This window comes from Rhinatrema bivittatum, chromosome 8 (assembly GCF_901001135.1).
Source record: "Rhinatrema bivittatum chromosome 8, aRhiBiv1.1, whole genome shotgun sequence".
NCBI lineage: Eukaryota > Metazoa > Chordata > Amphibia > Gymnophiona > Rhinatrematidae > Rhinatrema > Rhinatrema bivittatum.
In genome coordinates this window covers 187,171,804-187,243,124 of record NC_042622.1, presented here as the reverse complement: position 1 = coordinate 187,243,124, position 71,321 = coordinate 187,171,804, and the positions used below count along the sequence as shown (strand labels likewise).

At 44.6% G+C, this 71,321-nt stretch overlaps 2 protein-coding genes across 10 annotated transcripts in view; one reads left to right on the top strand and one right to left on the bottom strand.

Moving 5' to 3' along the window:
* RFC2 (replication factor C subunit 2) overlaps positions 1 to 8,135 on the top strand; it is an 11,080-nt gene extending 2,945 nt beyond the window's left edge. For 6 of the 7 annotated variants that reach the window (XM_029613352.1, XM_029613350.1, XM_029613345.1 and 3 more), the window contains 8 exons: positions 553 to 659; positions 1,459 to 1,560; positions 2,537 to 2,637; positions 3,056 to 3,213; positions 5,821 to 5,886; positions 6,360 to 6,440; positions 7,242 to 7,355; positions 7,842 to 8,135. In XM_029613352.1, the coding sequence (XP_029469212.1) occupies positions 553 to 659; positions 1,459 to 1,560; positions 2,537 to 2,637; positions 3,056 to 3,213; positions 5,821 to 5,886; positions 6,360 to 6,440; positions 7,242 to 7,355; positions 7,842 to 7,952 (840 nt within the window). In that variant the 3' untranslated portion in view covers positions 7,953 to 8,135. The remainder of the gene's footprint in view (positions 1 to 552; positions 660 to 1,458; positions 1,561 to 2,536; positions 2,638 to 3,055; positions 3,214 to 5,820; positions 5,887 to 6,359; positions 6,441 to 7,241; positions 7,356 to 7,841) is intronic. The other variant, XM_029613349.1, reaches the window with a different exon arrangement.
* A 6,676-nt stretch (positions 8,136 to 14,811) lies between these two features.
* Positions 14,812 to 66,255, bottom strand: LAT2 (linker for activation of T cells family member 2). Of its 3 annotated transcripts, none has more exons than XM_029613371.1 (13): positions 66,005 to 66,252; positions 54,160 to 54,262; positions 51,670 to 51,709; positions 50,061 to 50,104; positions 37,119 to 37,161; positions 36,045 to 36,073; positions 35,346 to 35,384; positions 34,740 to 34,770; positions 29,040 to 29,095; positions 22,707 to 22,769; positions 21,331 to 21,402; positions 20,036 to 20,111; positions 14,812 to 16,288 (listed from the first exon to the last, which is right to left on the bottom strand). In XM_029613371.1, exons 2-12 carry the CDS (start codon positions 54,245 to 54,247, stop codon positions 20,062 to 20,064), a joined length of 555 nt encoding a protein of 184 aa, XP_029469231.1. In that variant the 5' UTR covers positions 54,248 to 54,262; positions 66,005 to 66,252; the 3' UTR covers positions 14,812 to 16,288; positions 20,036 to 20,061. The 3 variants fall into 3 exon arrangements, with proteins under 3 accessions (XP_029469231.1, XP_029469232.1, XP_029469233.1); XM_029613372.1 differs by lacking the exon at positions 66,005 to 66,252 and adding an exon at positions 61,901 to 61,985; XM_029613373.1 differs by lacking the exon at positions 22,707 to 22,769 and having other exon boundaries at positions 66,005 to 66,255.
* Between the last annotated feature and the right edge of the window lie 5,066 nt (positions 66,256 to 71,321).

The following is a 71,321-nucleotide window of genomic DNA, read 5'->3' as shown; positions in this document are numbered from 1 at the left end:
GAGCTGAGGCAAAGCCCATGCAGCAGCCAAGGCGCATAAAAAATGTGCATATAGTCATGGTGAGGGCTCTTAATACCTGTGCTGCGCAATCGGAGAGATTTCTTTGCATTTCAGGCTTTTGTTTTGTTTGTTTGTTTTTTTTTTTCACCCGCTCCTTTTTGGGGGCTTCTAGCTCAGTTGGAAGCAGGGCTAGGATCCAGTGTGTCCTGAGCCTTTGTTTCCCCCTGCTTTACCTCCCTTTCCCACTCTGTCCTCAGCCGCAGGTCAGACACCAGGGCGCCTTCTGGAACTCTGCGTTCAGAGCCCTTACTCAAGCCACTAGGTGTCAGCATTGCGCAATGGCTGACTGACCCCCTCCTATCCACGGGGCTGAGAGTGCATTTGTTGCTTTTTTTTTTTTTTTATTGGCTGCTGCTGATCATTCTTTTTGCTGGAGTTGGTGCTGTTATTTCCTCAAGAAATCCGTAAGGCAAGAACCAGACCCTTTCTCCCTCTTGGTTTGGCAAAGCCAGCCAGTATTTGACTGAATGGTGTGATACCCTTTATTTTCAGGGTCCTCCGGGAACTGGAAAAACCACCAGCATTCTGTGCTTGGCCCGTGCCCTGCTGGGTCCGGCGCTGAAAGACGCCGTCCTAGAGCTCAACGCTTCGAACGACAGGTACGCACCAACGAGCCTTCCAAAGGAAGGCCGTCCGCAGATTCTGGGAAGCGGAATGGCTGCTAGCGAGCAGAGCAAAAGAAACGGAGAAAATGATGGCAGATACGGGCCCATCGCTAGTCTGCCCAGTTTCATTCTTGGTGCAGGGTCACAGACTCCCCCCTTTACTGTGATTTTGGCAAAGGCGTGCTTTAAAAAAACAATAAGATTGGGCTGCTTTTCTTGGATTGTTTGTTTGTTTTTTTTTAACATGATACTGCCAAAGTGGGTTCTTTGCTCATGGTGTTAGCTGCACTACCAGTACAGTGTGTCATTCCCGCAGCAGCGTCACGCGCTACTACCGCTGGAGGTATGCAGCGCCATACGGTGCTGATGGCTCACGTACGATGTTCCTGCCCAAGAGAGCTTACAGTCTGAGCAGGTATCGGAAGGCAATGGGAGGTAAAGTGTCTTGCCCAAGGAGTGAGGAGGAATTTGATCCCTGGCTTCCCCCCTGGTTCTCAGGCCATTGCTCTGACCAGTAGACTTCCTGTTTTCACGCTAATGGGGCCTCCTTTTCCCTCTCTGTTCCCTGGGCCATTCTGTGAAAATCTGTATCTTGTTTTCACTTTTTGGCATTTCCCCGCTTAGAGGTTTGGGTAGCCTACCGTTGTCTGTGGAAACCAGAAGATACGTTAAACGCTAGGCTTTGATATTCACTAGCACCTGACGCTCTTGTGATGGATCTCGGAGCTTCACTTTTCCTTCCGAGCACCGTACCCATGCCCACTGACTGTGCCTCGTTTCTTCTTTCCTTTAGAGGCATAGACGTCGTGAGGAACAAAATTAAAATGTTCGCTCAGCAGAAAGTGACGCTTCCAAAAGGGCGGCACAAGATAATTATCCTGGATGAAGCGGACAGGTACGGTGTGGATGTTTTTTTTGGTTTTCTTTCTTTTTTCTTTTAAATTATTAAGAAGATACCATCGTGCTAGCCCTTGTCAGTGCCATGTCTCCTTGCAAGCCGGTGAGTTGTGGGGGTGGGGGGAGACCTCTGAAGGAATTTCCAAGCTAATAACCCGAAAGGAACATTTTAAATGATGCGTGCATATGTACGATGCCTGCAAATTTGTAACATGGCCGGTGACGCAGCAGCAGTGCTCTGCAGAGGCACCTGGGTTTGATTACCTAGGTCAGTGATGGTGAACTCCAGTCCTCGAGTGCCCCAAACGGGCCAGGTTTTCAGGATATCCACAACGAATATGCATGAGAGAGAGAGGCAGTGCATGCAAATCTTTCTCATGCATATTCGTTGTGGATATCCTGAAAACCTGGCCTGTTTGTGGCACTCGAGGACTGGAGTTCGCCATCGCTGACCTAGGCTGTATCTTCATCTGGAGCTGGGGGTGCTGCGGAGGCGACGTTCACAGCCCGGAGGGGAGAGGGGAGGAAAACCAGTTCTCGCTCAATGGGGACATCTAGTGGCTGATGTTAGAGCCCCCAACTGCAGGGTTCCCAAAGGTTCTTGGTCCCCCTGGCTGACAACTCAAGTGACTGCACCAAAGTGAATCGGGACATGAAATAGGGAAAAATCCCTGGCGAGGCTGCAAATGAAGGCACCGGAAACGCAGCCCTGGTTCAGACTGAACTGCAAGCCTAAAAGAGCAGGAAGAAACTGCCGTCCGTATCCTGTGAGCGGAGTTTGCTCTTCAATCTGGTTTTTGTGCTGTCTCTGCCACTGGCCTGCTGTTGCTGTTTGGTTAACGCTGATTGCAGTGATTGAGGATGTTTATGGAGTGTCAGCTTGATATGCAACCTTAAAGAGATTTATTAAAAAAAACAAAAAAAAAAAACAAACAAACCCCAACAAACTTTAATTGTCCTTATTTCTATTGCAGCATGACAGATGGCGCTCAGCAGGCCCTGAGGAGAACAATGGAGATTTATTCCAAAACAACCCGCTTTGCCCTTGCTTGCAATGCCTCTGATAAAATTATAGGTAAGAGACGAGTGGCTCTTATCCCTGATCTCTTACACATTGTTAAACCATTTCACCCGGTCCAAAGCTCCCCTGACAGAAGGGGTATATTTTAGGCTCTGAACTGCAGCTTTAGCTAGCAGATTCATAAGAGGAATTTTATAGCGGCCGAATCGCGTATGTCTTCCCCCCCCCCCATTCAATTTAGTGCTTACAAAAGATGCTACCAAGGAAGCTACGGAGCAGGGTGCAGCGAAGGCAGCAGTACAAGCTAAGCCTTGCAAGAAGGGTATGGAGCAGGCAGTGGCAGGGCTGTGGCTCCCCCCCCCTGCATGCCCTTGATCCTTGGCGGAGGGGCAGGGGAATGGCCCTTTTTAGCCCCTGAGCGGCGCTGCTGTGATTTGCAGACCGATGTCGTCTCTGTTTATTTGCTCTGCAGAGCCGATCCAGTCTCGCTGTGCCGTGCTGCGCTACACAAAGCTGACAGATGCACAGGTCCTGGCCAGGTTAATGAAGGTGGTCGCCAAGGAGAATGTGCAGTACACCGATGATGGGTTGGAGGCCATAATTTTCACTGCACAAGGAGACATGAGACAGGTCAGGGCTAGTTTATTTTTTTGTTCCAAGCCAATACCTCCAGTGCTTTACTATAAAGTTCCTGTAAGCTTAGGGGTTTTTCCCCTGGTGAGGAAGGGGAGGGGGGGGGGGTGGAATAGCTGGGATTGCCAACTATCCGGTTTTTGGACTGGACAGCCAAGTTTTCAGATGTGTTGAACAATGTCCAGGCAGAAATACTTGACTGGACTTTGAAAATCTGGTTTTCACAAGAGTTGTCTCCTCTTCCCCGCAGCTTCCTGGTTATAGGGAAAGGCAGAGCCGAGAGCTGAGCTGTGCCTCCTTGCTGTATTGTGATTGGATGGGATGGAGAGAGGAGGCGGGACGCAGCACAGCCCTCAGTTCCCAGTGGCTCCACAGATCTCTGCAGCAATGCTGTCTGGGTCCCTCCCCCTCCCTCACTCAGTGCTGGGCCAAGACCCGAGAGAGCCAGCCAAGGGATACAGGAACAGAGGAGGGAGGAAGAGACAGTCATAGGGTGAAAAAAGGGGAGAAACATAGGGGGACACAGAAAAGGGGAGGGAAAGGTAAGAGAGACACTCGGGGATCAAGGGAGGAAAGACAGGGGTTATGGAAGGGCGGTCACAGGGAAGGGGGGAGGTACAACGGGAGCATGAGGGAAGGACGGGAACAGGGAAAAGGAAGAGACGAAGCACAAATGAGACGGGAACACAGGAGGAAAGGAAATGGAGAAAGAGGAAGGCACTGGGGAGGAGAGGGAGAGAAAGAAGAGCACGGGGAGGGAGGGGACAAGAGACAGGAGGGCAGCACAAAAGAGGAGTCTACAGAGGAGGGGCAGGGCATATTGAGAGAAAGGTGGCACAAGGGAGACAGATGAAAGGCTGGGAAGTTTTTAAGGAAAGGGAGAGTCAACCACAGGCCGTGTGTTTGGGAGTGTGCGCGGGTGGATGAGCGGGGAGGCCGCGTGTTTGGGAGTGTGCGCAGGTGGGTGAGAGAGGAGGCCGTGTGTTTGGGAGTGTGCGCGAGTGGGTGAGAGAGGAGGCCGCGTGTTTGGGAGTGTGCGCGGGTGGGTGAGAGAGGAGGCCGCGTGTTTGGGAGTGTGCGCGGGTGGGTGAGAGGGGAGGCCGTGTGTTTGGGAGTGTGCGCGGGTGGATGAGCGGGGAGGCCGCGTGTTTGGGAGTGTGCGCGGGTGGATGAGCGGGGAGGCCGCGTGTTTGGGAGTGTGCGCGGGTGGATGAGCGGGGAGGCCGCGTGTTTGGGAGTGTGCGCGGGTGGATGAGCGGGGAGGCCGCGTGTTTGGGAGTGTGCGAGTGTGGATGAGAGGGGAGGCCGCGTGTTTGGGAGTGTGCGCGGGTGGATGAGCGGGGAGGCCGCGTGTTTGGGAGTGTGCGCGGGTGGATGAGCGGGGAGGCCGCGTGTTTGGGAGTGTGCGCGGGTGGATGAGCGGGGAGGCCGCGTGTTTGGGAGTGTGCGCGTGTGGATGAGCGGGGAGGCCGCGTGTTTGGGAGTGTGCGCGTGTGGATGAGCGGGGAGGCCGCGTGTTTGGGAGTGTGCGCGGGTGGATGAGAGGGGAGGCCGCGTGTTTGGGAGTGTGCGAGTGTGGATGAGAGGGGAGGCCGCGTGTTTGGGAGTGTGCGCGGGTGGATGAGAGGGGAGGCCGCGTGTTTGGGAGTGTGCACGGGTGGATGAGAGGGGAGGCCGCGTGTTTGGGAGTGTGCGCGGGTGGATATGAGGGGAGGCTGTGTGTTTATGGGGAAATGTGGAGGTGGGTGTGTTTTAGAAAGGCTTTAGTTGTGATAGAGATCAAAATTGCATGAGAGAGGCTACTGATGATATCTCTATGAGGATAGTTGAAATAACATTTTATAAAATAAAGTATATTGAGGAGAGTGCTTGAAAGCCAAGTAATGAGTGGATCGACGGCTGACAGTAGTCTGCAACCTCCTCTCTCCTCCCCAAAGCTTGAAGTTTAGTGGGGTGTCCAGTTATGGTCCATGGAAAAGGGAAGACTTGGTACTAAATGGAATTTACTGTTAAGTCAGAATTTGTGAATTCAGGCTCTAGGTTATAGTTTCCAGAGATTTGGGTCCTCATGCAGAAGCAAAGTTTGTTTGCTGTTTAATAGTAGGCTGGATTAAATGTGCTGGAACAGAGTTTTTCCAACTCTGTCCTCGACCTACCCCTAGCCAGTTTTGCTTTCAGGATATCCACCATGAATATGCATGAGATGGATTTGCATGCACTGCTTCCCTTGTATGAAAATCTCATGCATATTCATGGTAGATATCCTTAAAATCCAGACTGGCTAGGGGCTGCCAAAGGATCTGGTTGATTCCGCCCACCATGTTAGCTGTCCGCTGCCTGACACCGATGACCCAAGAACTGTTTTTGTGTGCAAACAGTAGAACAAGGCCTGGTTCTATGAGAAGTAATGACTTTGAGTCGCATCCCTTCACGTGCTAACCCCTGCCAGCAATTTTCATGGGAGGAGAGCCCGCAGATGCTTTATCACAGCAAACCGAAAATCTGGCTTTGGCTTGGAGAAAAATGCTTAGCAAGGGGGAAGGAACTGGGAATAGAAAAATCAGAACATGCGATGTGAAATTCAGCTTTTTCTTCCCTTCACAGGCACTAAACAACTTGCAGTCCACTCATTCAGGGTTTGGTTTTATCAACAGCACAAACGTATTTAAGGTGGGTGATCCTTGACCATTTAATTTTCATATGTTGTGCACTTGTGCTCTCTTTAACAGGAGGGGTTTTTTCCTTGAACCTGTGTCTGGCTTATAAAACAGCTTTTTTTTTTTTTTGTGCAATGCCCCGAGCTTTTGTGAGGCAGCATGGGGCTGGGAGTACGTAAGGGTTAGACAGGAGATGACTGGTGTGAGGTTTGTGACAGTTGTAAAAATCTCTTTGAAAATTAGAACCCGTCCAGTTGTGTTTCAGCAGTGAGCACTTTACAGCTGCATGGAGCTTTTCCAGGTTGGATGCCAGCAAGGGGGAACCATGGTTTTTTAATTAGGCAGTTAAGTTCAATGTTCTGTGAAAAGCTGATTTGCATCTAATTAAGGAAGAGAGGGAGGGGCGGCTCTCCTGAGGGATCACTTGAAGGTGTGGGCACGCCCTCGGTCTGATGTCCATTTTTTTTTTTTACCTGTTTGTTTCAGGTGTGTGACGAACCTCACCCGCTGCTAGTGAAGGAGATGCTACAGCACTGTGTTAATGCAGATATTGATGAAGCGTATAAGGTTTGGCGTTTTTTTTTTCCCCCCTCAGCCCTAACCTGCTCCTCCAATTCCCCCGTCTCCCAAATCTCATCAAGCGCCTGAGACTCCCGGCTAGAAACATTGCTGCTTTAGAGTCCTATTAATCCTAACAAATGTAACTTCAGATTAAGGGTTGCATAGTACAGTGGATCTCGAACCAGTCTGGGGGGCACCCATCCAACGCCATCCCCTAGCCAGTCTTTCAGGATCCCTCTGTTGAATATGCATATGAGAGATTTGCATGTGCTGCTTCCATTGTATGCAAATCTCTCTCATGCATATTCATTGTGGATATCCTGAAAACCGGCCTTTGTGTGATGCAGGGAAGGTGGGAGGTCCACGCTACCTCTAGTGCATTCCACCTTCCTTCTGACCCCTAAATGCAATGATGTTGCCAAAGACCCTGGCTCCCTTCCAAATTCTTTTGTTTCCGTGATAAAAAACCCCCCAAAAAAACAAAAAAAACCCCTAAATGTTCTTCTGTTGCACAGGTGGCAAACCCTTTTGTGGCCCTCGAGGACCGAAGTTCGCCATCCCTGTTCTGTTGTCTTTTGAATTTAATCAAAATGTTTATGCTTGGCCTAACTTTCTTGTAAGATCTCTTCACCTCCCTTCCCCTTCATTGTATTTAATCCATGAAATAATTATTTTCTCGTGTGTATATATATATATAACAATTATTTTTCCTGTATATAAGATTTATAATAAGGAAAAATTAATTGTTAGTTTTGGAATGATTAAATAATTAAAAAAAAAAAGTTCAAGGCAGACCCCTTCCCTCAGATTGTCTCCCACCTTTGGAGACTGGGTTACTCGCCTGAAGATATAATTGGCAACATTTTCCGGGTGTGCAAGACCTTTCAGATGCCGGAGTACCTCAAGCTGGAGTTCATCAAGGTAAGTGGCCCTGCAGCGGCTCCCTCCGGCAAATTCACTGGGTGATGGTGCGTAGGCTGTGGGTTTGTTTGTTTTTTTTGAAGGGGGGGAGGTTTAATTGCTTTTTCCTTTTTTTGTGTGTGTGTTCTTTGCCTGGCACAGATTTTGTACAAACCTTTTCAAACTGAAAGTCCCTATCTACGTTCCCTAAAAAATAAATAAAAAGTTGCCATGGGAAAAGGAGTACCTGTGGACATTTGTGCCAGCTTTTCTGTGGGTACTTAAGCCATAGAAGGCGCGAGACAGAGGTTTGAAAATGTAATCTTGTGTTTTTGACTCTTTCCTGCCCCCTATCTAACCATGACCCCAAGAACTCTGCCTCCTAATGCAGCAGCCGTGTTTGAGTGGGTCATTTTCAGATGGTCTCCTTTTTTTTGAAAATTCCTCCCTACAGCAGACTTTCACAAGTTGACTTTTTTTCTTTTGTGTAATTTCTTCCCCCCTCAGGAAATCGGGTACACACACATGAAAATAGCAGAAGGGGTGAACTCGCTCTTGCAAATGGCTGGATTGCTGGCCAGGCTCTGCCAGAAGACTGCCGTTCCTTCTGCCAGCTGAGAAGGAGAATTGGTTTTCTGCTGTGCTGGAGCTTGGAAGGCTGGGAGAGTGGATGTGGAAGTTTTCGGATTTGTCTGTGCAAAAAAAAAAAAATCTGACTTTTTTTTTTTTAGTCAGCAATTGATGTTCCTTGTTCCTTAACCTTGATTTGGAATATTAAAGCCAGACTTTTTTTATGCTGTGTTTGATTTGCTCTTGGGGTAGCTGATTCTTGAAATACAAGCCATAACTCTTCCATTTCATGGAATAGATAGGTGTATGTGTATCTATCTCTCTATATATTCACTGTACAAATAGCACATCAGTGCTTTTATGTTTCATTAGTCATAGATATATAATCCCTGCCAGCAGATGGAGACAGAGAAAGTAAAACTGACACTGCTTCATATACCCTGGTGCCACCTGCAGTTCCTTGGTGTTCTCTGTCTCCAGCCCTCTGATCTCTCGCTACCCGTAAAACAGAGGAAAGCAGGTGCTAATGTGGCTGCTCCGACTTCAGAGCAATTGAGCACCTTGAGCCACATGCAGCCGTCCCTTCCCTTAACTGCAGGAACGGCAGCCATTTTGGGATCCCATGCTTTCATGTCTGCGCTGTTGGGGCCCGAGGGGGCTTTCCCTCGTACACTTTCCTCAGTCCACCCGGGTCCTGTTGGGGAACAGGGGGACTCAGAGGGCACCCTGGGTCAGGGTCCCCCACTGGAGGGGGTGGGAGGGAATTATCGCGGCCGCAGGTTTGTCCCGCAGCCTCTCAGCTCTTCTCTCCTGAATTTATCCTGCTGCTGCTCAAGGCCTTTTTGGCACAGCAGGAAGGGCTTGGTTGTCAGGTGGGTAAGAATACACCCCCCCCCCCCCCCAATTTGTCTCCAGAGCCAGCCACAGGGCTGGTCGCATCCGGGCCGTCATGGAACGCTTCAGGCACCAGAGTTTCATGTTCGGCCTGTCCAACTCCTCTGGATGAGGCCTCGGGCCTGGGGTCGGCGTTATCAGGAGATTTGGTGACTGACCCAGTGGCTATGGATGCCATCCAAGCGGATGATTCGGATCTGGTCCCGGTTGCAGACTGGGGATGACCCCAAAATCTTCCCTTTGTTTTGCAAAGAGGAACTTGCCCCCCTCATCATAAGAACATAAGAAATTGCCATGCTGGGTCAGACCAAGGGTCCATCAAGCCCAGCATCCTGTTTCCAACAGAGGCTAAACCAGGCCACAAGAACCTGGTAATTACCCAAACACTAAGAAGATCCCTTGCTACTGATGCAATTAATAGCAGTGGCTATTCCCTAAGTAAACTTGATTTATAGCTGTTAATGGACTTCTCCTCCAAGAACTTATCCAAACCTTTTTTGAACGCAGCTACACTAACTGCATTAACCACATCCTCTGGCAACAAATTCCAGATCTTTATTGTGCATTGAGTGAAAAAGAATTTTCTCCGAGGTACTGGAGGAGCTGGGTCTCCAGCACCCACAGGATGAATCTCGCAAGGATGGGTCGGATCCGGTACCGGAGGCATGCAGAACCCCCCCTGCCGGGTTTCCATACCATGCATCTATTAAGAAGATGGTGGATCAGGAATGGGCCGTTCCGGATGCCGGTTTGCGCATAGGTAGGACGATGGCAAAGCTTTATACCTTGCTGGAGCAGACCTTGGAGCTTTTTGCGCTCCCCGAGGTGGACGCTGCAGTCATGAAAAGACTACGATTCCAGTTGCGGGAGCAGTGGCACTGAAGGATGTTCAGGACCGCAAGCTGGAGGTCCATCAAGTGGATTTTTGAGGTTTTGGCTTTGAATCTTTGGATGGCCATTTGTTCCAGCTTCATGCAGAGAGTTTGCTTGTGCAGGGTGCAGCGTCTCCAGAATGGACAGGCGGCCATTGATTCCCAGGGCAGTCAGGCGGAACATTTGGAAGCTTCGATAGCGTATGTGGCGGATGCTTTGCATGATTTGGTGCGAACTTCTTCCCGTGTTATGGGGGCTGCAGTTTCTGCTCTATCTCTCTTGTGGCTCCGTAACTGGTCCACGGATGTTTCTTCTAAGGCCCAGCTGGCATTTTTGCCTTTTAAAGGACAGCTGTTATTTGGGGAGGACCTGGAACAGTTATTAAAGCAGTTAGGTGACTCTAAGATGCATAAGTTGCCTGAGGACAGGCTTAAGGGAAAACTCACTTTTCCTTCACATCAGTGTTTTCGGGACAATCGGCGAGCTCGCCAGGTGAGGAGGGCTTATACGGTGCAGAGACCTTTTTCTTCTTGGGGTCAGGCCTGGGGGCACTCCTTTCGTGGAGGTGGTCGGCCCCTCAGATCCCCCATCGGTGGTGCATCCTCGGGATCTAAATCTGCACAATGAGACAAGGCCGATTCACTCCGTCGTTGCTTTTATAGGGGGTCATCTGACTCGCTTTTATGAGGAGTGGGCCAAGATTAGCCAGGATCAGTGGGTTCTCAGTGTAATAAGAGACTGATACACATTAGATTTTGCGCGACCTGTTTCTTGTCTTCCCCTGTGGCTCGTTATAAAAGCGCCTGGCGGTGCGAGACTCTGGACCGGTTGTAGCGCTTGGGGGCCATGGTCCCAGTGCCTCAGGATGAGATCCATATGGGCTGGTATTCCATTTACTTCATCGTACTGAAGAAGGAAATGACCTTTCGCCCCATTCTGGTCTTGAAGCGAGTGAATGCGGCATTGAAGATTCCCCGTTTTCACATGGAAACTTTGCAGTTGGTGATTGCGGCCGTCTGTGCTCAGGAGTTCCTGGCATCTCTCGATTTGATGGCAGTGTACCTTCACATTCCGATTCGGCAGGATCATCAACGCTACCTGAGGTTTATGGTCTTGGGGCAGCATTTCCAGTTCCAGGCTCTTCCGTTTGGGCTGGCCAAGGTCTTGGTCTTCACCAAGGTCTTGGTGGTTGTGGCGGTGACCTTATCTCAAAAATGGGCTCATATGGGCGAAGTCGGAAGACAGTTGTCTCTCTGCCATTCAGACAGTGCTTTGGACTCTACAGTCCCTAGGCTGGGTGGTGAATCTAGCAAAAAGTCACTTAGTCCTGTCTCAAACTCTGGAGTATTTGGGGGCTCGTTTTGACATGAGTCAGGGCAGGGTGTTCCTGACAGAGGAGAGAGTGAACAAGTTGCAAACACAGATGTGACGCTTATCCAAGTTGCGCATCCCCAGAGCCTTACAGGTCGTCGGTTCGATGACTTCAACGTCGGAGCTCATAGCGTGGGCATTTGCTCATATGATACCACTTCAGAGAGCTCTCTTGGCATAGTGGAGTCCATTATCAGAGGCCTTTCATTAACCTGTGTTTCTCCCGCCTCCTGCCAGGGATAGTCTTGCTTGGTGGCCTAAAACTCCAAACCTGGTGTGGGAGGAGGGGGGGGGGGTTGCGTTGGAGGTTCCAGATTGGGTCATACTTACTACCAATGCCAGTCTTTCTGGTTGGGGAGCTGTATGCCAGAGACAAGCAGCCCAGGGCACCTGGTCAGCAGAGGAGGCATCTTGGTCCATCAATCGATTGAAGACCAGAGCAGTTCGGTTCACTTTACTTGCTTTTTTGCCCTTGGTTCGGGGTTGTTACATCAGGGTTCTTTTGGACAATGTGACGACCTTAGCTTACATCAATTGTCAGGGTGGCACCAAGAGTTAGGCAGTAGCATAGGAGACTCAGGAGTTGATTCTTTGGGCAGAGCAGCATTTGGTTCAGATAGCAGCATCGTATATCGCAGGGGACAAAAATGTGCAGGCAGATTTTCTCAGTCGCAGTCTTCTCGATCCAGGAGAATGGGAATTGTTGGATTTAGCAATGCGGCTCATTCGATAAATGGGGACATCCACAAGTCGATCTGATGGCGATGCGGCACAATGCAAAGGCTCCCCACTTCTTCAGCAGATGGAGGGAGCACAGGGCCAAGGCCTTAGATGCTTTGGTGTTGCCTTGGCCTCGGGGAGTTTTGCTGTATGTTTTCCCTCCATGGCCTCTGGTAGGCAAGGTTTTTGAGGTGCATAGAGAGGCCCCGGAGTGGCCTCACCGACTATGGTTCGTGGATCTGGTCAACCTAGCAATCGAGGGACCATTGCAGTTCAGTCATCTCCCTCATCTTCTGCAGCAGGACCCCATATTTTCCGACCAGGCAGATCCCTTTTGTCTAGTGGCTTGGCTTTTGAGAGGAAGTATTTGAGGAGCTGGGGGTAGCCAGAGATGGTGATTACAACTCTCCTCCAAGCGAGATGGAAGTCCACCTCCTTGTCATATGTGTGAGTCTGGAAAATGCCTGAACTCCCTGGTGTCAAAGGGAGTTCAGGCATTGCAGTTTTTGCTGTCTCACATCATGTCATTCCTACAGGACAGGTTAGTCAAGGGCCTTGCTTTCAACTCTCTGAGTTCAGGTGGCGGCCTTGGCTTCCTTAAGAGGGGAAGGTAGATGGATACCGGCTGTCCTCTCACCCTGATGTGGTCAGATTTATTTGAGGGGTCAAGAATTTGCGTCTGCCCGTGAGACGAGTTTGCCCTCCTTGGAGTCTTAATCTCGTTCTTTGGGGTTTGTGTGAAGCCCCTTTCGAACCTATTCGCAGAGCGACCCTTAAGGATTTGACTTTGTAGTAGTGTTTTTGGTAGCCATCTGCTCTGTGAGGAGGATTTCGGAGTTACAAGCTTTGTCGTGTTGTAATCTGTTCCTTAAGATCTTGGAAGCAGGAGTGTCTTTGCGGACGGTGCTGTCTTTTCTTCCAAAAATGGTATCTGCTTTTCATGTCAATCAGATGGTGGAGTTGCTGGCCTTTCTGGATTTAGTTGTTTCTGAGACTAATGCGCACGGGAGCTTCGGATGTTGGATGTCCGTAGAGCTTTGCTGCGATATCTCAAGGTCATAAATGATTTTAGGAGGTCTGATCATTTTTTCATTTTGTGAAGTGGTCCGAAGAAGGGTACCCAGGCTTCCAAGACTACCATTGCTAGGTGGCTTAAGGAACCATTAAGGGTCGGCAAGTGCCAGAAGTTTTGAGAGCCCACTCTGCTCGATCTCAGGCGACCTCTTGGGCGGAAGCTCAGTAGGTTTCTCCACAGGAAATTTGCAAGGCGGCGATTTGGAAGTCACTGCATACCCTTGCTTGGCATTATCGGTTGAATGTGGGGGATCCAGGGTCTTTTGGCGAGAAGGTCTTGTGAGTGGGACTCTCCAGATCCCACCCTGATTAGGGGGCTTTGGTACATCTCAGGAATCTGGACTGATCCGGGTACATACAAGGAAAGGAAAATTGGTTCTTACCTGCTAGTTTCTGTAGTACCACAGATCAGGCCAGAGCCCGCCTGACGTATGGAGGTGGAGAGTCATCCGTTCAGCCGTTGTATTTTTGAAATAGCAGAGGATTTTTCTAACAAGTCTTTATTTGAGTTTTTTGTACAAGTTGTTATACAAATTTTGATACAAGTTTTTATACATGGTTTTTATGCAAGTTTTGTTATTGACTTCAGCTTGGGTACAGGTAAATACTGAGGGAACTGCAGGTGCCACCAGGGTATATGAAGCAGTGTCCATTTTACTTTCTCTGTCTCCATCTGCTGCCACTGATGAATAAACTGAGGAGTCTGGACTGATCCGTGGTACTACAGGAACAGAAACTAGCAGGTTAAGAACCAATTTTCCTTTTTGCCAATTGAAAAAAATAGTCTGGCTGACTTTTTAAAATTGTTTTTTAGACTGTGCATTATAGTGAAAGGTAAAGAACAACAACAGAGGATCAAAGCAGCATGTTTGGCAAATGCCTGCCCCAGTTAGATAGAGAGCTAGCACATGTCTATACCTTACATGCACACAAAGACACAGACATGCAACATACCTATCTGTGCTTTAAGATGAGATGTTCAGTGTGGCCATTCCTGATGTAAGAAACCTTTTTTTTTTTAATTATAACTTTGTTGTTCAAAACATGGGTAGCTGTCCCTGAGTTCTCTGGTTTTCAGTTAGCACAAGTCTGTGTTCTCCTCCATCTTATTTTACTTCCATTAAGTCTTTAAGAAGCTTAAATCTTCCCCTAAGAAAATGTTTCTTAAAAAGTAATCACAGTTTACTCTTCTGCAGTGTGTGGATCTATATGCTTGTGTATTGTAACTAAAAATGCATGGCTGCACTTTTTTTTAAAGATCAAAAATATTTCTTTAAAAATAGCATCTAATTTGGTTATAAAATTATGATCTTGGCAATATTATTTTTCAAGTATTTAATGGCATACTATGGTTTTGCCCCAAGTTTCCTTTGTAAAAGTGCTTTTACAAAACTTGAAGTTGTCTCCTCACATACTTTAAATGTTTTCTGCCTCCCTTCCTTACTCAGAGGCACAGCAGTGTCTAATTAGCAGTTAATTAGCCATAGCAGGAAAGAGCAGCTGCCACCCCTGTCAGGAGGGTGGAAGATAAAGGGCAGGGGAAGATGATCGCAGGAGCGGAGCATAAAATTGAAGTGCCAAAAACAATACACAATTTTTTATTAATTTTTCAGTTACTGCTTTGGTATTATCATAGCATATAGATATATAGATAGAGAGAGAGAGAGATCGACTTTCTACAAGGCCCTCATCGTAGTTAAGTATTTATATCTCTACAGGAGGGCCATCTAATAGGTTGAGATGAGGTTTTGGTGGTGGTTTAGGGTCCATTTCTACTATGTTCTCTCACCCTAGCTTGATGGACTCTATAACAGGGTACTATCAAGCTAGGGTGAGATAACATAATGCAGGGTTTCATCTTTTTGAGACTTTCTTCACTTCAAATGATGTCAAATCTTCACCAAGGTGTACGGTGCTGTTCGTACTTCTCACTCTACATGTGAAACTGGCCCCTAAACCATCACTAACTCCTCACTTTGACCTAGTAGATGGCCCTCCTATAGAGATTTAAATAGGTGCACACAGTGAGGCCCTCCCCAGAGGCGCTCTCTCCCTACTCCTTTCTCCCTCCCCAAGCCCAGAAATGGCCAAAATGCAATGCCAAAAATTTATTGTGAATTGCAGTATGGCCATGTAAGGCATATTGCACAGCCTAACACCAGGGGAAAAAGTGTAGTTATTTCCGGTGTTAAAACACATGCTATTGCACGGTGCGATATTGTCCCTAATTTAACTAAATCCTGCCCCCTCAAAAATTTGCATGTGTACCATGCGTTACCATACTTTTTGCATGCGTTATGGGGTTAGTGAGTGAGTAAATAAATAAAGAGAAATTTGTATTTTCCTCTGCTCCGAAAACTTGGTTCATTGCTAAATAAATCTTTTTTCACTCCTGGTTTAAGGTAACAGGCTCAATCCCTGAGGGTGGTACTGTACTACAGCCATTACATAGAAATGTATCACAAATTAAATCCAGTTCTAGTAAAAAAAAAATATGATTTATAAAGTAATTTGTCTTGAGAGGCGAGCTTCTCTATACCTGACTCATAATCGGGTCAGGTGCCTAGAGAAAGTACATTGTGGTCTTTGGCGCTGTCTGTTTCCTGTTCGGTGCGGCGGGGGGGGGGGAAATAGGTAAAGCAGTGGTGGCGAGTTTTACTGATGGCAGTGTTGAAAGGCTCATGATTCTTGTCAGTAAATTTTATTGGTGAATTAATTTTATTTTTTTTAATCTGTTTTGCCTTCAAGCAAGGGGGAGGGAGAGAGAGAACAGAGCATGTTCTGTTTGCCACCAACTGTTAATAAATCTTAAGAAAATTACTATTTACCAGTCCTCCCCTTTTTATATGATTGTTAAAAGGATGGCTTCAGTTGGAGTGAGAGGCTGCACCAATGTGGGGAGAGCTTTACTTTGCCCCAGCGTTGATAGAAAATGCAGAGGAGGTAACCCCATGCTTCTGTGGCACAAGGCTGCCATTTTTGGATGCTGCAGGCCAGGCCAGGCAGCCCTGATTTCAGAGGTTCCCTTTCTTGTTGGGTAGGAGAAAGGGACTGCAACACATCAAGATGAAGGAAAGTCCCACCCATGCCTTTGAGATGGGACCGCAGTGGGCAGGGCAGAACCTTCACCTACCTCGGGCCAGACTTCACTGCTTATATTAAATTACTTTTGTGTCATTTTTCTTCTCCCATGTGTAAACCATTTCATTCCAGGTCAGGTCTCCTTCCCCTTTTTTATTTGTCTGTATCCTTGATTTCAGCTTTTGTTTTGTCAACGACAAGATCCTTAGCTGCTCCTGATTTTGTGTTTGCTGCAGTGGTTCCTAAGATCCTTTTTTTTTTTCCTTTTTCCATTGAAGAAATATAATAGTTTAGTATGAGTTTTCCAGTCTTCAGCGGGGAATAGTATGGCTTGTAATAGTATCTTCTCAAGGAGGCTTACTTTGGAATTCCTAAAATGAAAAGTAAATGGTCAGCAGTTTTGCTCATTTTTCTAGTCTCTGATTTGTTCTTTAATACACCTGCTTTTTCACCCAGCATCCTTCAACCCCACCGCTTCTGGGGCGCCTTCTCGTCACCTCCTTGAACGTGTCCTCCTCCCCCACCTTTTCTCAATAGATGTGTAACTGAGTTTAGGGCATGTGTGTTGAATGCGCAGGAAGGTCCAGAATTTCTGGTCAGCCGTCCATAAATGACGTTCTGGCAGAGGCTGCCATTCTCTTACTGAACACTGTCACATGACTGGGGCAGGTCATGTGATTTGTGTTCCATACTCTATGGCCGAAGGGCGAGGGTTTAAAATTGATGTTCAAGTATTGTGCTGTTTTTGTATGCGTCACAAGAGGCCTCTAACAACCTCATGAAATGTGTAAGCCCTTAAGCAGTGTTTAAAAAAGCACAGAAAAATAAATAGAACCTACAGATATGTAAAATAAAGAACTGGGTATGTAGCAACACCCAGAAAGAAGGTCAAGTTATACAGTTGTAACTGTTGAGGAGCATTTGTAAAGAAGGCAGAAAAGCCAAACATGTCCTATCAGATGTGAGAGGTACAAGTGAAGTTGGGGGTCAGCACATACTGTGATCTCGTGAGTCCTGGAGACTGGCATCAAGGGGGAGCATTGCCAGCAAACTTAAAACATGAAAGACAATGCACGGAAGCTGTTAAAGCCAAAAATAAATCCTTGTGCATATCGACAAAGCTGGCACCACAGCGCTAAAGGGGCTGGTGTGGGTAACAGGTTAGAAAATCTGGGAAGGGCATGTACTTGGCACAGCTGTGGATGGTGATGGTGGTGGGACAAGGATAGAGAGGTGAGGGGGAATAGGGCAGAGAGCACAGGTGTGTTATTTATTTAGATATTTTATATAGCGTCGCCTGTAATAATCAACGATTTACCTAAGTAACATTTGTAATTCTTAATCAACAAATCTTGACAGTTTACATAGTATTTGTGAGCAGAGTTTAACATATCTTAAATGAAATGAGATGTTCCAATACACATTAAATTGCTTACTAAAGATCTAAGACTTAAGGCAAGTAATACAGGAAAATAATATAACAAATATCACATAATAGTCTGTATTTTGTTTTAAGATTGTGTTCTCTCATTCTTCCTCATGCTTCAATTTATATCTCTCATCTATCTTATTATTGTAGTTCTTTACATTCTGATGATATTAGGCTATATGCATTTTTTAATAGCCATGTTTTTAGCTCACATTTAAATCTCTTCCTATATGGTATCATCTGTAACATCTTGGGTAGAGCATTCTAAAGCTTTGGACCTGCTATGGAAAACACACAATCTCTTACTTGAGTCAGATGTGTGCGCTGTATAGTGGGAACAGTCAATAGTCCTTTATTTTGAGATCTTAAGTGTTTGCTGAGGTGTGTATGGTTGTAATGTCCTGCTGATTATACCAGTGTTATTGGAATGAATGATTTTAAATATTAACATTAATACTTTGTAATAGATTCGTGATTGTATAGGCAGCCAGTGCAGTGAGATCAGTGATGGTGTAATGTGATCTAATTTCCTGCTTCCTAATAAACGTCTAGCTGAGGCATTTTTCAATAGTTGTAATGGTTTCAAGAGACATGCGGGAGGACAGAGTAATAGAGAGTTACAGTAGTCTATATTTGAGTAAATAAGAGTTTGCAATACACTATAGAAGTATTTGAAAGTTTTAATAAAGGTTTCAACAGATATAATATGTAACTTGGCATAGCCTATATTCATTAGTTTATTGATGTGCTTTTTCATTGTCAGTTATCCAGATGGATGAGAACCTAACATCCATACTTGGTTTGGTGAGAGTAATTGGAAACGTACCCAAGTCTAGAGCTGGAGGTTTAACTGTAGAAGGTGTTGGTTTAGACAATAGGCATTTGTGTGCTTACCTACTCAAGTGGTAGAAAACCAGAGAGAAACAGGCTCAGTCTGGGTAGACTGGATGAGCCAGTTGGTCTTTATCTGCTATCGTTTACTATATTAGAAATGATGGGTGTTGATACCCGTGGTCAGTAACTGGTGTAGGAGTGGCCATGCGCTGTATTTCAAATGTGGTTGGACTAGTGCAGGGGTGGTCAACTTCAGTCATCAAATGCCACAAACAGGCCTGGTTTTCAGGCTATCCACAATGAATATGCATGAGAGAGCTTTGCATACAAGGGAGGCAGTGATTGTAATTATACATCATGCGAAATGTGCTGGCGTTGCTCTATAAGAGCCTGTGGAGGAGGGCAGAGAGTGTAGGTGTGGGTGTGTGTGCACGAGCTTACATTCGACTGTGTGTCTTTGCCTCTGCCTGCCTGTCCCTGTGTGTGGGGGCATGAAAGAGAGGGCTTCACTGATGGAGCATATTAGTGAACATTACCCAACGTTGTCTGGTCAATAACAGCCTGTGTACATCTGTCTGTGAGTGTGGGTGGGGGCCTGTGCCTGGGTGAGTGTATGTTTGTGTGCATTTGCATGTGTGCACATGCATGACAGCGCTTTGCAGACAGAGCATCTTCCACTGTTTCAGGCACCCCGCTGTGTCCACAGACATGACTGTGTGACCAACCAACCGATACAAGGACGGCCTTGGTTTGGTTTCTGTGTTCCATTTGCGCGTGCAGGAGGAAGGTGGACTCTGGGATTTTCTGTCCTTTGAATTAGGAGTAAAGTATTTGCATTGGGAGTTGTTTCACCCTTTATGGTGGCCAGCTTTCACTGTATCAGTTCAGGCAGTTTCCCTGTGTCACACATTTATTCTTTGTCCAATTGGCATTCAAGAAAGTCTCTTCACATAACAGCAGTTTTTCAGCAGCAAGGGCACGGGGGGCTACTTTCTCTTGCTTGCTGGAACTCCAGCGCAAATGAACAGCGTTTTTATTTCAGTGTGCATTTTACTACAACAGTGCTTCTCGTTGACAAGTCATGAGTCATCCGTTGCATATGGAGTGACGCGGTTTCTGCAGCCGGCTGTGGGGCTTTGGCTGAGCAATGTTGTTCCTCACTCATTTCAAGTTGCCGCGGCTTTTCCTCATTTATATTCGGCGGGATCTGCCCTTTTCAAACAGACTGTGCGCTGTTCCTTGTGCCAAGGGTTCCCCCTGAAGAAGCCTGCACGGGTGAAACGGGCTTGCAGGGGATTTTCCATCAGCCCAGTCTCTTAGTTTTGTTTAAGTTGTGTGTGTGTGCGATTGTGGCTACTCTAACCAGGGTAGAGTCAGTGAGAGTTTAACATCATCATTCCTCTCATTTTGTGACTAGTGAGGTTTTCATCAACCAATCATTATATATTTATGGTACGATGTACACGGAGGTCACAGCACATAAATATGGTGTAACTGTCTTAAAATTTACTTTGTAAAACTTATATAATTTTACAGATCCTTTTCACTACATGTTTTGATAGACATGAGCTAAGAATAGAGTAGAAGCTGATCGTTTATTTTAATGTTTATAATTTATGAATAAATTAATTTTTAATGTGAACATTGTACATTAGTGCTTTTGTCCTGTGGGATTTTTTGTTATTTCATTGAGTACGTTATACTATTATACATTGCCTTTTCCTATTTTATCTATCTATCTTTCAGCCCTCATGCCATGTGGAAGGTTCACAGGGGGACACAAGCACTCTTTATTTTATTTTTTTAAAGGCGATATTTCTATATTAGATCCTGAGAACTCGGGCTAGCCACTTACCTTTAGTGTAAAACAATCGCCGGGAGCTACGTTGTATTAACATAATCTGGATCTGCATACTCGTTTTCCAGGCTGCCTGATTTTTAAATAAAACCATGCAATAAATCAATATACATGTCTATTCATATAATGTTTGGTTTGAAAATGTCTTCAAAGCAGGTGCCCCTGTCCGCCTGCATTTTCAAAAGGAAACTCGGTAGGGAGTTTCTTTGCATCTGCGAGCCTGCAAGCACTGTAGGGAGTCTGAAAATGACCATTGTGAATGTACCTTTAAGGTATGTAAAATAAAAACCCCAGCATCTTTACAAGTCAATAATTATTACTACATATATAGGGCCTGCTGTATTGAAGGGTTTTCCCTTCCATTTGGGTCTATGAAAAAGATACTTAGTAGGTATAGCCTAGAGTGCTGCTTAACTCGCATAAGAGGTCATCCATAGCCAGTCCAATTGGATCTTGCAATAATCCTCAACATACTTGTGTTCCATGCGCAAATAATTTCAAAACTAGCAAATGCCTACTGTTTCACCCCCAAACAGAACCAGATGAACAAACTTCACGTGATTGCATTTTGATGCTTAAGTCTGTATTACATCTGTTCCAAGAAATCCACAGACGTAGATGCTTGCTACATCGTGTCAACGAGGCACTACCTCAAGTCTCCAAAAGCTAAATTTAGAAAGCAAAACAAATTCTATGTCCTCCAGGCAGTCACAAGTGTAAAAGTGTCTAACCCCAGCAACATTAATAGTGCCAAATTAGATTTAAAAAAAAAAAAAAAAAAAGCAGAAATCATGGAAATATCATGGGGGACACAATCCAACAGGGGTGTTGCAAAATCAATTGCAAAGCTCCATGTAAAACAAACAAACAAAAAAAAAAACCCAATTTAAACAGGAAAAGTTCAATAATTCCAAAACACCAAATCTTTATTGACTAACAATTCAATAGAGATTTGGCATTTTGGAATTATTGAACTTTTCCTGTTTAAATTGTTGTTTTTTTTGTTTGTTTTACATGGAGCTTTGCAATTTATTTTGCAACACCCCTGTTGGATTGTGTTCATATTAGTGAGTTTGCCCATTGTTCCACACTTCATTATGGGAATATCATGGGGGAAACATATGGGTCATGACAAAAAGAATGAGAACATTCATATAAAATTCTGGGTTCTTTGCTTTCCCCTACAACTACTGCAAACGAGCAGATCCACCTACGACTCCAGCCTGAAAAAGACAAACATTAGGTCTGTTCTGGGGCTTTTTAAAGTAGTGCATGAAGCAAAGAATAGTTACCTGCAATCTCTGATGGATTTTCCCATGTCTGAATATTTACAGCGTTCTCATATTCTCCTGAATCATCCCTAACTGGCAAAGAGGCCAAAAACAGGAGGAGAACAATTAAATGGAGAAGGGTGCAGTTGTAGCTTCAAGGTTTATTCTGTCTCTGATTATCAGACTACTAAACAAATACAACATGGTGCAGGATAATGAAATGTGGTATAAATCATGTTTCACATCAAAGGGACGCACTAAGTATTTTTCTCATCAGTGCAAAGCTGGAGAAACCTCCTAGTACCTCCCCTCTCCCCCAAATACCTTAACAGTTACAGACCATGCCCAGCCCTTCCCATAGAAGCAACTCCATTTCTTTCAGTGGTTTTTTTTTTTTTTATAATCTAACTATACAATAGTTGGCTTCTAGTAACCTTGCTATAGGTAACTCTACCAGGTTCAGAGACTGGACATAATATATATCTGTATACAAAAGGCTTGTGTCAATTGGTTGTCTGGTCAAACTGTTGTGTCTGTCTGTGGCCACCAGATGGTGCCTGGAACAGTGGATGGTGCAAGACAATATGCTCTGTTTGTAAAGCCCCGTTACATGCATGCCTGCATGCACACGTGAACCCATCCACTCACACAGGCTGAGACACACACACACACACAGGTGCACAGGCTCTTAGTGACCAGATAACCCAAGCAACGCCGGGCACTGTTCCTTAATATGCTCTGTCTGCGAAGCCCTGTCTCTCACACGCCCACATACAGGGACAGGCAGGCATAAGCACAGACAGGTGTGCAGAAGCTCACGCTAGCTCACCCACGCTTACACAAGTGTGCACGGGCTCACGTGCACAGACTGGCCTGCATACACACAAAAAACACACACCACAGAGGCAGGCACACACGCACAGGCCCCCCCATTACACACATAAAACTGGTCAGTAATCTGAGTGAAATGAACCAGTTTAAGGAGAATCTCTGAAAAGGGGGAAAGACACCCAGAATTGCAAATTATTTTTAAATCAAGAATCTACATTAACACAACTTGCTTTAAAATCTGACAGTTTCTGCTTATTAAGAGTTGTATTTTTTGCACGACTAATGCAGATTTTGACGTGCTGACCAGTGGGTATAATATAAAAGGTATCCATAAGAATCAGGGACGCATGAGAGATTAGAAGGGGCATGGAGCTTCTCTCGTGAACACGAAAATTATAGGATATCTTTTTGTAGATTAAATACATTCTTTGCATGCACCTTTAAAATTAAATTGAATGCTCAGTGAAATAACTGGAGGAACGTTCACAGGGCTGCGCTAAAGACCCCAGGGGAAGACAATACAGAAGAGAATGCAGCAATGGGAGACACCGAATCTTGGCACCTACCAAGTCTGGGCTTGATAGCGGCAGAGGTCAAGACGTTCTCATAGGAATGGGCCACGTCTTCGCCTGCAATGAAGAAGATAAGGATTCTGATTGGGGTAGAAGGGTATTACCCAGCTGTGGGTGGGTAAACTGAGGCCAGGGGGAGAGACGGTGGCTGCCTGTAAGCAGGGCTGAGATTGGGACTCAGAAGTTCTCCTGCCTCACATGCCATAACCTTTAAGAACCCATGTGCAGCGTAGTGCCAGCTATCTGGAAATGCCACGGGGGCAAGCGGCAATCCAGCAGGACTGGAGATGAGTTCCACCTTGGGCACCTTGACACTTAATGGGGGGGGGGGGGGGGGGGGGGCAGGCTGAACAGCTACATCTGTGTGTAAAACAGCAGACTAGATCATGAGATTTCATTGTTGTCAATTCCAATTGACACTTGCTGGAAACCCTGAAGATTTCAACCTGAAAACCCCAACAGTAACATAGTAACATAGCCAATGTCAGCTGCCAAAGACCAAGAATGTCCCATCCGGTCTGAGTGGGAGTCCATCACCTTGTGTAATATGGTAATAGTAATATGGTCACATGGGTTCCTCATTCAGTACTCTGCAAAATGAATGATCAAGCGTCTCTCTGCCCTTTGGTGACCTTAAAAGCAGTAGCATGGTAGGGTCTATAATTAGTCCAGACTGGGAGCAACATAGACAAAGAGAGAAGAAGGATCCCCTGCCTTTTGCTTATGCACGGCTCATTTTCAAAAGCATTTGCGCACAGAAAACTCAGCTTCATGCATGCAAATGGGCTTTGGAGAAATGTGCAGGGAGCTGAGCACGTAAAAACATGCGTATAACTCACATGGATTTTTGTTCATACAAGAACGAGTTTTCCCGGGGGGGGGGGGGGGGGGGGGGGGGGGGGGGGGGGGGGGGGCGGAGCTGAATCAGGGAAATCATTGACGTGCATACTTTTAATTTTCAGAAGTATGTACATAAGGCTGCTTTGAAAATTCGGGCCAAAGTCTGAGATTTACTTTCTACTGAAAGACGTTAACCCTATGCGGGCTGTTATAAAATTACCCTCTTACAGGTGAAATTTTCAAAGGAGTTGTGTGTATAAATGTAACATACTATTGTAGCAATTTTCAAAAGCCATTTATCTGCATTAACACCCAAATTTTAAAAGCCCTGCATGCGTAAAAATCAGTGGTTACACACGTGGCTAGGACCTGTGCGTGCTGCGTAGGGGATGTGCAGAGGGACAGCATACTTTGCATTCGTAATCCGTATTCGTCGGGGGGGGGGGGGGGCAGATGCGTTGCATTCAGCAAGGGGGGCCCCCCGATACGTCCATGCATTCATTCTTATTCGTTTCCCGGCTAAAATTAAATTAACTACAACCCCCCACCCTCCTGACCCCCCAAGAATTACCAAAACTTCCTGGTGGTCCAGCGGGGGGTCCGGGAGCCATCTCCTGCACTCACGCCGTTGGCTGCTGGTATTCAAAATGGCGCAGATAGCCTTTGACCTTACTATGTCACAGGGGCTACCAGTGCCATTGGTCGGCCCCTGTGACATTATGAGGGCAAAGGCTATTGGCGCCATTTTGAATACTGGCAGCCGACGGCCCGACTGCAGGAGGTCGCTCCCGGACCCCTGCTGGACCACCAGGGACTTTTGGCAAGTCTTGTGGGAGTCAGGAGGGTCCTCCCAAGACTTGCCAAAAGTCCCTGGTGGTCCAGCGGGGGTCTGGGAGTGATCTCCTGCACTCGGGCCGTCGGCTGCCAGTAATCAAAATGGCGCCAATAGCCTTTGCCCTTACTATGTCACAGGGGCTACTGGTGCCATTGGTCAGCCCCTGTCACATGGTAGGAGCACAAAATGGCGCCGGCCTCTGTGACATAGTAAGGTCAAAGGCTATCGGCGCCATTTTGAATACTGGCAGCCAACGGCGTGAGTGCAGGAGATCGCTGCTGGACCCCCCGCTGGACCACCAGGGAGTTTTGGTAAGTCTTGGGGCGGTCAGGAGGGTGGGGGGTTTGTTTAAATTCGGTAAAGATTTGTTGTATTCGTTGGGAATCACGATACGTTTCGCTTCCCCACGAATACAATGAATATGGCCCTATACGTTGCGGACTACCAATACGTTGGAAACGAATGCACACCCCTAGTGCTGCGCACATTTTTGAAAGGGCCTGGCCACGCATGTAACCCCTGATACACCCAGAAGTGCTGGGCCAGGACAGCACCATTAGATGCTGTCCTGGGGAAGTGCTCACCTGCAGCCAGCTGGCGCACGGAAGTTACTTCTGCTTCCAAGGAGCAATAAGTATTAAAACGTTAGGGGTAGCTAAGTAGGGGTTAGGGTCGGGGTGGAGAGGGAAAGAGCGAGAGGAAGGTTAGGTAGGGAAGTTCCCTCCCAGTCCACTCCTTAATTGGGAGCGTACTGGGAGGGAACTGGGAAAAGGCTGATCGCGTTGCCACGCATAATTGAAAAATTTCGCCCCCACGCACGCTAGAGGAGCACCCGCCCACACATGCACAGAGACTGTATTTTATAACATGTGCACGGCAACGCTCGCATGTTATAAAATTGGCACATCCATGTGTGCGCACCGGGAACCGCGAGCACAGATGTTTTAAAATCGACCCCTCAGTGCACTTAACGTGGGTAAAACTTATTGACTTAATGTTTGGGTACTTGTGCCTTGGATTGTAGTGATTTTCAAAAGCCTACTTACAGAAGTAAAGTGCAGTTCATAAGAACTTAAGGTATTTAGATTTTTATATTCCGCTTTTTGCACTTTTTTCAGCATTTCAAAGCGGATTACATTCAGGTATTTCCCTATCCCAGAGGATTTACAATCAAAGGGCCTGATGTACTAAGGCTTTTCTCCCATTCTGTGTCTATGGGAAAAATGCTTAGTAAATGAGACTCTTAAGTTTGTATCTGAGGCATTGGAGGACAAAATGATAAGATATGCCGTACTGGGTCAGACCAAGGGTCCTTCAAGCCCAGTATCCTGTTTCCAACAGAGGCCAATCCAAGGCACAAGTACCTGACAAGTACCCAAACATTAAGTTGATCCCAAGGTACTAATGCTGGTAACAAGTAGTGACTATTCCTTATTGATTAATAGCAGTTTATAGACTTCTCCTCTAGGAACTTATCCAAACCTTTTTTAATCCTAGCTACATCAACTGCCTTAACCACATCCTCTGGCAATGAATTCCAGAGCTTAATTGAGCATTGAGTGAAAAAGAATTTTCTCCAATTTGTTTTAAATGTGCTACTTGCTAACTTCATGGACTATCCCCTAGTCTTTCAGTTATCTGAAAGAGTAAATAACAGATTCACAGTTACTGTTCAAGTTCTTTCATGATTTTGTAGATCTTTATCATATCCCCCCTCAGCCATCTCTCCTTTAAGTTGAACAGCACTAACCTCTTTAGTCTTTCCTCATAGGGGAGCTGTTCCATGCCCCTTATCATTTTAGTCACCCTTCCCTGCACGTTCTCCAGTGCAACTATATATTTTTGAGATGTGGCGACCAGAATTGCACACAGTTTTCAAGGTGCGGTCTCACCATGGAGCGATACTGAGGCATTATGACATCCTCTGTTTTATTAACCATTCCCTTCCTAATAATTCCTAGGGATGTGAATCGTTTTTTGACGATTTAAAATATCGTCCGATATATTTTAAATCATCAAAAATCGTTAGAGGCGATATTTAATAGGAATTCCCCCGATTTATCGTCAAAAATCGGGGGAAGGGGGAGGGCGGGAAAACCGGCACACTAAAACAACCCTAAAACCCACCCCGACCCTTTAAAATAAATCCCCCACCCTCCCGAACCCCCCCTCAAATGCCTTAAATTACCTGGGGTCCAGTGGGGGGGGGGGGGGTGTCCCGGTGTGATCTTTTACTCTCGGGCCTCTGGTGCATTGTAGAAATGGCGCCGGCGCCATTTTGTTTTTTGTCCCCCGACGTCAGGAGCGTAGGAGATCGCTCCCGGACCCCCGGTCAGGAGGCCCCCCCAAGCTGGCCAAACATCCCTGGGGGTCCGGGAGCGATCTCCTACGCTCCTGACGTCGTTTTGCCGTACAAAATGGCGCCGGCCATACACCGTATGGCCGGCGCCATTTTGTACGGCAAAATGATTCGAGTGCAGGAGGTCGCTCCCGGACCCCCGCTGGACTTTTGGCAAGTCTTGTGGGGGTCAGGAGGCCCCCCAAGCTGGCCAAAAGTCCCTGGAGGTCCAGCGGGGGTCCGGGAGCGATCTCCTACGCTCCTGACGTCGGGGGACAAAAAACAAAATGGCGCCGGCGCTACCTTTGCCCTGTGACAGGGCAAAGGTAGCGCCGGCGCCATTTCTACAACGCACCGGAGGCCCGAGAGTAAAAGATCACACCGGGACCCCCCCCCCACTGGACCCCAGGTAATTTAAAGCATTTGAGGGGGGGTTCGGGAGGGTGGGGGATTTATTTTAAAGGGTCAAGGTGGGTTTTAGGGATGTTTTAGTGTGCCAGCGCCATTTCTACAACGCACCGGAGGCCCGAGAGTAAAAGATCACACCGGGACCCCCCCTCTGGACCCCAGGTAATTTAAGGCATTTTGGGGGGGTGGGGGAGGGTTTTAGGGATGTTTTAGTGTGCCGGTTTTCCCGCCCTCCCCCGATTTACGATTTTCACGATATTTACAAAAACAAAACCGCGACGATCCAATTCCCTCCCCCCCCCAGCCGAAATCGATCGTTAAGACGATCGATCACACGATTCACATCTCTAATAATTCCTAACATTCTGTTTGCTTTGCTGATCGCCTCAGCACACTGAGCTGACGATTTCAATGTATTATCACTATGATGCCTAGATCTCTTTCCTGGGTGGTAGCTCCTAAGATAGAACCCAACATTGTGTAACTACAGCAAGGGTTATTTTTCCCTGTATGCATCACCTTGCACTTGTCTACATTAAATTTCATCTGCCATTTGGATGCCCAATGTTCCAGTCTCACAAGATCCTCCTGCAATTTATCATAATCTGCTTGTGATTTAACTACTCGGAATAATTTTGTATCATCTGCAAATTTGATCTGTTCACTCACTGTACCCCCTTTCCAGATCATGTTGCTTTCCTTTCCCCATATATTATCAATGATATTTTATACCTGTTCCATGTAAACCTTTAAAATTATTTTATACCTGTTCTATGTAAACCAATATGATGTGCAAACGAATGCCGGAATAAAAAAAGTTTCAAATAAATAAAATAAATAAATCATTTATAAATATATTATAAAACAGTGGTCCATTTACAGATCCCTGAAGCACGTGCAAAACCCCGTTTTAAGTGGGTACATTCTTTTGAAAATCAAACCCTTAGTGTATTTGTGGGGTTAAGAGGGAGAGCGTGTAGTTTCTGCCTCTGGTCATTTCTACAGAGTGATGTGGACGAGCAGTTGAAGTGTACATAAGCAAACATGGCCACTATCCAAAGGGTTTCCTTACAAACTACCGCATCAACAAAGGCTCATGATGCAAGGCAGAGTTTATGCAGAGAGCCAGAGCCTGCAAGTAACCTCTCCATGCAACAGCTGAACAACTGACGTGAGGGCTTCAGGAGAAAACGTGCGAGAACAAACGCACCAGGAAAGGTTGCTACGTGATGATGGTTTTGAAAAGTGCTTTATTTCAGCCTCGGTGTAGTTTTTGACCAACTTTTTCTTAACCCTCTGTTAGCCACCATTGGAAGTCGGAATGAATTTCAATGCAGATTTTTTAAAAAAGTGTTGGTTTGTTTTGCTCGTCTGTTCCGCCCTTCCCCTGCTTCATGACGACTTCCAGGTAAGTCAGGCCCCTTGCCCACAGACCAGATGTCTCTACAACAACCTAAGCAGGCTGCTGGTGGTCTTAGATTCTTACAGGGGTTTTTCTCTCAGCAAGTTTGTTTCTCTTAAGGAGGGAAACCTTTTGGTTGTGGGTTTTTTGGTTTTTGTTTTTTTTTCCATTTTAGCACATAGCACATTTGCTATGAGGTAAAACAGAAAACCTTAATGAAACAAAATGTGGGGGTTTTTTTCTGTTTCATTTTGAAAAGGACACGAAACTAAACAGATGTTGATGTTGTTTCAAACAACAGCACCCCCATCCTTAATTACCGTAGCCTTGGTCTCAATGCATGAACCTTGCAATAGCATCATAAACAGCCCCATGCACAATCTGACAGGTGCCAGCATCTGGTAGGCAGTTGTCACTCCAGAACCATCTATTTTCCCGGTAGTAACCCACAGGGTACTCCAGAGGTGCCCAACAGAAGGCTTGTCTTCCATCTTGTTAACATACCTGTTGGTGGTCTTAGGAATTGCCGGCAGTTGTAGTAATCCATAGATATGGGATCACTGCAAGACAGTAATAATACATCACCCATTGCTTTATGGCATAAGAACAGAAGAAAATGCCATACTGGGTCAGACCAAGGGTCCATCAAGCCCAGCATCCTGTTTCCAACAGTGGCCAATCCAGGCTACAAGTATCTAGCAAGTACCCAAACACTTTTTAAACCCAGCTACACTAACTGCACTAACCACATCCTCTGGCAACAAATGCCAGAGCTTAATTGTGCATTGAGTGAAAAAGAACTTTCTCCGATTAGTTTTAAATGTGCCACATGCTAACTTCATGGAGTGCCCCCTAGTCTTTCTATTATCTGAAAGAGTAAATAACCGATTCACATCTACCTGTTCTAGACCTCTCATGATTTTAAACACCTCTATCAACTCCCCCCTCAGCCGTCTCTTCTCCAGGCTGAAAAGTCCTAACCACTTTAGTCTTTCCTCATAGGGGAGCTGTTCCATCCCCTTTATAATTTTGGTTGCCCTTCTCTGTACCTTCTCCATCACAACTATATCTTTTTTGAGATGCAGTGACCAGAATTGTACACAGTATTCAAGGTGCGGTCTCACTATGGAGCGATACAGAGGCATTATGACATTTTCCGTTTTATTCACCATTCCCTTCCTAATAATTCCTAACATTCTGTTTGCTTTTTTGACTGCCGCAGCACACTGAACCGACAATTTCAAAGTGTTATCCACTATGACGCCTAGATCTCTTTCTTGGGTTGTAGCACCTAATATGGAACCCAACATTGTGTAATTATAGCATGGGTTATTTTTCCCTATATGCATCACCTTGCACTTATCCACATTAAATTTCATCTACCATTTGGATGCCCAATTTTCCAGTCTCACAAGGTCTTCCTGCAATTTATCACAATCTGCTTGTGATTTAACTACTCTCAACAATTTTGTGTCATCTGCAAATTTGATTACCTCACTCGTATTTCTTTCCAGATCATTTATAAATATATTGAAAAGTAAGGGTCCCAATACAGATCCCTGAGGCACTCCACTGTCCACTCCCTTCCACTGAGAAAATTGTCCATTTAATCCTACTCTCTGTTTCCTGTCTTTTAGCCAGTTTGCAATCCACGAAAGGACATCACCACCTATCCCATAACATTTTACTTTTCCTAGAAGCCTCTCATGAGGAACTTTGTCAAACGCCTTCTGAAAATCCAAGTATACTACATCTACAGGTTCACCTTTATCCACATGTTTATTAACTCCTTCAAAAAAGTGAAGCAGATTTGTGAGGCAAGACTTGCCCTGGGTAAAGCCATGCTGACTTTGTTCCATTAAACCATGTCTTTCTATATGTTCTGTGATTTTGATGTTTAGAACACTTTCCACTATTTTTGCTGGCACTGAAGTCAGGCTAACCGGTCTGTAGTTTCTCGGATCGCCCCTGGAGCCCTTTTTAAATATTGGGGTTACATTTGCTATCCTCCAGTCTTCAGGTACAATGAAGGATTTTAATGATAGGTTACAAATAGGTCTGAAATTTCATTTTTTTAGTTCCTTCAGAACTCTGGGGTGTATACCATCCGGTCCAGTTGATTTACTACTCTTCAGTTTGTCAATCAGGTCTACCACATCGTCTAGGTTCACCGTGATTTGATTCAGTCCATCTGAATCATTACCCATGAAAACCTTCTTCATTACGGGTACCTCCCCAACATCCTCTTCAGTAAACACCGAAGCAAAGAAATCATTTAATCTTTCTGCGATGGCCTTATCTTCTCTAAGTGCCCCTTTAACCCCTCGATCATCTAACGGTCCAACTGACTCCCTCACAGGCTTTCTGCTTCGGATATATTTTAAAAAGTTTTTACTGTGAGTTTTTGCTTCTACAGCCAACTTCTTTTCAAATTCTCTCTTAGCCTGTCCTATCAATGTCTTACATTTAGCTTGCCAACGTTTATGCTTTATCCTATTTTCTTCTGTTGGATCCTTCTTCCAATTTTTGAATGAAGATCTTTTGGCTAAAATAGCTTCTTTCACCTCCCCTTTTAACCATGCCGGTAATCGTTTTGCCTTCTTTCCACCTTTCTTAATGTGTGGAATACATCTAGACTGTGCTTCTAGAATGGTATTTTTTAACAATGACCACGCCTCTTGGACATTTTTTACTTTTGTAGCTGCTCCTTTCAGTTTTTTTCTAACTATTTTTCTCATTTTATCAAAGTTTCCCTTTTGAAAGTTTAGCACGAGAGCCTTGGATTTGCACACTGTTCTTCTTCCAGTCATTAAATCAAATCTGATCATATTATGATCACTATTACCAAGCGGCCCCACCACCATTACCTCTCTCACCAAGTCCTGTGCTCCACTGAGAATTAGATCTAAAATTGCTCCCTCTCTCGTCAGTTCCTGAACCAATTGCTCCATAAAGCTATCATTTATTCCATCCAGGAACGTTCTCTCTAGCGTGTCCCGATGATACATTTACCCAGTCAATATTGGGGTAATTGAAGTCTCCCATTATTACCGCACTACCAATTTGGTTAGCTTCCCTAATTTCTCTCTTAGCATTTCACTGTCCCTCTCACCATCTTGACCAGGTGGACGGTAGTATACCCCTATCACTATAGTCTTCCCCGACACACAAGGGATTTCTACCCATAAAGATTCAATTTTGTATTTAGTCTCATGCAAGATGTTTATCCTGTTGGACTCTATGCCATCCCAGACATAAAGCGCCACACCTCCTCCCGGGTGCTCCTCTGTCATTGCGATATAATCTGTACCCCAGTATAGCACTGTCCCATTGGTTATCCTCTTTCCACCATGTCTCTGAGAGGCCAATTAAGTCTATGTCATCATTCACTGCTATACATTCTAATTCTCCCATCTTACTTCTTAGACTTCTGGCATTAGCATACAAACATTTCAAAGTTTGTTTTTTGTTTGTATTTGCATTCTGCTTTTTAATTGATAGAAATAAGTTAGAATTTTTTGGCTCAGGTGAGTTTTTAGTTACAGGCACTTGGACTACTTTTCTAATTATTGGAACCTCACTGTCGGGATGCCCTAATTCTAATGCATCATTAGTATCCTTTGAAGATATCTCTCTCCGAACCATGCGCTGCTGAGCGACTGCCGGCTTTCCCCTTTGTTCTAGTTTAAAAGCTGCTCTCTCTCCTTTTTAAAGGTTAGCACCAGCAGTCTGGTTCCACCTTGGTTAAGGTGGAGCCCATCCCTTCGGAAGAGACTCCCCCTTCCCCAAAAGGTTCCCCAGTTCCTAACAAAACTGAATCCCTCTTCCTTGCACCATCGTCTCATCCACGCATTGAGACTCCGGAGCTCTGCCTGCCTCTGGTGACCTGCACGAGGAACAGGGAACATTTCAGAGAATGCTACCCGGAGGTTCTGGATTTAAGCTTTCTACCTAAGAGCCTAAATTTGGCTTCCAGAACCTCCCTCCCACATTTTCCTATGTCGTTGGTGCCCACATGTACCACGACAGCCGGCTCCTCCCCAGCACTGTCTAAAATCCTATCTAGGTGACGCGTGAGGTCCGCCACCTTCGCACCAGGTAGGCATGTTACCAGGCGATCCTCACGCCCACCCGCCACCCAGCTATCTACATTCCTAATAATCGAATCACCAACTATGACGGCCAACCTAACCCTTCCCTCCTGGGCAGTAGGCCTTGGGGAGATATCCTCAGTGCGAAAGGACAATGCATCACCTGGAGAGCAGGTCCTTGCTACAGGATCCTTTCCTGCTGCACCTGGTTGATGCTCTCCCATCATGAGAACTTCTTCCTCCAAGGCAGCACCAGGGCTGCCAGTCTGAAGTTGGGACTTGACTACTATGTCCCTGAAGGTCTCATCTATATACCTCTCTCTCTGCCTCAGCTCCTCCAGGTCTGCCACTCTAGCCTCCAGAGATCGGACTCGTTCTCTGAGAGCCAGGAGCTCTTTGCATCGCATGCACATATACAACTTCTCACCGGTGGGTAAAAAATCATACATGTGACACTCGATGCAAAAGACTGGGAAGCCCCCCTCTTGCTGCTGCCTTCATCTCAATTTTGTTCAGTTCCTAGTTAAGTTTTAGGTTGCTATGGGAGTAGGAGTTTTTATTTTATTTTGTGAAAGTGGCACCTGCCTATAAATTAAGGGATGAGCTAGGGGTGGGTGAGCTAGGGGTGGGAGGGTTGGGAAATCCAAACAGTCTAACTTCAGTTAGTCAGCCAGAGTGACTCACTACTCTCTTGATTAGCAAATGTTGGTCCCTATTCAAACCCAATCACACTACCTCAACACCTTTCCAAGGTGAGTAACTGAGCTGAACTATTCAATTTTTTTACTTAGATATACACTGCTCCTAGCTTATTTCTAGCTTCTGGCTACTTTTTGTGGGTTTTTTTTGTGTGTGTGTGTTCTTTTTCAATACAAACACTCAATTTGTAATAAATACAAACACTCAGTTCTTTAAAAGTCTGCAGAACACTCAGTTCTGCAGACTTTTAAAAATAAACCCACTACCTACTGCTTACTAGCTACCTTATTGACTATTTAAAAATACAAACAGTCTAAGTTGTTTATTCACTGCCTTTCTGACTATTAAAGGCACAAACACACTAAATAATATTCCCAGATAGTTAACTTTGCCCCAATACTTTTAAAAAAGACAATGTCCCAAGCAAAAACTTACCGATTCCTTTCAGCCACCAGCAAGGTGATCCTCTCCTCTCATAGCAGTGACTCTGAGAGGGGAGGTTACGAAGCTTCATTCTTAGGACAAGCTGTGGATGTAACCGCCAAGTACCTAAGCCAGTTTTACTGAATGCTGTCCCCCATGAATGCTGCACATTGGCATGAAAATCATTATTCATGCTAACAGCTGGCTGCCATGATAGAGCTGGAGGATTATACCGCTAAACTCATTCTTCTACACATAGAATGGAATTATTCAGATGGTATCTTATTTGCTGTCCTTTACTAAACTAGCTTCTAATCTAGCAAAGGAGGGGACAGTGATAGGATAAGAATTTAGGGACACAGCAAAAAGAAGACAGTTGCTCATTGGAGCCGCTGGACCCATCTGGGGAGAATTTTGCCATCTCTCCTCCCCTCCCCCGATGAAGGAGGTGCTTGGCCCTTAAACCCTGGTTGCTTCCCTGCCTGCTGTCTGGCCGTGTCCTGGCCCTGCCCCTGCCCTCCTGCTGACTACATCGTGGGGGTCATCCACAAGAGGAGGCCTGCCACAGGGGTGGGGGCGCTCCCCAAGGGGGCAAACCAAAAGGGGTCGCTCATTGGGGGCTCCTTCAGGCGTGAGCAGGATGTACCAGGGAGATGAATTTTGCTTTGCTTGGGTCGGATGGAAGATTTACACTGTATTCAGTGTGAGATTTTGGAAAGGGAGTTTCCTTTCCCTAGTGAGAGTGTTTGTGTGGGGAGAGGGAAGGAGGGAGGGAGGGAGGAACAGCCTGTATTAAAATACATTAAGCATTAATTAATTGAATTAGTCATGTGTTGTGTTTTACTTGATGTTGTAAACTGCTTTGGATCTCACTTGTTCTGGGGGTAAGGCACTGCAGAAGTACAAAACGTAATTAAAGCAAAAGGGAAGTACAGCCATTAGCGTCAGTTGCTCAACAGACCGACGTGAATTGAACCGAGGGGCAACTTACATGTAGGCCGCAGCAGAATCCAGTTCATTTTCTGGAAATAAAATATATTCTTTCAGTATGTTACCGGCCACGTCACGCAAAACCGGGCGGGGGGGGGGGGGGGGAGTTGTCAAAAACCCAGGTCTAGCCTAAACTTTCTCTCTTTCAACGGGCTCACTTGGCATTTCTGCAATAAGGTGACCAAATAGCTCCATGTCAAAAAGTGACAGGCTGAATTAGTGCTGGTTTCACCTCTACCGTATCTATAGATCTGTCCTGCATTCCTTAGAGAAGTCAGAACTAGAAGCTCATCGATACGATGGGGTAAAAACCAGGACTGGCTCGCCAGTCATAAGGGACAGGTAACTGTGTGCCTTCTCGGCCACCTTTGCCAGGCACAAAACAGTTTAGATGTCAACACAGGCCTCCTTTCCAGTTCCAGCACCGATGGGGCAAAGGAATCAGGGGAGGGTCCTGGCAGAGATGGAGAAGAGAGGGAGGGAGTGGAAGACAGAAAAGAGGATGAAGGCAAAAATCAGATTTACAGCTGCTTCAAAACAGGCCCGGGCTGATATTTTTTACATCTCTCAAGCTATCGTAAAATTTAGGGTAAATATGTAGAGATACCTGTCATGACGTTTTGATATCTGGGCTCCACATTGTTATCTGGAGAATAGATTATGTCAAACAAATAAATAATACTCTTGAAAATGATGCAGGAGCTGTAGATGCAATTATCAGCCTGACAAGGTACCAACATTTATTTATTTATTGTAGGAGATCAATTACAAATCTCCATTTACTGCCAGCTGAGTGCCCCTCCCCCCCCCCCCCAGACTGGGGCCTTTCTGGTGGAAGGGAAAGACTCTCTGCAGTAATGCCAGCGCCTGGCTCTCAGGTTGGAAGGGAGACCTCTCTCTGGCTGATCCTCTGCACAGTTTTATGGTGATCAGCTAGGGAACAGCCTTTTGCTGACCTGAAAGTTCATTTTCTGTATCAAATATATACTGCCTTTTTTTTTTTTTTTTTAATCATGTGAAATAAGTTTTGCACTGTACAAACAGGTTAACGTGGAGACCACCATTATACTTTGCAGTAACTACATCTGCACCAAAGCTGCTCTATAATGACCGACCATATCTTGCCAAACACTCAACCTAATTCATCAAGACAATCCACTTGGTAGGCCCCACCTGGACTAATTGCTACCTTGCATATTAAGGTTCAAAACTCGTTGGCAGATCATAACCTATCTTACATTTATTGCTTGCTGTCCTAGATGTTCTATGATTGTTTATGAAGTAAAATTTTACCTTTAATACTTACAGACAGTAATGGGGCATTGCACAGTATTCCTGGAAGTGATAACAAAGACTTATTAGTAGTCTCGAGGATGTTGTTCCTGTGCTAAGATCAGTACAAGCGAGGCAGCAGCTTCACTCAAATGTGATGTCGGGTCAAGGAAAAACAGCGTTCCCCCTTTCCACAACCCAAGAACCACTGCATCAACAAAACTGCGTTAACTGCTCTTTCTTTGGAAGCAGGCAGAAGCATGCAAAGCTTCTTAATAATGACCACAGGGCTAGGAATCGCTCAATAAAAAAAAAAAAAAAATCCTGATGCCATCAACTGCGTTTACTGGAAAGTAGGACGTCAGTTGTCAGGTGCCAGCCACCTCCTGTCCTTTTTTTGTCAGTTGTATGTATCTCATTCCCACTGCCCAGGGAGCAGAGAGTCCAGGCAAAATCTAATCCATGCAGCACAAAGAATTAAAAAAAAAAAAAAAAAAATGCAAACAGAAGTCACTTTGTATAAAGGAGACCACCCTTCCTGCTTACTTTGTGAGATAGTTCTAGGACTTACGGGTTTTATCTGCTCAGTTTGATGAGAAATCACTTTCTGCAGAGTCAACATGTTCCTGGGTTTGTGTACTAAATGCAGGGTGCCCTACACTTGTCCTGAGGACCCCACACCTGGTTGCGTGTTCAGGATATCCACGAGACTAATTCGTATGCACCGGCGATCCAGAATATGCCAGTTTATCGCTGGCTCGTGCATTATGAAGAGCCTAGAAATCAGACTGGCCTTGGGGGGGGGCTCTCCAGGACTGGTTTGGGAAGCCCTGCAATAAGCACTTTTAGAGCCATGCTAGAGGTTGTGAATAATGTTGCTGAAGACCTGGCCAATGGATACATAACATACGGGAGATCCCAGCAGAATGTGGGAGACTGGGAGGGCACCGGAACGTTTTCTGGTTAGGTTCTGCTGATATTTCAAACTTGTGATGTCAACAGAAGCCTTGAATTGAACTATTTTGAAGCTTTTAATGGTAGCTCCACCAGTCATCTTTAAACAGGGGGGAGGGGGGCCAGAAATGGAAGAGAGATATTAGTTACCCACCTTCTTGGTTGGCTCTCATCTGATTTTTGCTCCTGTCTTATCACTAAAATTGGTGTAAGAAATAAAACAAAACTGAAAATTAGTTATAAAAATCAAACAAACATCGCTGATTAGACAGAGAAACCCTAAATATTGGTTTCACTAGTGTGAAGACTTTTCAGTCACAACCCTGTTTGACGCTCCCTGTCAGGGCTCTAGGACCAACTCGTGAAGTGATGTATTGAAGATGCAACACTGAAATGAGCTGAATACAGAGGTAATTTGCAACTATCTGAGAAGATTCAGAAGCCAGCCCTGGTGCCCAGGGAATTTTGGTACATCTACTAGATAAATGAAGCTTGACCGACGTGCCGCAAATGCGCAGTAGAGAGCAACTCTACCGCGCATGCGCGGGCAGCACATCGGTCAGAGCTTGCCAGTAACCAAAATGGCGCGGCGAGGAGCACGAGCAGTAATGGCGGAGGCCAGTAGCGGTGGCTGCGCACGCGAGGGAGGGAGGGGCCTCCCCCGGAGATCTTCCATCTGCGCTATCCGAAGGGGTTGTGAATGAGGGGAGGGAGGAGGAAGTGACTGAGGGGAGGGGAGGAGGGAGGAGAGAGTGACTGAGGGGAGGGAGGGGAGAATGAGGGATAAGGAAATGGACTGAAAAAAAAAGGTTAATGTAGCCCGTTGTTACGGGCTTAACGGGTAGTATTATTATAAAAAGAGGATGTGTTTTTTTCTTACATGCTACACCTTTGGGCTTCCAACTCCCCTTGAACCAGCCTCTGTGGGGCTTCTGGGCCATTGAGCCTTCTTTCGTCACTATCTGGGGTTCCCTCCCCTTCCCACCCTTTATAATCCTCCCTTTTGGTCCAGTTCCCTAAGTCCTTAAGGGCCACAGACCACAGTTCCTTCCGGAACCCCGTGTGCATGCATTCCAGATCTGGTCACTAGGGATCACCATTGCGCCCTGCACCTCTGCAGCAGCAACACTGAACGGGTGGGAGGTGTGTGCCCTTCCTGGAATGCTGCAGTGGGGCCCCTTTAAAGTTATCTTTGTGCCCCTGAAGGGATGGCACTATGTGTGACCATTCAGATTGTGCACTCCTAAAGCCAGCCCTGCCTTTTGGGCAGGCATTAAGCTAAACCAGTAGAACAGGCGTACAAGGATGCTAATCTTGAATTGGTGCTATGGCTACTCAAAATGCAGGCCTCCTGCACTGTTGACCATGCCCTCAGCCACTTAGTTTTTCTATATCGTACTATTCTAGGATCTAAATTTGCAATAGTCCAATTTACATCCCCACCTCTACCTTTTCTCCATTACCTTCTACCTACTGGGTGATGCTCTTCTATAATATGAGGTATTATAATGTACATGTGATCACTGCTGAGTATTTTGCAGACATTTTAGCAAGGTTTCCTGCGTGGGACTCAGATATTTCAATGTGGTTAGTGGTGTGAGTTGATGACTTGCCAGCATCAGCTCCCAGGCCAGGGCTTCCTGGAGCAGATTAGTTAGTTACTTTCCTCTGACCTTTAATACAAATCATCATAAACAATCATTAATGCTACCCAAAGAAGCCAGGGACACAGGGAACTGCAGTTGGGTAAAGATGGGAGGCTGAACAATCAATGAATCACATTCTCTCCATTCAGAACAGAAATTAAATGCCTGCTGACATTTTTTCAGGGTTGGAAACTTAGATTCTCCCTGCTACAACAGCTAAATGTGTCATCATGCTTGTGGTCAGCAAGATGGAAAAATGTATTGCAGTTTTCAGGGTTTGTTATGGTACCATTAGGCTTAGTTCACAGCTCACTGGCCAGGTTCAATAAATATCTCAATTTATTTACAAATACGTCTAGCAGGTGTAATTTTGAATCCCTGCATCATTTTGATTTTTTTTTGTTATTATCTTTTTATTGCATAATAAATTGTAAATAAATTCCAGCTTGGCCCATCACTATACCATAGCTTCTAAGCATCAATAAACCAACAGATTAACAAATCATACTTAACTGTTACAAATGGGCTTATAGCTGTATATTTACACCTATCATCCCCCCCCCCCCCCCCCCCCCCCCCCCCCCCCCTTCCTCCCCTTCCTGTTGCAAAATGTCTCTCAGTGGATATTAGAGTCCAACCATTGTTGATAGGATTGCCACACACGGTGGAATTGTTGTAACTTGTCCCTCCGTAGTGTAGTGAGATATTCCATGTATTTATTTTATTTATTTAAGGATTTTTATATACCGCGGCTCGTTAGCAAACATCACTTCGGTTTACAATGAACATTAAATTAGCAACAAGCTTTACAATCCAACAGATATAAGTAATGATATATAGCTAATAACATAGAACTTACAATAATTGAAATAAATCAAACTAGAAATTAGCTAGGGGTATAAGACTGGCAGATCAACTTAATAGTCCACTTCAGACAGAGTCTGGAAGAGTCTGGATCCACTTCAGACTCTGAAGAACCCCGGATAAAGAAGGGGTTTAAATCCCTTTCCAATGCTTCGTAATTTCTCCTCAGACAGCATGCGCAAAAGCCCTGGTGAACTGTTACTGCGTGGAGGAGATTGACTGGGTAGGAATATTCAGCAAATCCTCCTTGGGGCTGAAGTTTACAGAAACTTGTATCAGTCCATGAAGCCATGCTTCTACTTGAGTCCATAAAGATCGAATCACTGGACACAGCCACCACCTATGATAATCTCCCACTGGACCACACTTTCTCCAACAAAAATTGTCTTTTTTAATCCCCATTTTATGTAACTTATATGGCGTTAGATACCATCTAAACAACATCTTATAACTATTTTCCACCATTTGCGTAGCAATGGAACTGCGACTAATCACTATAAAACATATATCCCATTCTCCATCCGACAGGGGAACCCCCATATCTTTCTCCCAAGCCTGGATATGACCCACATTCTGTGGAAGCGCCCCATTGAGAATAGTATATATTTTGGAGATGATTCCTTTTACCATATGAGCAGCCATGCAATAGCTTCAAATAATGACTTTCCTTTCTGCAAATCTGTTCGTACCTCTTTTGAGCACTAGAAGTGATGTAGCTGGATGTAAGCATAATATTCTGTCCTATTCATTTGGAATTTATCTCGTATATCATTAAAGGGTATTATTCCTTGATCGCACCAAAACTGACCTAACGTGTATTTCCCAATCTCTAAAAACTTTCCCTTCTGGGAAGGTCTCACAACCCCTTATGGGAGTTGCATACAGATATCTTCTATCAGCGCTTTCCAAGTTGCAGAGTTGTTGCAGTGCACGAGAAACCTGATCCACATGAGATGGAGATTTCCCTACTTCCCAAAATAGATCCCTAATGCGGAGATGAGGGGCCATATCCTTTTCTAATTTAGCCCATTGTTTAATCGCCTTGTGGTTGTGGAAATCTAATACTGCCTTCCGTTGGGAAGCAACATAAAATGTAATAATATTAGAAACCCCCAAACCGCCATCAGCTTTCCCTTGATATAGCACAGATCGTGCTACCCGTGGAAGTCATCTCTTCCAAATAAAGGAGAATATTTTTGTTTGTATACTTCTTAGATATTTAACAGGTATGAGACATGGTAGGATCTGGAAAAAATAAGTCAATCTGGGCAAAAAAGTTATTTTTGATTTTTAACTTACAAACTTGTTGTAAAATGTCCAAAAGATATCAAAATACCTGAGATGCCTAAAACAGGGTGAGGCATTCTATATTTTCAGTTTCCAATCCATGCATTTCATGAGATCTTTCCTGCCAAGGGGAGTATTAACCTACATCTAATATAGCAGCTGCTAGCTGAGAAGGCCTTTTGTTCTATCTGGTCTACCCAAGTTGCCCAGACTCTATTCCACCTCAGATTATTTCTCTCCCCTAATCTTGACTAGTGCCATCCTCTGTATCTGTCCCAGGTGTGCGCAGATTCCATCACTGTTTTTGGTTCCTGTGATTCAAAGCATCGACTACAGTGCAGAGCATTCCTGTCTAAAGCATTTATTTGGTTTTAAGTTTTAATATATTATTTACATTTCATAATTGTTTACCTTGGGTTCCTGATCTACTGCAACTTTTTTTTTCCTGAATCCAATGCATTTAACCCTTTAATATAGAATAAAAGCTAAATACTCTGTACAGTGTTATAATTTATGCTTTAGAAAAATTGTTTTTAAAAACTTAAACTGTGCTGCTTAGTTATTTATTTAAAATTATTTGTATACCGCCTATTCAATGGATATTAGGTCTAAGCGGTTTACACAATAAAATACATAATTTATTATAAAAATTAAAAAGAGAAAACAGAGTCAGAGATAAAAAAGTCAGTTAAAAATTAGAAGGATAAAAAACATTATTGAGAGACATAGAAGAGTAAAATCAATAAAGAATCAGAGATTTGTATTACTAAAAGCTAGAGTACATAAGAGGGTTTTGAGTGCTTTTTAAAATGTATTAAGCACATGCCATACTGGGTCAGACCAAGGGTCCATCAAGCCCAGCATCCTGTTTCCAACAGTGGCCAATCCAGGCCATAAGAACCTGGCAAGTACCCAAAAACTAAGTCTATTCCATGTTACTGTTGCTAGTAATAGCAACTTAATTAATAGCAGGTAATGGACTTCTCCTCCAAGAACTTAGCCAATCCTTTTTTAAACACAGCTACACTAACCATATCCTCTGGCAACAAATTCCAGAGTTTAATTGTGTGTTGAGTGAAAAAGAACTTTCTCCAATTAGTTTTAAATGTGCCACATGCTAATTTCAAGGAGTGCCCCCTAGTCTATTATCTGAAAGAGTAAATAACCAATTCACATCTACCCATTCTAGACCTCTCATGATTTTAAACACCTCTATCATATCCCCCCTCAGCCATCTCTTCTCCAAGCTGAAAAGCCCTAACCTCTTTAGTCTTTCATCATAGAGGAGCTGTTCCATTCCCCTTATCATTTTGGTCGCCCTTCTCTGTATCTTCTCCATCGCAACTATATCTTTTCTAAGATGCGGCGACCAGAATTGTACACAGTATTCAAGGTGCGGTCCCACCATGGAGCGATACAGAGGCATTATGACATTTTCCGTTTTATTCACCATTCCCTTTCTAATAATTCCCAACATTGTTTGCTTTTTTGACTGCTGCAGCACACTGAACCGACGATTTCGCCTAGATCTCTTTCTTGGGTGGTAGCACCTAATATGGAACCTAACATTGTGTAACTGTAGCATGGGTTATTTTTCCTTATATGCATCACCTTGCACTTATCCACATTAAATTTCATCTGCCATTTCGATGCCCAATTTTCCAGTCTCAAGGTCTTCCTGCAATTTATCACAATCTGCTTGTGATTTAGCTACTCTGAACAATGTTGTATCATCTGCAAATTTGATTACCTCACTCGTCGTATTTCTTTCCAGATCATTTACACATATATTGAAAAGTATGAGTCCCAGTACAGATCCCTGAGGCACTCTACTGCCTACTCCCTTCCACTGAGAAAATTGTCCATTTAATCCTACTCTGTTTCCTGTCTTTTAGCCAATTTGTAATCCAAGAAAGGACATCACCACCTATCCCATGACTTTTACTTTTCCTAGAAGCCTCTCATGAGGAACTTTGTCAAACGCCTTCTGAAAATCCAAGTACACTACATCTACCAGTTCACCTTTATCCACATGTTTATTAACTCCTTCAAAAAAGTGAAGCAGATTTGTGAGGCAAGACTTGCCCTGGGTAAAGCCATGCTGACTTTCTTCCATTAAACCATGTCTTTCAATATGTTCTGTGATTTTGATATTTAGAACACTTTCCACTATTTTTCCTGGCACTGAAGTCAGGCTAACTGGCCTGTAGTTTCCCAGATCGCCCTGGAGCCCTTTTTAAATATTGGGGTTACATTAGTTATCCTCCAGTCTTCAGGTACAATGGAGGATTTTAATGATAGGTTACAAATTTTTACTAATAGGACTGAAATTTCATTTTTTAGTTCCTTCAGAACTCTGGGGTTTATACCATCCGGTCCAGGTGATTTACTACTCTTCAGTTTGTCAATCAGGCCTACTACATCTTTTAGGTTCACCGTGATTTGGTTTAGTCCATCTGAATCATTACCCATGAAAACCTTCTCCAGTACGGGTACCTTCCCAATATCCTTTTCAGTAAACACAGGAGGAAAGAAATCATTTAATCTTTCCGCGATGGCCTTATCTTCTCTAAGTGTCCCTTTAACCCCTCAATCATCTAACGGTCCAAGTGACTCCCTCACAGGCTTTCTGCTTCGGATATATTTTAAAAAGTTTTTACTGTGAATTTTTGCCTCTACGGCCAACTTCTTTTCAAATTCTCTCTTAGCCTGTCTTATCAATGTCTTACATTTAACTTGCCAACGTTTATGCTTTATCCTATTTTCTTCTGTTGGATCCTTCTTCCAATTTTTGAATGAAGATCTTTTGGCTAAAATAGCTTCTTTCACCTCCCCTTTTAACCATGCCGGTAATCATTTTGCCTTCTTTCCACCTTTCTTAAATGTGTGGAATACATCTGGACTGTGCTTCTAGGATGGTATTTAACAATGACCACGCCTCTTGCACACTTTTTACCTTTGTAGCTGCTCCTTTCAGTTTTTTTCTATTTTTCTCATTTTATCAAAGTTTCCCTTTTGAAAGTTTAGCACGAGAGCCGTGAATTTGCTTACTGTCCCCCTTCCAGTCATTAATTCAAATTTGATCATACTGGGGCAGATTTTCAAAGGGATATTCGCGTACCCCTCCCCCAAAAAACCTGTCCCAAGCTCCCCCTGCGCACGCTGAGCCTATGTTGAATAGGCTCAGCGGTGCGCGCAAGCCCGGGACGCGCGTAATTCCCAGGGCTTTCCTGGGGGGGCCTAACTTTTGCAATAAAGGTAGGGGGGTGGGTGGAAGGAAAGTTCCCTCCAAGGCCGCTCCAATTTCAGAGCGGCCTCGGAGGGAACGGAGGCAGGCTGCGCGGCTCGGCGCACGCAGGCTGCCAATTTTGCACAGCCTTGCGCGCTCCGAACCCGGATTTTAAAGGATACGCGCGGCTACGTGCGTTTCTATTAAAATCCAGCGTACTCTTGTTTGCGCCAACAAAAGTACACGCGGGCCTACTTTTTTAAAATCTACCCCATTATGATCACTATTGCCAAGCGGCCCCACCACCATTACTTCTCTCACCAAATCCTGTGCTCCACTGAGAATTAGATCCAAAATTGCTCCCTCTCGTCGGTTCCTGAACCAATTGTTCCAATCAGGAACTTTATATCTCTAGCATGTACCGATGATACATTTACCCAGTCAATATTGGGGTAATTGAAATCTCCCATTATTACCGCACTACCAATTTGGTTAGCTTCCCTAATTTCTCTTAGCATTTCACTGTCAGTCTCACCATCTTGACCAGGTGGACGGTAGTATACGCCTATCACTATAGTCTTCCCCAACACACAAGGGATTTCAACCCATAAAGATTCAGTTGGGCATTTAGTCTCATGCAGGATGTTTATCCTGTTGGTATAGCGCTTTATGTCTGGGATGCTCCTATCTGTCATTGCGATATAATTTGTACCCCGGTATAGCACTGTCCTATTGGTTGTCCTTCTTCCACCATGTCTGAGATGCCAATTAAGTCTATGTCATCATTCACTGCTATACATTCTAATTCTCCCATCTTACTTCTTAGACTTCTGGCATCAGCATACAAACATTTCAAAGGTTTTTTTTTTGTTTGTATTTTCATTCTGCTTTTTAATTGATAGGGATAAGTTTGAATTTTTTTAGCTCAGGTGAGTTTTTAGTTACAGGCACTTGGACTACTTTTCTTATTATTGGAACCTCACTGTCGGGATGCCCTAATTCTAATGCATCATTAGTATCCTTTGAAGATACCTCTCTCCAAACCATGCGCTGCTGAGCGACTGTCTGCTTTCCCCTTTGTTCTAGTTTAAAAGCTGCTCTCTCTCCTTTTTAAAGGTTAGCGCCAGCAGTCTGGTTCCACCCTGGTTAAGGTGGAGCCCATCCCTTCAGAAGAGTCTCCCCCTTCCCCAAATGGTTCCTCAGTTCCTTACAAAACTGAATCCCTCTTCCTTGCACTATCGTCTCATCCACGCATTGAGACTCCAGTGCTCTGCCTGCCTCTGGGGACCTGTGCATGGAACAGGGAGCATTTCAGAGAATGCTACCCTGGAGGTTCTGGATTAAGCTTTCTACTTAAGAGCCTAAATTTGGCTTCCAGAACCTCCCTCACACATTTTCTTATGTGGTTGGTGCACACATGTACCACGTCAGCCGGCTCCTTCCCAGCACTGCCTAAAATCCTATCTAGGTGATACGTAAGGTCCACCACCTTCGCACCAGGTAGGCATGTTACCAGGCGAGCCTCTCGCCCACCAGTCACCCAGCTGTCTACATTCCTAATAATCGAATCACCAACTATGACGGCCAACCTAACCCTTCCCTCCTAGAGGTCTTTGCTACAGGATCCTTTCCTGCTGCACCAGGTTGATGCTCTCCAATCATGAGACCTTCTTCCTCCAAGGCAGCACCAGGGCTGCCTGTCTGAAGTTAGGACTTGGCTACTATGTCCCTGAAGGTGTCATCTATATACCTCTCTGTCTGCCTCTGCTCCTCCAGGTCTGCCACTCTAGCCTCCAGAGATTGGACTCGTTCTCTGAGAGCCAGGAGCTCTTTGCATCGCATGCACATTAATGGAGGAACTAAGGCGGATTTGTGTGGAAGCGAGTTCCATAATATGGGGCCTGAGATTGAAAAGGCTCGATTATATGAGTAATGTCTAGTCTTGCTTCTTTTAATTGTAAGAATTTAAAGTAGACATCTGATGGCTGAGGGAAGTTGATGTGATGGTTGATAGATTCCAAGGAATGAACATAGCCAGAAGGATGAAGGGTTGTAAATAAGATTGTGTATTATGGTCAGAACCTTATACTGAATACGGGATGGAATGGGTTGAGGCATCCTATTATTATTCTGTAAATGGAAGTGGAGTTTGTTACCATTGCTTGGAAACAGGAACACCAATTGGAACCATATGACTGATTCATCATATCTGGTAGGCCTGCCTGAGTCACAGCTTGTGTTGACTAAAAGTAATACCCAGTGTTATAATAAAACCATTTAGTTTTTCATAGACATAACTTAGGAAAGTCTTTGTCCTTTGGGATACTGATGAGTGATTGAAGAGTTTGCATGGAGTCATTATTAGCAAGAAGTTGAGACAAAAAAAAAAGAAGACTAATATGAACATATCAAGAAAATGGTTTTCATTACAGTCAGTGCAAGAATAAAAAAACTGAAGAATTAAGTATGGTACCACCGAGTGATGTCAAACTCCCCAAAAAAGGAGGCAAGAACCAACCAACATGAAAGGGTGGCAAGATTTTGGTACATTCCCAGATATAATCAGAGTGACGTGGCAAACGTCTTGGCATGGAGTATGGGCTGAGTCAGTTGCACTTCCCAGCTAGAGAGGAGTTATGTACTGCAGGCAGTCATGCTAGGAGGTACCCTTAGTACAGTAGGTGGACATAAGGATAAAAAAGGATGATGGCCACAGCTAGAATAGTACAGTTGCAAGAGATATGCAAGAAGGGCAACCAACTACCCAGGGGCCGATGCAATAAAACGTGTACTGAAAATAGGCGCTCTTATTGAGCGCTCGGTTTCCTAACACACACACAGCCACATCCCCTGGGCACCCAATGCAGTATTTAATTGAGGGGCTGCACAAATAAGGGGAAAATTGTGCATCCATAGCGCTCAAATGCATTGGGTGCCCACAACTGCAATGGGCACTCAATATGAGCGTTCATTTTTATCCCACTTCTTCAGGCAGATTTCTTTGCTATTTTGCTGAGGGTGTCCATAGCTAAGCACCCCTTGCTATGGGCATCTAAATTGTGTGGCCATAAGAATTTTTTTTTTTATGTCAAGCCAAAATAAATTTACTGCTTGCAGTGTTGAAAAATAAATGTAAGTGTCACAACAAAAAACTAAGTAGGAGGACACAGAGGACCACATTTTTTTTCTCTCTCTCGAGAGCCTTTGACCCACAAATTGACTTTACTCCACCCCCGGGGTTGGGGTTAAATTTTCCCTGTTAAAAAGTGTGCATTGGCTGCCCAGCGATTTTCTGCATCGGGAGGTAATAGCTAACATCCTCATCTACATGGAATTTACATGTGATTGGCACTAGTGGCTATGCATTTGATTGGGCACGTGTTTTGGATGCACTAATCTCCTTATTGCATTGGGTGCTAATCTCGCATGTCCAAAATGCATGCCCAACTGCACACAGACCCATATGCTAGGATGAGTGCACTTTATTGCTTCGGTTCCCCTGGGAGCAAACCCAGGGGAGGAGGTGCCACATCACTTTTCAGTTAGTCTATGAGTCTTTGATTATGTGAGCCCACAAGGAAAGGGAGCCTGCCAAAAGCAACTCTTACCTGGAGCGCCTTTTTGTCCAGAAACTACCCTCAGGGGGGACTATTCTCAAGCTTTTATGATTGATAGCCTTAACCTGAGTGGAATAGGGTGGGCTAAATGGTCGTTATCTGCCAGTATCTACTATGTTATATTACTATGGTTGGTCATGACACTGGATTCAGAAACTGAGGACAGGCAAGCATCATGCCAGTCAACTGAATGAATGATTACAGGCTAAATGCTCCCCACTAAATATTTTTTAAATACTAGGAAAGAGGATCCAAGATGGCCACTTGAGTGAGCCATGCTGAATCCAGTCTCTGATGACCTGCATTCTATTTTATCTCTTCCCCCCCCCCCCCTCTTCTTGTAGGTATAATGAAGAAACATAGGGGAAGATTAGAAGAGATTTTTCTACTCTTTTGGAATTTCCTTTGGTTCTTCAATTGACTATCTCCGGATTTATGCAGCCTTCCAAATTACTGGGTTCTGGTGGAGTATGCGAGTCAGAGGGATCAGTTCCTGGCTCCGGCGCTGACATGTTGCTCAGTCCAGACCCTCTTTTGGGTTGAGGACTAGTACTATGGGAGCTGCTGGGCAGAATCTCTTGGTGGTGTTGGAGGATGGCTCTGAGAGATTTCACCTACAAGTGCCACCAACGCCGCAGGGTAGCCCCAATATGATCAGCACGTTTTCTCTGGTGAGAACGTCAGAAATAAGCAGAAAGGAAGGTGTTGCATTGAAGGAGAGAAGTGGATTGGGAGTTTCTCCTCTTCCTTCCTTGAATACTGTTTTTCCTGTACTACCCGCTTTGAGTAAGCCTAAGCTTGTTACTTTGGAGGCCATTTTGTCCTAGGGTAGCCGCTATCTACCAACTTGTTTCCTCAGTAGGGGTTTTTACTTCTCAAGTGCAAGTACAGGAGTAAAAACCTAACTTGGCAAGTCAAGATCAAGAATTAAATTGTGTTTCTGATAAAGGTTTCCCAACCAGCAAAGACTCAGTTCTATTTAATCCAGGACAAGATGGTCATTAATAGAAAATTGGAAAACTTTAGGAATTATACTAGAAATTTTAACTTGACATTGATTAATTTTCCAAGCATGCTCACAGCCTCGCAGGAGTTATTGAAGAGGAACATGATGGAAATGCTTTATGTGCCTGAAAATGGCATTTCATCCTTAAGCAAAATGTATTATCTGACAAGTGGGAAGAAATTGGTGTAGAAAGGTGGCCATTTTGCTGGGGAAGTGACCTTGGACTTGACTGCTATGCCTGCAAGATCAGGTGAAGAGGAGATTAAGAGGGGTTCATTGCTGGTTTCTGTTGTGTTTATTCGGAATAAAGATTCTATTTTGCCCCTATACTTCTTTCATAGGGATACTTTATTTCTGGGGGGAAAGATTTAGGTATTTTCTGATTTGTGTAAAAAAAAAAAAAAAAAAAAAAAGGTACTCTAGCGTCAGAAAAAGTTTTTTGAAATGCGCCATGATGTTTTATATCTTGGCACATTTTTTTGTTGTGAGATATCTTTGTAGATGTTTTGTTAAAATTTTAAGATGCAACATACACCTTTTCGAACTAAGAGGAGAATGGTTGAGATTATGGGTCTGCATGTATAAATTAAGGCAGGTTTAGATTTCAGTGCTCATTTTTCTTTCTGGTTTATTACTTTGGATGCCATTCCCTCAAAAGATCCTTTGTTAGTGGGAAAGTTGGGAGACTGATACTATTATTTTCTTTTTATCTATAGTTTTCCTATTTTCATATATTAGCAGATAAAAAAAAAAATTATCTGCTTTTTCACAAATATCAAGACAGCAAAAACACATGTCACAGTATCTGGGTACAATACAGAAAAAAGTAGAAAAAGAAAAAAAAAGTTATCAAACAGAAAAAAATCCTTGACCCTAAATACACAGAAATATGGGAGAATCAAGGAAAATCAAAGAGCACAATGTACAACTAGGCAATGAAAAAAAGAAAATAAAGAAAAGGGAGGAATGATTATCGTCCATTTAACCATAACAGCTTTAGCTAGCATTAACAGGAGGCACATGAGAATCCAAAAAAAAAAAAAGCCGCAGTTGAGACGGTTCAAAGAAAACATAATGAACATTGAGATTCAAAACACATTTGCAAGGATATTTAATAATAACCTGGGCTCCTAGCTGTGGAGCCTATTGACTCATAACTAAAAATTTCTGTCTAAGTTGTTGAGCTCCTCTAGATATATTGGGGTAGATCCAAATCTTGACCATAGTATAGTATAATTTGCCTCTATTGCAAAGAAAAAATCTAAAATTTTATTTCTTTTTACGAGTGTATGCTTGTTGAATGTATTGAAATATATAAATAATAAAAAAAATGCAACACACTAGGATAGGTAATTTTAACAAGAGAGAGAGAGAGAGAATGTGAATAGATATATGTACATCCTGCTGGGTTTATGGTTATTATTAAAGGGTCTGAAATCCTACTCACTTGTATAAGTTCTTATAACTTGAAATCGTAGCTGGTCTTCATTCCTGAAAATAAAAAACCAAAAACACAATAGGCTAGAGAGATAAGACAACTACCCCAAGGTGGGTGAAAAGCACAGGACCTGTAGGTGAGCCTAATCTGTAAGAAGGGAAATTTGTCATTTGTATTCTTGTAATTTTGGTTTGGGTCACATCTTTCTATGGATAAAGCCTGTACTCAATGCATATCAAAAGAATACAAATGATCAATTACATCATAAGTCATAATTATAAAATACAGCAGCATCGGGTAGATGAGATGTGAGATTTTGGTTCTGTCTTAAAGATTGTGTTTTTGTTGTTATTTTGATATGCCGAATGTAATAGTTTTATGTTATTCATTATCAGGCTGATGCACTATTGGTGCGTGTTAAATGGGCATTCATGACTGAGCGCTCGCTCACTTAACGCATGCCAATCCAACTTTCCTGGGCGCCTGATTTTTTGTTAAAATTAGGTGCTGTAGTAAAAAGGAGGCACTAGGGGAAATTGTGCATTCCTATTAGGCGCCCAAGAAAGGTGGCTGTCAGTGAGTTAGGAAATGGATGCTTAATACGAGCATCCATTTTCTTCCGCTACCAGCACAATATACACGACTTGGACTGTGTATATGATGGGTGTATATTGGGCGCCCAGATTTCTTTTTTTCCCCAAATGATTCCACTTTCTGTGGCCCTCCTACTTAGTATTACGACAGTACTAGTAGGAGGGATCACAGCAGGAATTTTGGGTTTTTACAATGCGCCCTTGAGTGCTGCAGACCTTTACGCCAGCCCCATGCTGGCAAAAGTTTGCCATGTTGCAAGGGTGCATTGACCACGAGGGAAATTTTTTGCATCACGTGGATTAGCTAATGGTCTCATCTACATGTACTTTACATGTGATGAGCGCTATTAGCTATGTATGCGCTCAATTGGACATGTTTTGGACGTGCTAACCCACGTTTTGCTTTGAGGATTATGTGACACGCATCTAAAAACGCACATCCAATCGCATATTGAGCCGTGCGCTGTCCGCAGAAAACGGTATTGCATCAGCCTGATGTATGTTGCTATTGTTTCCCCGCTGAGAACAAGTTGTATTGGATGTTGCAGGCTATGCACGTTTTAAATAAATGAACGGAATGCATTGGACAGCCCCCCACTATACCACTCATAGCCAAGACTAAAAATGCAGCCTTGATGTGATGTGCTGTTATTCAGACCGTTTGTCCTGTTTCTTACATAGCAGATTCCTACACTCAGTAGGACTCAAGCAGGCCATATAATACTAATATTGACCCTTGCCTCTGGGCATTTAAAGGGATAAACCACTATGGCTGTCTCACATGATTTGGTTTTGGCGATGATGGGCAGCAGGGCCTGCTTTGTAAAAGGTCACGTTAAGGTCGTTGACGTCCTTCATGGTCCAGCAAAAGACCTTTTGTTTTGTTTTGCATTTGGAGCCCTACTTAACCTCCCTGGAACTAGTTTTTTCGTCTCGGATTCGAAGGGTCTCTCTGAGACCTGCAGGGAGCAGCACTTAAAACAGAACGGAGATGCTTTTACTCCGTTGAGAAGAGGAATACTTACAAGTTTCTCTGCTGAATGCAAGTGTTCTTCCGGGTGACCTCTGCGGGCAGAAGAAAACAAAAGTCAGACAAGGGGACCTGGAAAAAAAAACTTCTCAGAACAATCCAAAAGCAAAGCTTGGGTTTGTTGGAGGAAATTCAAACATATGTGTCACCTCCCTACAGGTCTTTAGGGCCACATGGGCTCTTTGGCCTTTCACAGAAAGGGCCCTGTGGCTAGCAAATCATATAAGTTAATAAGAAAAAGAAGGGAGTAACCCATTGGGCCACCAAGAATAAAAAATTGGGTAGGGATGATATCTTTCTAAAAAAAGGGGATCGTTTTATAAATTTTTTAACTTTAATTTTATAATAAAAGAAAACTATTTTACAAGACAAAGTCTTAAGAGATATATAGCAGACACCTGATCCACTAATTAACAGGTGCATTAAGGTACAGGACAAAAAGGAAAATTCAATGTGAAAAAAAAAAAAGTGGAAAGCAAGATGATATAAGAAATAAAAGAGAAAAAAAACCCTTATGATCCAATAAATACAGGGCTTTCAGATTCTATATCCAGGAGATAAATAAGCTTTGATGTGGCAGAAGTGTGGCTGTGCGTGGGAGGAGCAGAGAGCTGAGGGGGAGGGGCCAAGGAGAGGAGGTGGAGACAGGGCCATCGGCAAAGGAAAAAGCAAGAAGAAAGCTGAAACAGGTTGCTAGCAGGAGAGAGCAAACCAGGGTGAGCGCCCTGGGCCTCATGCGCTGCCACGGTGGCCCTGTTCCCAGCACTATCGTTTCCTGTTAGCCAGCGTTCCAGGGCTCGCACCGGGCCTAGCACCCTCCTAAGCACCAACTGGCAGGAGCCCGGCACAGGTTCCTTGGTACAGAAACAAATCAAGTTAACAAAATGGAGAGGCAGACACAGAAAGGGCGGGAGATTTGTTTTTTTCTAAGAACAGCAGGAGCGGATGAACAGAATACTAGGATGCAAGATCCTAAGCAGGTAGTAGGAAGGATGCTCAGTATAACATGAGATCATGCCAGACCTTCCTTTAAAAGTAAAGCTAGGATACCCATGTGCCTGTGTATCATGACGACATACAGAATATATCATGTATAGTGCTGTTCTATATACTGCTCTACCCTTGGCAGCCAGAAAAAAACTGCCAAGGCTGGGTATGGCAAGAACTGCATGGCCCATCCTCATCCAGGAATGGCACAGGCTCCAAGTTTCTCAGACAGGCTGACGCACTCCTGGATCCATAGACTCGCACTTCTGATTTTTAATCTAAAGGGAAGTCAATAGGGTCATCAGAATGTCAAGAGAGCACATGAAAAGCCCTACTAAATTGGAGTCAGTTAATGTCAGTACTATCCCGAGTGGCTCCAGTGACAGATTAAGGGGGAGGCAGCGCAGGAGATGGTCTCCCGGGGCCTAAGCCTAAAGGAGGCCCGTTTAGTGTCAGATTAAAGGCAAACAGTATTTACATTCGTGACCTAGCGAGAGTGGGGGTGGCAAGGCCTCACCTGAGGTCCCTCAGCGCCTTTAATCCATCCCCGAGAGGCTCCCCAACTCCTTCCATATCCATGCCAGGTGGCTTCACTTACAGGCAGATACAGTACAGCACGCTCAGACGGAGCGCACTGTTAGCCGGCATTTGGACGCGCGTTTTCGATGCACTAGCTTTACCCCTTGTTCAGTAAGGGGTAATAGCGCGTCCAAAACGCACGACCAACCCCCCTGAACCTAATAGCGCCTGCAACATGCAAATGCATGTTGATGGCCCTATTAGGCATTCCCGCGTGATTCAGAAAGCAAAATGTGCAGCCAAGCCGCACATTTTGCTTTCAGAAATTAGCGCCTACCCAAAGGTAGGCGCTAATTTCTCCGGGCACCGGGAAAGTGCACAGAAAAGCAGTAAAAACTGCTTTTCTGTACACCCTCCGACTTAATATCATGGCGATATTAAGTCAGAGGTCCCGAAAGTTTAAAAAAGTAAAAAATTAAAAAAAATTTTTTTAAATGGGCCCACGGCTAGCTGGTCGAAAACCAGACGCTCAATTTTGCCAGCATCCAGTTTCCGAACCCGTGGCTGTCAGTGGGCTCGAGAACTGACGCCAGTAAAATTGAGCGTCGGCTGTCAAACCTGCTGACAGCCACCGCTCCTGTCAAAAAAAGAGGCGCTAGGGACGCGGTAGTGTCCCTAGCGCCTCTTTTTACCCCTGGGCCTAATTTTAATAAATTAAAATACTGAATCTCGCGCACGGGAGAGCAGGCGCTCGCCCGCTCTCCCACGTTTTTACTGTATCGGCCCATTATTAAGCAAGTTTATGTAGGGACCACAAGAGGTCAAAGGCCAGCCAGAAGCAGAGCAGAGCTGAAGATTAAGGAGAATCCAAAATCAGAGAAATAACTGCCAAAGAGCAAAAAGCAGTCTGTATAGAACTATTTATGATGTTACTCTGTAGGCACAAGTGCAATACATTATGAAAATGAAAGCGGCTTACTGGATTGCCTACACTTCATACAGAGAGTCACCAAAGCCCCGAGTAGCATGATGGATGCCACAGCCCCGAGCAGCTCCACGTGGCTCATAACTCTGCTGAAATCCTGCATGAAACGTGACAGAACAGAAGCATTCCTGTATTTAGTGTGTACATTCGCCAGCGTCAAAAGTCATTAAAGAAATGTCAAACATAGCCTGTTTCCTACTAATCTCTTTATTTACAGGCACAGGAGGGTGGCTGCAGACCCAGACTCTGGGGAGAAGCAGGTCAGAGAGGAGACATGGGTTTTACTTGGGGTTATCTCTTGCACAATGGGAGAGGAGTACAGCATAGTGTAATGACACAATCAAATGAAAGATAACATTTCTATTTCTCAAGCTTCAGTGTTTGATTTTATTTACTAGTCTACCTGGAAAAGAAAGTCATTTTGTTAAGTAGTGAGGTCACTGGGGGCAAACCTGATATCTGGGTTCTACAAACCCATATTACAGTTCAGGTACGGATATGCCGACAGTAGGGGAAAAGCACAGGACTGCTTATACTGGCACGTCCAAAGGCAAAGCACGTTCAAGCAGCAGTATTGTCTGAATTATCAGGAAGGCTGCTCACCCTCTAAAAATGTTGCTAGCAGTAATTTTGTTATGGGTTTAACAGTGCTTTGTTTTGACTGTTAATATTACTACCCTTAACAAAACCATGGGGGTAACCTACACGGAGCGGCAGTTACTGCCCTTAGCAGAAACACGGTGACGAGGGTGGGGTGGGGAGTATTGAGGCACGGAGCTGAGGATTGAAGGAGGTGGAGAACATGCCGCCACCACCTATCCTTTTGATAGGCAATACTGTAATATATATATATATATATATATATATATATACACTGTAATATTTATATATATATTTATATATATATATAAATATATATATAAATATTACAGTGTATATATATATATATATAAATATTACAGTGTATATATATATATATATACACTGTAATATTTATATATATCTACCTTATAAATGGCCTGTGACCGACGGCCCGCAAATGCGCAGTAGAGACCAGCTCTACCGCACATGTGCGGGCGAGCACGTCGCTCTGAGGCAGCTTCAGAAAGAAAAAAAAATGGCGGCGTCCAGTGGCAGCAGCGGCGGTACCGGCAGCGGGCGGCGACGGCGGTAGCGAGCGACGGCGGTAGCGAGCGGCGGCGGTGGCGACGGCGGTAGCGGGCGGTAGCGAGGGAGGGAGAAGAGAGAGAGAGGGAGGGACGGACTGAGTGGGAGGGAGGGACGGAGAGAGAGAGTGGGAGGGAGTGACTGAGTGAGGGGGAGGGATTGAGTGAGGGGGAGGGACTGAGTGAGAGGGAGGGAGTGGGACTGAGTGAGAGGGAGAGGGGGGACTGAGGGAGGGAGTGGGACTGGGAGAGAGAGGGAGGGAGTGGGACTGAGGGAGAGTGAGTGGGACTGAGTGAGAGGGAGGGGGGAGGGAGTGACTGAGTGGGAGGGAGGGATTGAGTGAGGGGGAGGGACTGAGGGAGGGAGTGGGACTGAGGGAGAGGACGGAGGGAGTGGGGACTGAGTGAGAGTGAGTGGGACTGAGTGAGTGAGAGGGAGGGAGTGAGTGAGACTGAGTGGGAGGGAGGGACTGAGTGATAGGAGAGGGAGGGTGGGGAGGAGTGGGTGAGGGAGGGGTGGGTGAAGAGTGAGGGGAGAGAGAAAGAGGGGGAGGTGAGAGACAGAGGGATGTAGCCCGTTTTAACGGGCTTAACGGCTTGTATATATATAATACGGATGTGCCTTCGTCCTGGATCGGGGAGCCCGAAATCCAAAAGAATTTTCCCCGAAATTTCGGGAAAAATTAGTTTCGGGTTTAGTGCGTGCTAACGATAAAATTGTTAGCGTGCACTAATGGGAGTCAGCGCGCACTAAACCGAAATTCGGGTCTCCCCGAATTTTAAAGGCCTGAACCGCGGGAAACCGAAATTTCCCGGCAGCAGGCCAATAACGAAGGCCGAACCAAAAGGTTTGGCCAAAGCCACATCCCTAATATAATCCCAGGGACACGTAAACACTTTTCAAGCCAAAATCAAAAAGCACGAGAACTGAGTGCACACTTGTGAATTTCTTGGCATAATCCCCCCCAACACTCACACAAATACCTTTTCAACAGAATTTTAAATCCCAGACTCAGATGTATGTTTTAAATGACAAATGTAGAACTAGGGATCATGATATGAAACTCCAAGGGGTAGACTCAGGAACAATGTCAGGAAATATTTCTTATCAAAACAAAAAGGGATGTGTGGCTCAATAAGTTAACCACTGTTCAATGCATAAATCCACAGTTTTATTGGTTTGAAAAAAAAAAAACCCACAAAAAAACAGGAGAGGCGCTTAAACTACAATGTACTTGTAGTTCAGGGAGTCCCTGATTAAGGAAAAGGGACTTGTCAGATGGTTGGGTATGTGTGTGTGTCCTCCGCCCGCATAGAAACATAGAAATGACGGCAGAAAAGGACCAATGGTCCATCCAGTCTGCCCAGCAAGCCTCCCATGGTAGCATCCGCCCCTGGTCACCCCCATGCATCGGTCAGTGCTGCTTGACGCGCTTTGCTGATGGACTTGGCGTAGAAGCAGTCCTGTGTTTTTTCCTTAATGTCTGAGCATCAGTACCCCAGACTGTAAAAAAAAGTCATGGTTCGTGTTGGTTGTCCCTGAATCCAAATTCCTCTTTCCTTTCAGCACCCATACCTCTCCTTTGAAGTAGGAAGTAACGTTGCAGTTGAATTAAAAGCATCAAAGCTTATTTGTTAAGAGTAGCAATCTCCATGGCTTCGGCTAAGAGTACTACCCACCATACCAGCAAGTTACCGCTCCCCTCCCACGCTTATCTCATTTCTGTCTGCTGGCCTTTAGAGATCATTTTCACTTTCTAAATGGCTAGATCAAGCTGACCCAAATTTTGTGTGGAAGTAGGTCATTGAGGGGAGACAAATTCAACAATTTACCCATACGAAATGCAGGAGGGGAAATGATCATATCTGGAGAACTAAGAACATAAGACCATGCCATACTGGGTCAGACCAAGGGTCCATCAAGCCCAGCATCCCGATTCCAACAGCGGCCAATCCAGGCCATAAGAACCTGGCAAGTACCCAAAAGCTAAGTCTATTCCATGTTACCATTGGTAATGGCAGTGGCTATTCTCTAAGTGAACTTAATAGCAGGTAATGGACTTCTCCTCCAAGAACTTATCCAATCCTTTTTTAAACCCAGCTATACTAACTGCACTAACCACATCCTCTGGCAACAAATTCCAGAGTTTAATTGTGCGTTGAGTGAAGAAGAACTTTCTCCGATTAGTTTTAAATGTGCCCCCTAGTCTTTCTACTATCCGAAAGAGTAAATAACCGATTCACATCTACCCGTTCTAGACCTCTCATGATTTTAAAGACCTCTATCATATCCCCCCCGCAGCCGTCTCTTCTTCAAGCTAAAAAGTCCTAACCTCTTTAGTCTTTCCTCATAGGGGAGTTGTTCCATTTATCATTTTGGTAGCCCTTCTCTGCAACTTCACCATCGCAATTATATCTTTTTTGAGATGCGGCGACCAGAATTGTACACAGTATTCAAGGTGCAGTCTCACCATGGAGCGATACAGAGGCATTATGACATTTTCCGTTTTATTCACCATTCCCTTTCTAATAATTCCCAACGTTTTGTTTGCTTTTTTGACTGCCGCAGCACACTGAACGGACAATTTCAATGTGTTATCCACTATGACGCCTAGATCTCTTTCTTGGGTTGTAGCACCTAATACGGAACCTAACATTGTGTAACTATAACATGGGTTATTTTTCCCTATATGCATCACCTTGCACTTATCCACATTAAATTTCATCTGCCATTTTGATGCCCAGTTTTCCAGTCTCACAAGGTCTTCCTGCAATTAATCACAATCTGCTTGTGATTTAACTACTCTGAACAATTTTGTATCATCTGCAAATTTGATTATCTCACTCTTATTTCTTTCCAGATCATTTATAAATATATTGAAAAGTAAGGGTCCCAATACAGATCCCTGAGGCACTCCACTGTCCACTCCCTTCCACTGAGAAAATTGCCCATTTAATCCTACTCTCTGTTTCCTGTCTTTTAGCCAGTTTGCAATCCACAAAAGGACATCGCCACCTATACCATGACTTTTTACTTTTCCTAGAAGCCTCTCATGAGGAACTTTGTCAAATGCCTTCTGAAAATCCAAGTATACTACATCTACAGGTTCACCTTTATCCACATGTTTATTAACTCCTTCAAAAAAATGAAGCAGATTTGGGAGGCAAGACTTGCCTTGGGTAAAGCCATGCTGACTTTCTTCCATTAAACCATGTCTTTCTATATGTTCTGTGATTTTGATGTTTAGAACACTTTCCACTATGTTTCCTGGCACTGAAGTCAGGCTAGCCGGTCTGTCGTTTCCCGGATTGCCTCTGGAGCTCTTTTTAAATATTGGGGTTACATTTCCTATCCTCCAGTCTTCAGGTACAATGGATGATTTTAATGATAGGTTACAAATTTTTACTAATAGGTCTGAAATTTCATTTTTTAGTTCCTTCAGAACTCTGGGGTGTATACCATCTGGTCTGGGTGATTTACTACTCTTCAGTTTATCAATCAGGTCTACCACATCTTCTAGGTTCACCGTGATTTGATTCAGTCCATCTGAATCATTACCCATGAAAACCTTCTCCAGTACGGGTACCTCCCCAACATCCTCTTCAGTAAAAATCAAAGCAAAGAAATCATTTAATCTTTCCGCAATGGCCTTATCTTCTCTAAGCGCCCCTTTAACCCCTCGATCATCTAACGGTCCAACTGACTCCCTCACAGGCTTTCTGCTTCAGATATATTTTAAAAAGTTTTTACTGTGAGTTTTTGCCTCTACGGCCAACTTCTTTTCAAATTCTCTCTTAGCCTGTCTTATCAATGTCTTACATTTAACTTGCCAACGTTTATGCATTATCCTATTTTTTTCTGTTGGATCCTTCTTCCAATTTTTGAATAAAGATCTTTTGGCTAAAATTGCTTCTTTCACCTCCCCTTTTAACCATGTCAGTAACCGTTTTGCCTTCTTTCCACCTTTCTTAATGTGTGGAATACATCTGGACTGTGCTTCTAGAATGGTGTTTGTTTTGTTTTTTTTAACAATGACCACGCCTCTTGCACACTTTTTACTTTTCTAGCTGCTCCTTTCAGTTTTTTTCTAACAATTTTTCTCATTTTATCAAAGTTTCCCTTTTGAAAGTTTAGCATGAGAGCCGTGAATTTGCATACTGTTCCTCTTCCAGTCATTAATTCAAATTTGATCATATTATGATCACTATTGCCAAGCGGCCCCACCACAGTTACCTCTCTCACCAAATCCTGTGCTCCACTGAGAATTAGATCTAAAATTGCGCCCTCTCTCGTCGGTTCCTGAACCAGTTGCTCCATAAAGCTATCATTTATTCCATCCAGGAACTTTATCTCTCTAGTGTGTCCTGATGATACATTTTCCCAGTCAATATACTTGAAGTCTCCCATTATTATCACACTACCAATTTGGGTAGCTTCCCTAATTTCTCTTAGCATTTCATTGTCCGTCTCACCATCTTGACCAGGTGGACGGTAGTATACTCCCATCACTATAGTCTTCCCTGACACACAAGGGATTTCTACCCATAAAGATTCAATATTGCATTTAGTCTCATGCAAGATGTTTATCCTGTTGGACTCTATGCCATCCCAGACATAAAGCACCACACCGGCTCCTGGGTGCTCCTCTCTGTCCTCCTTCCACCATGTCTCGGATATGCCAATTAAGTCTGTGTCATCATTCACTGCTATACATTCTAATTCTCCCATCTTACTTCTTAGACTTCTGGCATTAGCATACAAACATTTCAAAGTTTGTTTTTTGTTTGTATTTTCATTCTGCTTTTTAATTGATAGGGATAAGTTAGAATATTTTAGCTCAGGTGAGTTTTTAGTTACAGGCACTTTAACTACTTTTCTTATTATTGGAACCTCACTGTCAGGATGCCCTAATTCTAATGCATCATTAGTATCCTTTGAAGATACCTCTCTCCGAACCATGCGCTGCTGAGCGACTGTCTGCTTTCCCCTTTGTTCTAGTTTAAAAGCTGCTTTATCTCCTTTTTAAAGGTTAGCGCCAGCAGTCTGGTTCCACCCTGGTTAAGGTGGAGCCCATCCCTTCGGAAGAGAGACTCCCCCTTCCCCAAAAGGTTCCCCAGTTCCTAACAAAACTGAATCCCTCTTCCTTGCACCATCGAATCATCCACGCATTGAGACTCCGGAGCTCTGCCTGCCTCAGGTGACCTGCGCGTGGAACAGGGAGCATTTCAGAGAATGCTACCCGGAGGTTCTGGATTTAAGCTTTCTACCTAAGAGCCTAAATTTGGCTTTCAGAACCTCCCTTCCACATTTTCCTATGTCGTTGGTGCCCACATGTACCATGACAACCGGCTCCTCCCCAGCACTGTCTAAAATCCTATCTAGGTGACGCGTGTGGTCCGCCACCTTTGCACCAGGTAGGCATGTTACCAGGCGATCCTCATGCCCACCAGCTGTCTACATTCCTAATAATCAAATTACCAACTATGATGACCGATCTAACCCTTCCCTCCTGGGCAGTAGGCCTTGGGGAGATATCCTCGCTGCGAAAGGAGAATGCATCACCTGGAGAGCAGGTCCTTGCTACAGGATCCTTTCCTGCTGCACCCGGTTGATGCTCTCCAATCATGAGACCTTCTTCCTCCAAGGCAGCATCAGGGCTGCCAGTCTGAAGTTGGGACTTGGCTACATTGTCCCTGAAGGTCTCATCTATATACCTCTCTGTCTGCCTCAGCTCCTCCAGGTCTGCCACTCTAGCCTCCAGAGATCGGACTCATTCTCTGAGAGCCAGGAGCTCTTTGCATCGCATGCACATGTACAACTTCTCACTAGCGGGTAAAAAATCATTCATGTGACACTCGATGCAAAAGACTGGGAAGCCCCCCTCTTGCTGCTGGGCTGCTGCCTTCATCTCAATTTTGTTCAGTTCCTAGTTAAGTTTTAGGTTGCTATGGGAGTAGGAATGTGTCTAATTAACATTCTTTAAATGTATTAGTGAATTCACTATATGTCTGGTAGTGGCCTACAAGGGACTGATCAAACTCTCAATAAAGTTTTGTTTGTTTGTTTTTTTGTGAAAGTGGCACCTGCCTATAAATTAAAGGATGAGCTAGGGGTGGTAGGGTTGGGAAATCCAAACAGTCTAACTTCAGTTAGTCAGCCAGAGTGACTCACTGCTCTCTTGATTATCAAATGTTGGTCCCTATTCAAACCCAATCACACTACCTCAACACCTTTCCAAGGTGAGTAACTGAACCGAACTTTTCAACCTTTTTACTTAGGTATACACTGCTCCTAGCTTCTGGCTAATTTTTTTTTTTTTTTTTAAATACAAACACTCAGTTCTGCTTACTAGTTGCCTTACAAACTTTTAAAAATAAACACTTACTAGCTGCTTACTCGCTGCCTTACTGACGGACCATTTAAAAATACAAACAGTCTAACTTGTTTATTCGCCGCCTTACTGACTATTAAAAGCACAATCACACAAACACACTAAATAATATTCCCAAATATTTATCTTTGCCCCAAAACGTTTGAAAAAAAGACAATGTCCCAAGCAAAAACTTACTGATTCCTTTCAGCCACCAGCAAGGTGATACTCTCCTCTCAGTGCTCCCACCACTTGAGATCTGGACATAGGGCATAAGGAACTTTTTGGATGGAAGAAAGTTGTTGTTGGTTCTTGGTTATTAACTGTTTGGGTTTCAAATGCGATGATATTAACTGTCTGAAAGTGACTGCAGGTATAAAAGGCTCTAATATTCTTTATTAGAAAATGCAACACTGGCACGGGCCAGATTCACTGGTCATTAACATGCAGTAATCTTGCCACTTAAATAATAAAAAGCATATTGTTAAAAATGTTTAACTTATGTCTTTTCAGAGACAAAAAGGCAGATGCAATATCCTAATACACCTTACCCGGGAGCACGATGCAGTAGGCAAATGAGCCACTGCGTTAAAAAGGAGGTGCTAGGGGAAATTGGATGACCCTAGCGCCTCCTCAGCATTGGGTGCCCAGAAATGATTGTGCACGGGTTAGGAAAATGAATGCTTGTAAATGGAGCATCCGTTTTCCTAACATGACTGCCAGCAAGACTTTTTTTTTTTGTTTGTTTGTTTTTTCTTGTTGCTGCTTTCCGTGGTTCCTAGGATTTAATGTCGCCACGATATTAAGTCGGAGGAACCACAGAAAAGCAGTATTTTCTGCTTATCTGTTAAACATTTGGGGCCCCTCAGGACTTAATGCCAGCTCTGGGGCTGGCGTTAATTTTTTAGAGTTAAAATGTGTGCGTCGGGCGCACAGTTATTTTTTTACATAAGGGGTATTAGCTAATAGCCTCATCAACATGGCACCTACATGTGATGAGCACTATTAGCTGTGCTTTGCACATGCTGATCCCTTTATTGCATAAGGGGTTATGGACGCCCGTCCAATCTAGTGTTAACCTGTGTGCTAGCCTGAGCGCATGGCATTGTATCCGCCTGCTAGTGAGCTTAGGAGGAGGTATGGTGGTCATACAGCACTGGAGTGAGGGTTAAAGGATGCGCTGTACTGGGCGCACCTTATTCCAGTGGTCCCTTACTATAAGCCCTTTTCTTGTGATAAGGCAGGCTGCTGCAGATACTGTCACCAGACAGATGCATGTACTGTGACAAAGAGCAGCAGAGATCAAGAAGGAAATCTTGCTCAATTTAAAAATATCTACCCTGTTATAAAAGTGAGATTTGTGTTGATGGTGAATACAGAAGCTTGGAACCCAGTTAAACACATCTCAACCTGGACTGCAGGATATTAACACATGGCACTGAAGTACGTTAACACACAAGCATATTATGTTTCCACTAAATTCACACTTTTTTTTTTTTTTTTTTTTTTTTAAATAGAAGGATCAAAATTTGAAATTAGAGAGAGGGTGAGTTATGTTCCCCTAGCTCGTAACCGCCTCTCTTCCACCAACATTAAAAAATAAATAAATAAAAAATAAGAGAGAACACGAACCCCCTACTCACAAGCAAACATAATGTCTTGAAATTGGGGTGTCTGAAGAAGAAGCCATCAACCACTCCCTATGAACAGACACTGCTTCCAGCAAACAGCAGTCACATCTTCAGATTCCCATCCCTGATTTTTTTTTCCTTTCTTCTCCCCAGCTGTGATTATCTGGGACTGCATGCCTGATCAATCAGTGCTAATCATCTCTACATTAAAATTAGAACTGGATAACTGCTTTAATGAATTGTAGGTAGTGAGATCAGATATCACAGATAATTTGCATGCACTGTATGTAACTATCTCATGCATATTCATCATGGAGAGCCTGAAAACCTGACTGGCTGAGTGTCCGAGAACTGGGTTGAGAACCCCTGATGTAGAGCACTGTGTACACTTTGTAGCACTATAGAAATAAAAAAAAAAATTTTGCACCAGCCACAAAGCATTACAAAGGTAAGAGGCAAGTACTGCATTCAAAATGTGGTGACCTATTTAATCATTCAAGGCATGAGCAAGGTCACTAAAACGATTTTCATTAAATGCAGACCACAAGTGTGCTGGAGATTGGAAGACACCAGGGTTACTTCCTTTTGCTTTTACAACAGCTTCTATTCTTAACCCACATGCTCTCTTCATTTGAAATACTTGCTTTTAAATTTGCAGTCCCTGATCAATCCCATAGAACAGAACTGAACTGCACTAGGTCATTAAACATCCTGAAACGAAGCATTGCTGAGGCCTAGTCAATATTCTGCACAGTGGGGCTGATGCAATATCGCGTGCTGAGCTCAGTGCGTCGCTAAACGCACGGTTGGATGCACATTTTTTACATGCTAGACATATGCCCAATGCTATACCAGGATTAGCGCATCCATACCAGTATGTAGCTGATAGCGCTAATCACATGCAAATGCCATGTTGATGAGGCTATTAACTAGCACCCCTAATGTAAAAAAAAACCAAACAAAACATGCACCCGACGCACACATTTTAACCCTCAAAAATTAATGCCAACCCAGAGCCGGTGTTAAGTTTTTGAGACATCTCTTTTTTATTTTTATTTTTTTTGAGACAGACTTAGATTGTAAGCCCTCTTGGGATAGGGAAAATACCTACAGTACCTGAATATAAACCGATGTGATGTGTCAGATCGAATGTCAGTATATAACAATAAATAAATAAAATAAATGATCAGAAAGGCATAAAATACAGCTTTTTTTGTGGTGCCTCCCACTTAATATAATTGCGATACTAAGCAGAAGGAACCAGAAAAAGCTGCAACATGAAAAAAATATATAAATCTTGACAGCAGTCAGGTTAGCAAAAGGGAAGCTCAAATTACGAGCGTCCATTTTCCTAACCCATGGCTGTTCACGGGTTAGGAAAATGGACCCTCAGAAAAGTGAGTGTCCGTTTTTTTTTTTATCTGTGCACAGCCACTTCTCCTGGGAGCTCGATGCCATGGACGCACTAGGGATGTGCACTTTTTTGTGTGCATGATATTACATCGGCCCCATTTGAGAGGCATATTTACCCTTCCCTAAGGCTCTGAGCTGTTCTCCTGCGCATAACCTCCACATAAATGCTCTTAGCAGAGAAGTGGTTATCCCCAGTGATTAGAATGATGGACCAGGAATCAGGTCACCTGGGTTTAAATCCTGCTTCTATCTCCACTGCTTGCTGCAATTTTGGATAAGTCACTTTTATATTTCCAGGCCCAGAACATGAACTGTATTTTCCAAGAAAGGAAAGAAGATATCAGATCTGCTCCAGCCTCCTTTATTAGAGGAACCGTGCACTGAAGACGGTTTAAGCGCCATTAGCAGTCGTGCACGGGCATGCACCCATGTCTGGAAGTCACCACTGATCTAAACTGAAATGCTGATAGGAGTGCAAGCTCTCCAGGGAAAAGGACTCATTGCACCTCTATGCAATTTGTTATGAACCTCCCTGATTTAAGGAGCTATACAAATGTATTTTAATGTTATATATTGTAATTGTAAATCACTGATATATCATGTAAAAGACAATTTAACAACAGTATTAACTAAGCTAAAGCCTTAATAAAGAAGAACTCAAACTTAGGCCCTGATTTGCAAAGGCTTTTCTTCTGTATATGTGGGACCTTTATATACAGGAATATCCCTCTTTATAGTGAATTTTTTAGTCTTTCAAATTAACAGCTAAGGATGCCTTACAGCCAGTGCATCGGTGTCCAAGTGCCTGACCATCTGCACTTCTCACTGGCCACGACTCTGTCTTCGGGTCTTGGTTATTTTATTGTTGTTTTGCTGGTTTGGACCGAGTTAGATAAAAGGGATGGGTCCCGTCATCCCCCAATCCAACGATCTGCCATTATAGGGGGTCCCAGACCTGTGCGTTACAAGGAGGGCGACTGCAGCAGATTCAAGAAGACGCCTAGAACAAACACTTGAAGGGGTGAGGAGCCTGATACTTCAGGATGGTTTTAGGGACGTTTGTTATTAAGAGACCCCGCAGCCTCTTCCGTCCTCCCGTCACCTCGGTCTCTGGGAGTGCAGAAAACGAAACAGTGCCAGGAAGCTTAAGTTAATATTGACAAAAAGAGAAAGACGAGGCAACTCAGAAAGAAGGGCATGCAAAGGTAATAAAACGTCCCCGTGCAGAGGGCTCCCGGTGGAAGACCTGCAGCCTTACCTTCCCTGCCTGCGGCTCCTGTCACAGCTGCCCCATGCTGGGCTGCTGCTGCCACCGCCGCAGCCTCTTCAGGAGGGGCTGAGAGCTCGGCCCCCTGGTTTCCTGCCCCTCATCTCTGAATCACCACCACCACATCCGCGAGCAGCTGGACAGGCAGAGCCATTTCCACACCACAGCTCGCCTCGCCCTTCTTCTCACCCTTCGGGCCCGTTTTATTGCAGCCCAGCTGACAGCAAACTCTTAGGGAAGGAAACGAAGCAGCTGCAAAAAAAAAAAAAAAAAGCTGCTTCTCATATCTTTAAACTACTTTTGTTCTGTCCTATCATTATCTCTGTCATTAGCCACTTTTGCTTGCCCTAGGAGCAGCATTAATAGGTTATACTGCAATTAGTCAGAAGCAATTAGCACAGTAAAGCGATCCACAGTAATCATCCTATTACACAGAAGATAACTTTGGGCCCAGTTAGGGTCCTGTGCCGAACTGCACTGGGACAGAGCTTAATTTGTAGATGCAAAGAAAGTGGAGCTAGGGGTGGGAGTGGGACCAGGACTCAAAACACTCTACTGAAATCCTCCCCCCGAGCTCAACCCACCAACTGTTCATCACCCACCATCACCATCAGCTCTGCTCCACTTCCTCGGTCCTGGATGAAAGGTAGCAGAACATCTTTCTAGATTGTTCTAGCAGAAATTAAGCCCCAGGTAACAGACACAAAAAGGCACTGAGAGTTAGTACACGTTTGAAACTTGTGAGCAGTAATGGAGGTACTGCATTACTGCTCACAACTACCAGAGTTGAAGCCCTGCTCTCACATTTTACTCTCAGAAATTAACGCCTGCCCAAGGACAGGGGTTAAAATCTAAACAACCCGGAAAAGTGTACAGAAAAGCTGAAAACACTGCTTTTCTGTACATCCACCGACTTAATATCCTAGTGCGATTAAGTCGGAAGAACCAAAAATTAGAAAAATAAAAATAATTCCGCCCGCTGGTCAGCAGGTTAGAAAAACAGTCGCTCAATTTTACCCGCGTCCGTTTTCCTAACCTGTGGCTGTCAGTGGGTTTGAAAACAGACGCCGGTAAAATTGAGCGTTGGTTGTCGGACTCGCTAACAGCCGCCTCTACCGCTAATAAGGAGGTGCTAGGGATGCGCTATTGCCCTAGCCCCTCCTTATTAGCTCAACACCTCATTTAAATAGAGAATCACGTGCCTGGGAATGCATGGGGAGAGCGGGCGCTCAACACGGAGCTCCAGCTCTCCCGCACTTTTTACAGCATCGGCCTGTGAGATTGTAAGCTCTTTGAGGCAGGCACTTCTAATAATGCAGTAAGCCACCTTGAACATCATTTGGAAAGATGGGCCAAAAATGATTATGTACTGGGGAAAATCTTCATGGACATAGTCTTTATTTGCACTTCATACATCTGGTGGGGGAGGCAGGAGAAATAGCTCACTTCAACTTAATGGCTCTTTGAATGCTGCAATGCATTGTGATCAGTTTTTGTAGATAGGGGTCTACTGCAAAGGAGGGAACCAGACCTATCCTATCGCATTTGTGCAGGCTTCTACAGTGCACAGGCTTTCTTTGCTTATTTCTAGGTGTATAGTTTTGTTGTATGCAGGACTGGTTCTATCTGCCCTGTTTGTATTACACCTTTTAGAGTGCAAGACGTTATATAAATAAATCAATGCATGGAATTAAGGGGCAACACAGGAGTTATAGGCCATACCTTTTAATCATGATAACTTAATACATCTGCGAGGACCTTACAAGCATTCACCCCTCTTTTTTAGCTCAAAAAATGTGCAGAGACTGTAAGCAGAATTAGCATGAGCATCTTATAGCTGGAGGCAAAAGTTCAGATATAGGGCTGCTTATGGAGATTCAACAGGAGACAGCTAACCTGAGAGCAGCTGAGGCATTCTGAGAAAGAAATGTTTTCTGCCTCACTTTGCAAGAAAGAGCCCACTAGCTAATTGCTTTTAGTTTAATAGTTTTACTTAATACAACAGGAAGATTTTAGAAAATGTTTTTGTTTTTTTTAAATCAAAAGTGTACAAGCAAGACTATACAGTGGTGCCATCTGGTGGAACAGTAAACAAAGTACTTGGAATTGAAAAAAAAAGTCTCTAAAAAATGCGGTCAGTCTGTGAAAGTTGTTAATGTGGATTTCATGCTTGTCGCAGTTTCTCCTTACATGTTTCTAGGAGAGGCAGGACAAAGAAAGGATGACTCTGGCAGTAAGTAGAGAGGGATAGTGAGGTACATCTTGGGCCTCAGGAGAGGGCAGACATACTGTAGAAAAGTGATACAGAGGATGAGATCTGACCAGGGGAAATTTGCCTGCAAACAAAAGGGACAGAGGGAAAGCAGAAAAACATCAAATAATGCTCCTGAAGGAACATAAGACTTACCCAACTGGGTCAGACCAAAAGGTCCATCAAGCCCACTATCCTGTTTCCAACAGAGGCCAAGCCAGGTCACAAATACCTGGAAGGACCGCCAACGGTGATAGAGTCCATGCTGCTTATCCCAAGAATAAGCAGTGAATTTCTGCAATTCTACCTTAATAATGGTTAATGAACTTTTTATCCAGGAACTTGTCCAAATCTTTTTTAAACGCAGCTATAGTAATAGCTTTCACCACATCTTCTGGCAATGAATTCTAGAGCTTAATTATCGGGCGGATTTTAAATGCCCTGCTCGCGTAAATCCGCCCAATTTACGCGAGCAGGGCCCTCGTGCGCCGGCGCGCCTATTTTGCATAGGCCGCCGGGAAGCGTGTAAGTCCCGGGGTTTTTTTAAGGGGGCGTGTCAGGGGCAGGGCCGAATGACGCGGCGTTTCGGGGGCAGGAAACGGCATTTCTGGGGTGGGACCGGGGCGTGGCACTGGCCCAGGGGCGTGGTCGAGGCCTCCGGACCAGCCCCCGGGTCGGATGACGGCGCGCCAGCAGTCTGCTGGCGCGCGTAGATTTACATGTGCTTCGAGCAGGCGTAAATCGAGGGACAAAGGTAAGGGGGGGGGGGGTTAGGTAGGGGAAGGTGAGGGGAGGGCGAAAGAAAGTTCCCTCCGAGGCCGCTCCGATTTTGGAGCGGCCTCGGAGGGAACGGAGGCAGGCTGCGCGGCTCGGCGCGCGCAGGCTGCCCAAAATCGGCAGCCTTGCGCATGCTGATCCAGGATTTAAGATACGCGCGGCTATGCGCGTATCTTATAAAATCCAGTGTACTTTTGTTTGCGCCTGCTGCGCGAACAAAAGTACGTGATCGCGCTCTTTTTTAAAATCTACCCCTATGTGTTGAATAAAAACATATATTCTCCTATTTGTTTTAAATATATTACCTAGCAACTTTCATTGTGTGGCCCCTGGTCTTTGAACTTTTTGAAAGAGTAAACAACTGATTGTTTACTTGTTCCACACCACTCATTTTATGGACCTCTATCATATCTCCCCTCAGCCATCTCTTCTCCAGGCTGAAGAGTCCTAACCTCTTTAGCCTTTCTTCAAAGGGGAAGTGTTCTGTCCCCTTTATCATTTTGACTGGCCTTCTCGGTATCATTTCTAATTCTACTTTATCTTTCTTGAGATGTGGTGACCAGAACTGCACACAATACTCAAGATGCAGTTGTACTGTGGAGCAATACAGAGGCATCATGATATTCTCTGTTTTATTCTCCGTTTTATTCTCCATTCTTTTCCTAATAATTTCTAGCATTCTATTTCCGTTCTTGGCGGCTGCTGCTGTACACTGAACAGAAGATGTCAATGTTTTATCAACGATGATGCCTAGACTCTTTTCCTAAGGTGGAACCTTGCCTTGTGTAGCCATAATTTGGGTTACTCTTCCCTACAGTGCATCACTTTGCACTTATCCACATTAAATTTCATTTGCCATTTGCATGCCCAGTCTCCCAGTTTTTGCAATGTCCTCTTGCAATTTCTCATAATCCTCTTGTGATTTAACAACTGTGAATAATTTTGTGTCATCTGCAAATTTGATCACCTCACTTGTTTTTCCCAGTGTTAGGTCATTTATAAATATATTAAAAAGCAGTGGTCCCAGAACAGATTTCTGGGGTACTCCACAATCACCTTTTTCCAGTGCCGTAGCAATCCTATGGCCAATATGGCTGTGGCCATAGGCGCCAGACCCAAAGGGCGCCGCTGCATCAACACCACTACCGTCAGCCACACTGGATTCTCTTGCGTTGCGGCTACTACAATGCCTGCCCCAACGTCCCTGCCCCCCAAAAGCAATGGCGCTTCCTGTGCGGCATGCTGAGACGCAGCCATGCAGGGGCAGTGCTAAGCACGTGCCGTACAGGGGCAGGGCAGGCAGCACAGGAAACACAGTGAGTGGGTACTGTGGCTGCAGCTGGCTGCCGTCTCGAAGGAGAACCCTGGGGGCCCAGCTGAGCCAGCAGTCAGCGCCGACACAGAGCACGTGAAAGGGGAGGCGCTACCGCAGCCCCAGCTTTGGAGGAGACCGGCTCAGACAGCATCGGAGGGCAGGCAGGCCACCTGGTAGGAAAAGGCTTTGGGAGGGAGGGTAACCTGAGCCCAGGACCTCGCTGGGAGTGGGAGGGGAGGGGCGTTAGTGATGTTCCTGAGGGAGAGAGGCGAAAGTTCCTGGTAGTGTGAAGAAAAGTGGAGGCAGGAACAGATGGGGGGCTAGGGGATACTGCTGGAGATGCTTGGAAGGGAATGTGAACATAGAGGGATACTGGTATTGTGTGTGTGTGTGTGTGGGGGGGGGGGGGGGCGATATCAGAGCATATGTGTGTACACGCGTGTGGGGGAGAGAAATAGCATGTGTGTGAAGGGGGAGAGCGAGCATGTGTCTGACGAGGGAGAGAGCATTGTGTGTGTGAGAGAGAGAAAGCAAGCACATGTATGTATGTGTGAGAGCGCATGTGTGTATTTGAGACGGTGGAGAAAGCTTGTGCATGCCCCAAACACCATTCCACAACAATCAGGGTAACTGGAAATCACAAGTTCCCAGATATGGAGAGCAAGACAGTTTTTGAACTTATTAGTTTTACTTATTGGGTATTTGATGTGTATTGAAATATTTTCTTGGCGTTTGGGCACTTTAAAAAAAATGAGGTAAAGAAGTTTTTAATTATTGGATATTATTCTACTGGTCAGATGTTTTGAAATATGCACTTTTTAAAGGATTTAAATACATTTTTATTTGTGTAACAGACTTCTCACCAGTTGCATTTTAAGTCAACACATGACAAAAATCTTGTGCATTAACATATCAGCTCTGGTGCCAGGCATTGAACAGGAAATTTAGTATTAATGATTATTTCT

Bases quoted from the DNA above. Each gene is read 5' to 3' on its own strand.
- LAT2 (XM_029613371.1), bottom strand. From the start codon at position 54,247: ATGAGCCACGTGGAGCTGCTCGGGGCTGTGGCATCCATCATGCTACTC. The intron at 35,385-36,044 runs GTAAGTATTAAA...TCTATTCTCCAG, and splicing joins GCAATGCCCCATTACTGTCT to ATAACAATGTGGAGCCCAGA. The intron at 29,096-34,739 runs GTAAGTTGCCCC...ACTGTCTTGCAG, and splicing joins GATTCTGCTGCGGCCTACAT to TGATCCCATATCTATGGATT.